At 46.3% G+C, this 71,232-nt stretch overlaps 1 protein-coding gene across 2 annotated transcripts; it reads left to right on the forward strand.

Moving 5' to 3' along the window:
* The first annotated feature begins 1,987 nt into the window (after positions 1-1,987).
* TENT4A (terminal nucleotidyltransferase 4A) lies at positions 1,988-40,836 on the forward strand. 2 transcript variants are annotated; one of them, XM_079796752.1, is made up of 13 exons: positions 1,988-4,552; positions 23,658-23,781; positions 24,825-24,871; positions 25,804-25,924; positions 28,667-28,774; positions 29,588-29,716; positions 30,881-31,094; positions 33,531-33,657; positions 34,691-34,791; positions 35,453-35,625; positions 36,054-36,212; positions 37,262-37,426; positions 38,512-40,836. In XM_079796752.1, the coding sequence occupies exons 1-13, from the start codon at positions 3,840-3,842 to the stop codon at positions 38,704-38,706; spliced, it is 2,376 nt and encodes a 791-aa protein (XP_079652878.1). In that variant the 5' UTR covers positions 1,988-3,839; the 3' UTR covers positions 38,707-40,836. The 2 variants fall into 2 exon arrangements, with proteins under 2 accessions (XP_079652878.1, XP_079652877.1); XM_079796751.1 differs by having other exon boundaries at positions 3,238-4,552; positions 38,515-40,836.
* The last annotated feature ends 30,396 nt before the right edge of the window (positions 40,837-71,232 follow it).

Genomic DNA, 71,232 nt, shown 5'->3' on the forward strand with positions numbered 1-71,232 from the left:
CAAAGGCTTTGAGAGAATGTGCCAGCTGTGCTGTGCCTGGAGCAGGCTAGGTTAGGGGAAGAGCTGGGAAAGGAGGTGGGAGGAAGAGGGAGGACCAGGCAATGTAGGGACTTGCAGGTTATACGTAGTAAGGCTGATTGAGAGAGAAAGCCATGGAGGGTTTTGAGTACAAGAGTGATATGATCTGAATTTTTAAAGAGTAGCACTTTTTTTTTTTTTTTAAATAAAGATCTCTCAAGGTGCTGTGTTGAGAAAATGGCAAAAAAGGTAAGAATGGAATGTGGGAGACTAGCTAGGAGGCACCGTTTTTAAAAAGGCTAGAAAAAGTGGTGGCTTGAAGGGGGTAAAGGTGGGGGAATGAAGGGGGGTAGGAATAGCAGTTGGATTTTGCTGTTTCTTGCAGGTGAAGCCAAGAGGATGTGTTGGTTATGAAGAGGGGAGCCTGGTGTGACTGCAAGAATTTTAGTCTGAGTCACTGGAAGCAAAGGGTCCTAAAATAACAATTTTTTTCACTTTTGTGTGATTTTGTGTGATTTTCTGACTTTTGTGTGTTTTTTTTTGTAGTTTAACACACGTTCTAATCCTTGTCATAATTTCCATATGTACAATATACAAGTACTGAAAAATGTATGAACCAAAATGTTCATTTTTTACATTAACACCATTTGCCAAAAAGCCTTAGTATGCAACACACGATATTTCATGTTGGTAAAATGTTTGAAGTGTCAAGCGCTTAGTAACATGTACTCATCTGTAGTATAGATGAGGAAGAGAGCATCCTATCTAATAAGGAGGGAATATGCAAATTGACCATCACACTGTCACAAAGATGGCGGCGCCCACAGTGGAGGCAGGGTTTCCGTAACACAAGATGGCTGCGCCTACAGCAGAGGTCGAGTTTCCATAACGAGCCTTAACAGCCTTAATGAGAAATCAGCAGGGACCTGAGGCTCCATGGTGCTGGGCCCCCGCCCGGTGGGGCTTGACAGGGGACCTCAGACCATGGCTCCCCCCCGCCCCCCCACTCTGGCGCCAGGTCAGGGGACCGCAGGCCACACACCCCCACCCAATGGGGCTTGAAGGGGGATCTCAGACCACGCCCCCTGCCCGGTGGGGCTTGATGGGGGACCTCAGGCCATGCCACCCTCCCTGGCGCCAGGCTGAGGGACCTCAGGCCGCGCCCCCCACCCCGGCACTGGGTCAGGGAACCTGAGGGTGTGCTGGGGGACCTGAGACTGCACCCCCCCCGCCCAGCATGCACCAGGGAACCTGAGGCTGAGACCCCCCGCCTGGTGCTGGGCCAGGGGATCTGAAACTGCTCCCCCTGCCCTGCGGGGCTTGATGGGAGATCTGAGGCTACGTCCCCCGCCCAGCGGGGCTTGACAAGAGTGGGGCCAGCCGGGTCTGGATCTCGCCCAATGGGGGTGTGGCCAGCAGGGTCTGGGTCTCTCGCGATTTTGAGGCACCACGGGTGGGCGGGGACTTGACTCTGGGTCCTGTGGCGTGTCCCAGACTCTGACAGGAGGAAGATTTTCATATACATCTTACTAATTTTCTTTCATTTCTGACACTTCTATTACAGAGAAAGGGCAAATAGCAATATTAAAATATTTCCTCTAATCCCCTTTTAATGTGCATAAATATTGTACACCAGGCCACTAGTCCTATATAATAAAACCCTAATATGCAAATTAACGGAACAGCAGAAGGACAGGTTGTTATGATGCGCACTGACCACCAGGGGGCAGATGCCCAATGCAGGAGCTGCCCCCTGGTGGTCAGTGCGCTCCCACAGGGGTTGCGCTGCTCAGCCAGAAGCCTGACTCACCGCTTGCGAGTGCCCCAGGGATGGCCAGGGGAGTCTCAAGTCAGGTAAGGAGCCAGGGATCCCGGAATTCGAGAGGGCACAGGCTGGGCTGAGTCCCCAACCCTCCCACCCCCCCACCCCCCTCCCTACCCCTAGTGCACTAAATTTCATGCACGGGCCTCTAGTTTAAAATATAAGGCTCTTATAAAGACTTTGCTCAGGTTATGTTAAAAAGCGGTGGTGCCCTGGTGCTGCTGTGGGAGCAAGGAAAACACCTTTAGGGCCCTGGCTTGGGTTCCTTGAAGCTGCCAGCGAGAAGTGAGTGCAGTCACTGGGCTTAGACCAGGAAGGGCGGGAGTCCCTCTGAGGCCCGGGAGTGGGGTGGGGCCAGTGGTGTCCCGTCAAGCCTTCTGGGCTTGCATGGCACTGCAGGTTTATATGACACTGGCGTTTGCTTTGGACGTCACAGAATGCGTGCTTAGCCTTGCCTTCCAAACAACACCATTGTTAAACCGGGCTCATAGCATCCTCTGGACACTGGGAAGTCAAACAGCAGACAGCTGAGCGACTCTCTAGTAAGTCCTGCCAACTCTATGTCAGCTTGAATAATCAAGGCCACGAGGCTTTACACACAAGTACACGGAATGTTTCTCCCATGGGCAGCTGGGTAGCACTGCCAAGTTTGCCTCCGGAAATCGCACCAGTGAGCCGACTTGGAAGACTGAACCTCGTTTGCTGCACACAAAACTATTAACAAAAGGAAACAAGTAAAAAAAAAATACGGTGAGGTGACCCTCAGAGAAGGGTACTGCCAACCGCCCCCCGCCCCTCGTCCTGCTCTGGCACGGCATCGCCCAGGCCGCAGGGCAGCACGTGGGCGGGTAGAGACACGAGTGACTGTAACGTGACCGGCTGCACAAAGAGCCCTGAAGAGGGACGGGAGGGAACTTGGGCATTTCTGTCTTCCCCTCCGAGCAGCTGGCGCAGCGCGGTTAGGCTGCTCCGGCCTTTATATAAGGCGGGCGGACTGCATAGCGCGATGCGCCCGCCCACCGGGCTGCTCAGAAACTTCCACCCCGCGGTGGCGACCTCTGGCCGTTGCGCACGCGCAGCGTGGCCTGTTGGCTGACAGGAACCCTCGCCCCAGCGCGCACGTCTCCACGCCTCCGCCTACGCACAGAGGCTAAAGGTGGGACTGGCGGAAGCAGCTGGGCCAAGGACGGCGCACTGAACTCCCCGTTACTTTCTTTCTCGTCGCTGCCAAGTTTAGGCTGGAAGGGCCCAGGCTACCGCCGCCACCCTTGAGTCAGCCCCTCCCAGTCGCGTATCCTTCCGACTCCAGCTCTCCCCACCCGCGCGGAGGAGTGCCCAGCGCAGGCGCGGTAACCAAGGCGGCGGTGTCTACTGAGGATTTAAAATTGCCCGCGCGTGCGCACTGGCGCCCCGGCCCCGCCGAGAAAGACCGTGCTTCCTCCGCGCCCGCCCCGCCCCCGCTCCGCTCCCTCTCCGCCCCTCATTGGAGCGGAGGCGGCGGCGCCCCCTCCTTCCCCCGCGCCCTGTCGCCGCTGAGAGTGTCTTTTCGCCGCCGCCGCCGCCGCTGCAGGAGCACGGAGCCAGCGGCGCGAGCGTGACTGAGGGCCCGGCGCACGGCGGCGGCCCTTCCTCGGGTCCCGGGCCGCGGCGCCTGGGCCCGCCCCCTCAGCCCGGCCGCCCGCCCCTCTCCCATGGCCTCTCCCCGCGGCCCCTGTGGAACGCCGCCGCCGCGGCCCTCGCGCCCGCCCCGCGCCGCCTGAAGGAGCCCGACAGGCCCGAGCCGACCCGCGGCCTGCTCGGGTCGACCCGCGCCGCTTCGGGACCCCGCGAACCGCCGCCGCGACCCGGCCGGAGCCGCAGCGCAGGCTCGTCCGCCCGCCCGTCTGTCCACCCGCAGCCCGACCGTCGGTCCGTGCGCGGCGCGGCCGGGCTCGGGGCGCGGCGGGGGCGGGGCCGCGGCGGGGCGGGCGGGCGCGCGGGCCCGCGGGGCGGTGCGTGGATGGATCCGCGCGTGGCCTGGATCCAGCCGGAGCAGAAGGGGCCGGCCAATGCCCTGTGGATGCAGATCTGGGAGACCTCGCAGGGCGTGGGCCGCGGCGGCTCGGGCTTCGCGTCCTACTTCTGCCTCAATTCGCCCGCGCTGGACACGGCGGCCTCGGCGGGGGCTGCCGGACTGGGCGGCGGCAGCCTGGCCGGGCCCGTGCTGCCCGCCGCGTCGCCCCCGCCGCCCGCGGCTGGCCCCGCCGCGCTGCCCCCAGCGCTGCTGACGGCGCTCGGGCCCGCGGCAGAGGGTGCTCGGCGCCTGCACAAGTCACCGTCACTCTCGTCCTCGTCCTCGTCCTCGTCCAACGCCGAGTCGGGCACCGAGAGCCCGGGCTGCTCGTCGTCGTCCTCGAGCAGCGCCTCGGTGGGGCGGGCGGGCGGCGGCCGCGGCGATGCCTTCTTCCACTTCGCCGACGGCCCGCCCAGCACCCCCGGCGCGGCCAACGGGCACTCCGGGGCACGCGGCCCCGCGCCCGCCGGCTCCCCGCCGCAGCACCAGTTCCACCCGGGCCGCCGGAAACGCGAGAACAAGGCCAGCACGTACGGCCTCAACTACCTGCTGTCAGGCAGCCGCGCGGCCGCGCTGAGCGGAGGGGGCGGCCCGGGCCCCCAGGCGCCGCGGCCCGGCACTCCGTGGAAGAGCCGGGCGTACAGCCCAGGCATCCAGGGGTGAGTGCGGGCGGGCGGCGGCGGGCGCGCGGGGCGGGGGAGGGGCAGGGAGCGGAGGGGTTAGGGAGGTGGGCACCTGGCCTGGCCAGCGAGCGATCCTGCGGTGGGTGCTACGGGCGCTCAGACATCTCCGTCTGGGCTCTCGTTTTCTTTCAGGGGTGGATGTTGGAGGCTAAGGTCCGACTGTGCTAGAAGGTTCTCATTTATTTTTTTTTTTAAATATTAATCTTAAGGCTCTGGCTATTGCTTAGTTGTGTTTCCATATTTGCAAACCCTTGAGTAAATCTTCCATTTCTAAAGAAATATTAAGCTCCTTTTATAAACGAGCGATCAATTCGACTTGTGCAGATGTGTGCTGTTTTTGTCTCGTGAGCCTGGGAAGGGGGATCAGATACTTTCCCCCTTTCCTACCCCCAGAATGCTTAGGGAGGGACAGACCTTTTGTCAAAGTGAGATGCAGGTAGGTATGGCGTTTTATGTAAGCTAAGTTGCAGAATGTAGTATTGCCAGGAACTTGAATCAAATTGAAGGTAAATATTGTTAATATTTTATTTTTTTGGCAAAGTCCTTCTAAAAGATGACTTTTTTTTTGGGTAGTAAAACAATTTGAGAGGGCTTGTATGTTATGATTTAATTTAATTTTGTGCTGAAATTAACATAAAAAGCATCAACTGCATTTTTTAAAAAACCAGTAGCGTTCAAAGAAAAGAAAAACGTTTATTGCACATACTTATTTTTTGGAAGATGCCACTTTTATTTTAAATGTTTCCACAACAGGCTAGACTAGGGACTTAGAAGTTCTACTTAAGTTTAGTGCAATTACAGATGGCCAGGCCAGATAAAAACGTGTGTGGTTGGATGGAGCTGTCCTAGGTGAGCCTGCTCAGGTACCAATGTTACTTATCCAGTCCCTGTGATTTTCTGTGCTTTTCTAAGCATCTAGAAATAACATTTGCACCTAGGTTTTATTTCAGTATTTCAAGATTTAATTAATAAACTTTGCTTGCACAATTGCATGCTCATTTAAAAGGCACCTAAGGATTTCCCAGGTGTCAGGGTTGTCACAAACATTAGTCTTACTAATTTCACAATTGCTAAGTATTGGGATTACTTCTTAAAGGAACTCTCTTATAGGTCTGTTTATTCTCATTGGAAGTGAGAATAAATTGATCCTACTTTAAAGCATGTGTGATACACGTTAAAGCTGCATGTTCTGCAACTTATTTTACCTGGTTTGGGTTAAAAGTGTTACTTTCTTAATTACCTGAAGCCTGAGGATGCACTTTGGACCGAAGTAGGAGACCTGTCTCCTTTCCCTCTCTCAGTTTTCACTTGTACAACTTGTTGAAAAGAGGTGGTGGGAGCGCTCTCTTGATGTATGACATTATATCTAAGGGCTCTTTGGGGAATCTTGAGGTTTCCAAACCTGCATGTAACTGGAGTTGGCTCTGTGTCTTAGTACTAGGAAATGGGAAGATATGTGATCTTCACTATAGAGCATTTTTGGACTCAGATAGCTGGGATTCCTGTTTCTGCCCTTCATGAGCTTCTAGCAATGGCAGCATCATGCCTTGTGCAAATCACTTGGGCTCTGAACACTGCTTCCTCACCCTTAGGTTTCTATCTAGTAAGCCTCAGAAAGTGCCTTGCTGTTGCTTTTCATAATGAATGAGCCCACCATATGCCAGCTACTTTGCTAGGATCTGGGTCGGTGTTTGGCACAATCTCATGATCCTGACCCTGGAGCCTGGCCCTCCTGAGAGTGACTCTGCCTAGCACACATGAGCAGTGTTTGTCCAGGTATGCAGATCTCATGCCCATCACTCACTCGTATACAGTGTTTCATCATTGTTCTGTTCAATCTCTCTGTACCTCATCTTCCTTATCCTTCCACAGAACTATTGTTACCTCTAGTGGAGATTGCTCAAATAGTGCCATGTGGTTGTCTTGCCCCATCTCTGGGGCCTCTCCCAGCACTGCCAATGGGGTGATATCCTGCTAGGTTTCATCCCACCCCCTTCTAATTCTATGATGGCACCTCCCCTGTATCCCTTAGGTTAAAGACTAATGCCTTAAGCTTTCAGCAGGCCACAAGGCACTGCTGCTCTGGGCCCTGCCAGGGGGGCGGCTTGGTTGGTTTCCCCTCTGTGAGGATTCCCACCCTGCCACACCTCGGAGCTGCCTGTTAGAACTCAGCTCACAGGCCATGTGGTATAGAAATAAGAGTGGGCTCTGAAGCAACCCCCAGTACTGACCTCAGTGTATCTACTTCCTGCTATCTCTGCCTGGAGGAGAGCCTGCTAAGATTGCCTACCATGTTCATGGAAGGGTGGGGTGCTACTCCCAATCTATCAGACTAACCTTTCAGAGGGGACAAGGAGGAGGAATAGTACACTCAGAGTAGTGTTGAAGGGTGCCTATGATTAAAGGAGGAAGGCAAGTCTGATGATCATTAACACGGACCCTCTGGGCTTAAGGGAACTAACCTTTTGATATCAAGAAATAGCTCTGTCTGGAACTTGCCCCTGGCTGCTAGCTTACCCAGAACGATGGGGAGGCCACCAAAAACTCTTTCACTTGTGGCTTAGAAAGGGAAAGAGTTGAGATAAGAGAGTCCCTGGCCTGGCCAATAGGAAAAAAACCTTGTTGATGGGAAGCTGCTCAGACTTACCTACGCCTAGGACAGGTGTTTCTGGAAAGACAGTGTCTGCAGTCCTCAGAGATGATAAGCAGTAGCCTGATTCGGTGGAAGTTTGAGTGGCATCAACTGAACCCAGTTGGGCCTTTGCCTGGTAGTCCATGTAGCAACCTGCACTGTTTGTTCTTTTCTGGAGAGGAAGTTTCTGCCCTTGGAAACCTTGCCTGGTGACCTGGCTTTGTGGACTTGGCATTCTGCTTTCATCCTTGACTAAGATGAAGAAAAAGCAGGTAAGAGGAGAGGGGTTAATGAAAGAACTTTCGGAGTAGTGAAGGTAAAATGCTTGTTTTGGAGCTGCCATTGGCTCTAGTTCTTATTCCATCTTTTGGTTGAACTCGCACACTTTTGGGAACAATATGGACAGTATGAGATATATTCTCTACCTTGGCTTCTGACATAGAGATGTAGACAGTGTGTGAATTGGTTCCTGCGTCTGTGCATCCTGGCCTCTGTTTGCTGCCATTCTCTCATGCCCTCAACTCCTGACCCCTAACCTTCTGACCCAGAAGTGCTTTGCTATTTTGCTTTCAAAAGCTTCGGAAACCTCATCAGTTTATAGGTAAAGAAAAAGGCCTGCAAAAGTGAAGGGGGGAGTGTAGACCTCAGATACTTTGCCACAGCCTTACTGGTGCCCTTGAAAGTCCCAGGAAGAGCATAATGCAACAAGAGAAGTCCTCCAGCCCTTTGGCAGACCCCTTCAGGACTGGTCTCTGACAAGGCTTTAGTTGGGGCTTGGCCTTTCAAAGGTAGTGTCCTCTCAGGCATGCTTGCAGTGTGCAGCAGTCATATGCAGTATTCTCTCTGTAGGTCCTTGACGATATTTAATTTTTGACATCTTCCATTCCTCCAAAGAAAATGTTGTTCTTTGTGTGAACTTTATGAGAAATTGGTAGATGCCATTAATAGGACATGGTCAGCCACACCACTCAGGGCCCTGGGCATGGGTTCTTTCTAATTTCATGTGTGTTCTCTTTCCTCTGTTCTCCTGAGGGAGTCAGAGCTTGGAGGAGCAGCCAGGATCCCTTCTCTCTCTGTGGCTCCAGCCTGACTTGGCACTATCTCAAGTAGAGCCAGTGTGACCTCCCCAGCACATCCTTGGGGCTACCATGTGGGAGGGCACAGGTGAGAGCCCATCAGGGCCCACCTCAGACCACAGCCATCATCACTATAGTTGTCTTTCTTTCACTCTGATCTCTTCCTATAAACATCACAGGATGCAGGGGAGAGATTATTGCCAAGATCTGCCTCAAAATGTGGAGGTGGCACACGTGGGCCTTGTTTTCTGAGTGTTCATCCTCTGAGACCCCAGAAGTATAAAGTTGTAGGGGGAAGCAAGAATGATCACACTTTGCACATATTTGCTGCTGTACTGACCATTTATGAAATGAGCTCAAACACTCCTTCCTACCTAATAATAGCATCACCATTCCTGCCCATTGTACCACAGCCAGTCTGTCTGCAAAGTGAAATTGAAAATCTAGCACAAGAGGCTGGCTGTGATGAAATTGAGGAAAGTGATGCCTGGTTACTGATAAAGGAGATTGGATGAAGATCGGACAGCCAACATTAGGGGAAGGGGCTGCTCATGTGGAAGAAGAGGAGGGTGAGGGCAGGATAGATGCTTTGGAAAAGGAGGATTGGAATATCAAACAGGTTGAGGAGTGTCCTTTAGGACAGTGGTCGGCAAACTCATTAGTCAACAGAGCCAAATATCAACAGTACAACTATTGAAATTTCTTTTGAGAGCCACATTTTTTTAAACTTAAACTTCTTCTAACGCCACTTCTTCAACATAGACTCGCCCAGGCCGTGGTATTTTATGGAAGAGCCACACTCAAGGGGCCAAAGAGCCGCATGTGGCTTGCGAGCCGCAGTTTGCCGACCACTGCTTTAGGAAAATAGAGGCTTTGGCTATTTCTGCAAAAAATGGCCTTAATTCTCAGCCCCTAGAAGTCAGAGTGGGGTGAAATGGAGCCCGTCTTGGTGTCACAACAGTTGCTTCCTAGAAAAAAGACATGGATGTGACTTAATGCTTTTGTAAGTAATTTTTAAGTAAATATTTTAAGTTAAAAATTAGTTTTTCATAATTTTAATTTCAAGGTAAAGTTTCAGAGCTTCTTTTGGTCACTAATATGAAATTTTGGTCCCCATTATAAATGGATTTCTGAAAGTGACCTATGGGAGGAGAGAGAACAGTATCCCTGGGAAGTGAGGACCTTCTGTGCCTTGGTTAGGTCCTTACAGTTTAAGATCTGGTTTTTCAGTTGTGAAGTAAAAGAGGGCTGTAGTAAAAACAACAAAACCCTTGATTTTGATGATGCAGCCAGAATCAGGCTAACAGGAGAGGGATGACTGAATCATACTAACCAGATTCACAGGAAATTGTATAAGCCACAGCATTACCTAGAAATTGCCACTGGCCAGTGTGACTGAAGAGGCCTATCTAGAAGGCTCTGGTCAGCTTGTTAGTATTTTCTCCTCTCAGGAGGCTGCTGAGTGAGCGTGGCACCTGAGTTAGGGCAGGTAGGAGATGACAATGATGGAGACAGAAGTCCAAGACACCTGCCCTCAGTGCAAATGTGCCTCCCAAGTAAGATGGTCAGGGTACATCTCTCCTGACAATTTGGGATTTGCACTACAAATTAGGTGTCTTACTCTAAGATTTTCATGCTACGCTAGTTTTCTGTGGCTGTGTAACAAATGGCCACAAATTCAGTGCCTTAAAACAATACTCCTTTATTGTCTCTCAGTTTCTGTGGGTAGGAAGTCAGGGATGGCTGGATTGAAGTCAAGATTTTGGCTGCTGTGTTCTCAGCTGGAGCTCAGGGTCCTTTTGCAAGCTCATTCCTGTTATTGGCAGAATTCATTTCCATATACTTGTGTTAGGACAGATATCCCTCATTCCTTGCTGGCTGCCAGCTGGGGGCCTCTCTCAGCTACTTTAGGCCATCTGCATTCGTTGGCTTGTGGGCTCTCCCTCTTAAAACTAGCAACAGCTCCCTGACTGCCTGACCATGTCTTCTCCAGCTGGAGGAAGCCCTCTGCATTAAGGGCTCATTTAATTGGGTCAGGCCCACCCAGGTACCTTCTCTTTATCTTAAAGGCATGTCACATGAGTGATGATGATGTCATCATAGTCACAGGTTCCAAAGATTAAGGCATAGAATTTTCTGGGGCTGCTTGCCACATGCAGGTGTTCTCCTACAGGTAGACTTCCCCTACTGTGGGAAAATAGGTGATGAGGATGTGGTAGTTTTCTTTTCCAACACTTTTGTGCCTTGACTGGACTCCAGCTCATCAGGATTACTCTTGCAGATTGCTGGTTTTGTCCTCTGGTTTGGTTGTCACCATTGAACTCATAACCAGAGTGACCATTGCTATAAGTGCTTTTCTGTGCCTCTCTCATGTGGACTATTCTTAAAATATGTTATCTAAGAAAAGTTTGCATTAAAGCCATTTAAATAAGCACATTAAAATTAGTGATTGAAAAGTCCTGTTCATGAGGTATTGTGCATTGGTCATTCCTATGCTGGGAGAAAGGGTGGCTGGTGACTAACCTAAGTCATCTCTCTCTTTTTTAAAAAAAATATATCTTTATTGATTTCAGAGAGGGAGGGAGAGGGAAAGAGAGATAGAAACATCAGCGATGGGAGAGAATCACCGATTGGCTGCCTCCCACATATCCCCCACTGGGGACCAAGCCTGAAACCCAGGGATGTGCCCTTGACCAGAATTGAACCTGGGATCCTTCAATCCACAGGCTGAGCCAAACCAGCCAGTTCCCAAGTCATCTCTGTAATCTAGTTCTAAGTACATACAGTCCATCTTTGCAGAAGACCCCGTACCACCTGTTTTCAGCCCAGGGCAATGGGAGTGAGGGCTTTCTGAGAGCCCCGTTCAGAGCCCTGTGCTTCCTTCAGGAGGAGAACAAAGAATACTACACATGGTTTCGCTATGGTCCCTTCCTGTGGAGTTACTGCTGCTCTTAAAATACTGACCACTGCTCTCCTGCGGCCCCTCAGGGGACGTGGGTCTGTGTCTCAGCCTGCCTTTTCAGAGTCAAGCACGTGTTATCCACTACCTGTGAATAAATAGGATGGATGGATGGAAGAAGAAAAGGAGGATCTGCCATCTTAGATGAGCAGGTCGGGGGTGGCAAATATACATAGTTATAATAAACCAAATTGTTGTTTTTCTTAGAATTTCTAAAGACTTGATTGTCATCTCTGAAGTTATTTAAATGCAGAATATTTAGATCTATTGGGGTTTATTGACCTGTCTTTCTAAAGAGAGTGTGTGGTTAAGGCAGTTTTATCCCTTCTGATGTGGAATATAAAACAGAAAACATTCAAAAAATTATAATGAATTTGAGGCATCCCCATTTAGTTTTATTAATTTTTAAAATTGATCTTAGAAGAGGGAGGAAAAAGGGAAGGAGGGGGAGAGACAGAAAGAACATTGATGTGAGTGCCTCATCTGGGGATCGAACCCACTCCACATTGGCCAGGCCTTAATTTAGTTTTTTTTTTTTTTTGAATGTGTATTTTATTGATTTCAGAGAGGAAGGGAGAGCGAGTGAGAGAGAGAGAGAGAGAAACGCCAATGATGAGAATCATTGATTGGCTGCCTCCTGCATGCCCCTAACTGTGGATTGAGCCCGAAACCGGGGCATGTGTCCTGACTGGGAATCAAACCGTGATCTCCTGTTTCATAGGTCGATGCTCAAATCACTGAGCCACACCAGCCAGGCCCCATTTAATTTTAATTGGTCTGTCTTTATTATTATAAAAGTAATACCTAACATCAGAAGTTAAAAACTTGGCTACCTGGTATGTGTCCTGTGTCCAGTTGTGTGTCCTGGGCTTTAAGGCGTGTGTTCCTTACGCTGGTGACAAAGAGGAGGAGGCAGGGACTGAACCTGGGACTGGGCCAGGTGGGTCTGCAGAGACTTATCCCTATCCCATTGACAGGTGGACTATATGGGAACAGTGCAGTGGTTCCCATTGGCAGGGAATGTCTTTGATTAGCATCAAATCATCTGCCCTGCACAACCACTTAGGCTCTTCTGTGGGTTAAGATGGGAGTTAATTTCTTAAGTGATAACATGTGAATATAGGTCGTTTGTATCTTTCCATGTTTGAAAGAGATTTCAGACTATGGTAATGTTTCTGGAATCCTGTGGATCTGAAGGAATGGCTAGATGCAGTGCTAGAAGGGCAATGAAAAATCAAATTTTATTTTTTGCTTTGAACCCTTTGGCTGGCATTTGTTTCCCAGCATTGGGAAGCATGCCTGTGGCCTTGTGCTTGCTAGGTTAGCCTGCATCGTGCAATTGAGTAGCCTGGCTGACGAGTCTGGTTTTGGCTAGCTTCATCCTGGGTTCTGACTTCTGAGCCTCAGTTCCCCCATCTGGGAAGCAGGGCCTAGGGCATCCTCCTCATAGAGCATTTTATATTTAGAAGATTTGGAAGTGCTATGTGTGTGACTTGTCACATGAGGGATTAGAAAGGCTTCTGCTTTCCCTTTCTTCTTTCTTCGCTGAGGAAATTGAAACCAAAAGTTAGGTGCTTCTTGTTGCCAGCTGGATAGAAAAAACCTTTTGCTTGGTTTTTGAAAATATGGACAACTTTCCCTCTCAGGCCAAAACATTTCTCTTGGATAAACTATTAAAGACTGAAGTTCTGAGTCTTTAGGAAAAGCTGTGGACACAGCTGGAGGCCAACATGAAACTTTGGAAATACTTTCTCCTCTTGAGTCAAGATATACTTTTCTATTTTAAAAAATCTAATGTGTTCTCTAGTTTATAAGTAAGAGCTTTAAGGGTACTCCTGAAGTGTTTTATCAGGTATGTGTGTGTTGCTGCATGTAACTTGTGTGAAATTGTTTACGAGTTTCTTGTTCGGTGCACATGGTAGAAGTGCATGTTGTGTTCTTTGAGCTCTTTGCAGCTCTAATATGTTCTGTGTACAGTGGAGAAAACGAAAGTAAGGGATAGGAAACGTTAGAAGCTAGAGCAGCACTGTCTGGGAGATGGTCTGTAAAGATGGGAGAGCTCTAGTTTTTGTGTGGTCCAACACAGGAGTCACTGAGCACTTGAAATGTGACCAATGCAACTGAGGAACTGAATTTTAATTGTATTTAACTTAAATTAAAATTGAAATAGCCTTATGTTTGGATAGCTTGGAACTGGAGTAATTTTAGACTGTTTATTCAAAACACAGTGTTTGATTCTGTAACTGTTGCCTAAATAAATTGAAACTCAGACAACAGCAAAAGCTGTGCTACCCAGCAACTCACCACTAGAAATCTCTAGAAATTGTGTTTCTGAGTTTCTAGAGTAAATCTTTTCAAAGGGCTGCTGGTTCAATAACACATAAAGGATAAAAATAGGTTCACAGTAGAATGTGACCTGGCACAACTTTTACGGCTTGGTGTGCCTAGTCCAAGGATGCAGGTGATAGGTACTTTTGCACTCTGGGTTAATGATATTATCTGACAGACACTGCCTGATCCTGATCCTCAGTAGCAGCAGTGCACAGTGCGTGGGGCTCTGTGGGGCTTGGCTCTGCCTGAGTCCTCGAGTTCTTTGAGCAGGCTTATGAAATGGGTAATGTTACTCCTGTCTTTAGACAGAAAACCAAAGCCTAGACAGGCTAATGTGATTTGGCAAAAAGTGCTGCACTTGAAAATGCCAGTCTAGCGCTAAAGTCAGGGAGCTCCAAGCAGTGTTAAGTGAAGCAGACACCCCTAAGATGGGGGTGATGGAAACTAGCAACTAACGTGTCCTGCAAACCTGGTTAAAATGTGTTTGTAGAGCCCAGATTTAAAGTGGGTGTGGGTTAGCTCCTCTTGTGAGGACTCTGACAGTCAAGTGCAGAATGAAGACAGGGAGCATTGGCATTGCAGGAGGATTCCAGGGCAGGAAGCCAGTCCTGCACTGTAGTACACTAGAACCTCCTGCTTCCCGGGGCATTCCAAAACTGGCCTAGAGGGAAGTTGAGACAGAGGGAGCAGGACTCCCACCATCTGGATTATTCTTAGATATTGCATCCTACCAAAAAAGGAACATTTGCTGGATTGCTGTTGTACCTGAAGACAATTGAAAGACCAAAAGCAGGACCAGCTAGCATTCGCCATCCTCCTCCTCGGTGTCCGGTGCTGCATTGTGTGGAACCTGCATTCTCCCTATTCTTCTAGCAATAACTAATTTTAAAGAGAGACAAATTAAGCCTCAGTAGATGTGTCTTGAGTGAGGTGCAGCCAGAAACCAGAAGGAATGGAGGCCTGCTTGATGAGAAAGCCCATGCACTTCACCATTGCCTCCGCCGGGCGGGAATTGGTACACTTGAGTGAAGAGCGAAGCAAGAACCTGGTGAATTGGTGGGAGCCATGGTGCAACACCCTAAAGAGTATTTCTGTTATGGGCATCTTCTCTAAATTTTAAACAAACAGATTTTTAAGAATTTAAGGACAACTCTGAAATGATGGCTGAAAATATTAAAGTGGATAGATAACCTTGCATGGTCTGTGAAATGTAAAGAAATTAAAAAGTATTGTTATAAGTTATCTCATGGGAAAAAAGAAAATGAATCTGTCTAAAGAGTTTGTGGCTCTATCAAAGACTGACTCACAAGAAACTGATGTACTAACTGAAGTACAAACATGAAGGATAGAAATAAGAATATAGAACTGAGACTAATGTCCAAAGAATGAGAACCTGTGAGAATTGTCACAGGGTAAGGCTTAGAATGAATTGAAGCTTGCAAAATTGTTAAGAGTCAAAAGAGCCTTTTAAGGCAGGTTTTAGAGTAAGACCAGAAGAAGTAAAAGCCCTGTGGATGGGGAAGAGGACTCATTGTGCTCTGGTAAGCCATCTGGCTCCAGCCCTTGCATTTGTCGTCATCTTTTTGTTGTGTGTGTTGACTGACCAACTTTCTAGAGGAGCTAATTGGTGCCATATTCTCTGAAGCCTGCAGTGTGCCCGAGTGACAGGTTTCTCTGCATCAGAGCCTCTGCATGTCTCCAGTGTCGCTGGCTTTGAATGCTGTGGAGAAATCTGAAGCAAGTCTGACTCCCACTTGGGGAATGCCTACTGTGTGTATATACACAGGCGTATAGAACTGGACATGGTCAGGCTTTACCAAGTGCTTTTTCCAATCTTGGTGACGTGGAGATGATTGTCAAGTCCTCTACCAGGTGTGTTCCCTGCATGGGCTTTCCCGCTCTGAGGGACTTTGGGATGACTTGTCCTGTGAGGACAGCAGCACTGGGAGAGGCTGTGCATGTCTGATGTTGCTACTAAATGGTAAAGGCCAGGCCAGTAGATGATGGAGAAGAAGCAGTTTAACATAGTGGAGGTAGAATGGGGTTTGGAGATCCCAGATGTCTGCAGGAAGCAGACAGGGAGGCTTCAGAGAGTACTTTGAGCTGCAGAGAGACACCTGCTGTAGAGGTGCTGTCCAGCTCCAGACGTGCTGCTCGGGCAGTTTAACCTCCACGCCTTCTGTAATCGGGCGATAATGGTGGTTATCAGGCTCATACTTGGTGAAGTGTGTCAAGCAGCGCCTGGACAAAGTAAGCAGGTGGTAAATCTCAGCTAATATTAAGAATATTGATGATAGTATCACTAATGAATTTTAAGTTTTCTTCTAAGTGAATGCAGCCTCAGAATTCTGCCCAGCTCAGGCCTCTGGCAGCAGTGCCTTTGGTGAGAGCTGGCTTATTTGGAGAGAAAGCCTGTTAGTTGTAGCTGGTGTGACAAGACCAAAGAGGTGGGGTACTGGAGAGAATCCCCTTCCCCTTCCCTTGCTCACACGCATCTCCTCTGGGTATGGTCTTCCACATCTGCAGAGGTTTTACTGTGATTGTGGGGCAGCTTCTTCAGGAGCCTGTCTTTTTTTTGAGGGGGGATGTGGATGTTGCAGTGAGGGGTAGCTTCCTAAACAGTGACCGAGAGTGGCACTAGAACCAGAGCCATAGCACTGAGGGGGCCTATTAGCCTCATGGCCTCGGAGCTGAGCAGTCACAGGAGTAGTTCCCAGACCTTCAGGATGCCAGGCCTCACTCACTGTGGGCTGCAACAGAGCCAGAAAGGAAAGTTCTCACTTGTTTGTCCTTACTCTAAAGGAGGCCAGATTCTTTAAGAAGACCTAAGCACACTGATATCTGCCCTTTGACCTTTGGAGGTAAAGTCTGTCAGTAAAGCTGAAGTGGTAATACTTTGTTTTGGTTATTATTATAAAAGCAATAATGTACTTATTAAAGAAATCTGGAAAATACAGAAAAGAAATTACCCATGATTTTCCTGCTAACACTTGAGCATATTTCATTCTGTTATTTTTAATGTGATATCACTGGCTTTTTAAAGCTTTTAAGAAGAATTGGAGGGAGGGAGAGAGTAACAGTTGAAGACAGTTTCTAGTATTTTCTATTGCATTTTATATCATAATGGAAAAGCCTGGTTTTCCTCAAGCATTTGGAATTGACCAGGTTCATGGGGGATGTTAAAGGTAAACTACCACACATGGTTAATAGAATGACACATGGTTAACACTGGGGACAGGGATTTGGGGGACCAGTGTGGAGAGTTCAGAGAGTTCAGTGAGGTGGGAAGATGAAACAGTTTAACACTATTTAGTGGGTTCGGGTGCTGAAACTTCTTGTAAGTACACCAGAGGATGGTACGTTCATTCATCTGGCTTCTCTCTTTCCTTAACAAAACGATGAATAAATATCTGAACTCTGACCATAGTTGTGCTCAGAAGTAGCCATGGGATTTACAATCTAGGGGAGCAGGCAAACCCATCCCTCCTTCATCTCGAAGAGCAGACCAGCATTCCTAACAGATTGGAGTGTTTCCTTTGCCCCTTTTGTTTCCATACTTTTATTTTAAACACATGTTGTTGTCCTTCTTGGTCAAGCACAAAGAGGTCATCTTTAAACCACTTATAGATTGAGAAGGGTGGGGGAGCTAGAAGGTAGGGGCAGGGAGCCAGCTCTCTCTGGGGCTGGATACCAAGTCTCTGGGCTGGGGGAGTCACAGAAACTGGGAGGAATAGGGCTGCTCCCTCTCCCTGCACCCCTTCAGAGCTGGCTTTGATTCAAATTTAGACACAGTTGAGAACTTTGAACCCTGCCAGCTGAGCTTCTAAAATAAAAAAATCATCTCCTGAAATGGTCATCTGTTTTCATCAGTAGCTTCATTAGCTGTGAAATGAGGTAGTTTGGTTCTCTAACCAGGTAATTCATCTTGTGCTCTTTAAAACAGCTCTTTGAGGTGGGTTTTATAAATATTTACTGCAACCAGATAACAGATACTAAGATAGATACTAAAACATTGCTGATCTTATATTTGGTACTAAGAACAGAAATTAATTTAGGATATATACTAAAAATTGAGAGGTCAGTCATTACCTTTTGAATGGGTATGTACTCTTACAAGAGAGCCATTGTAGATGAGAATGTTTAGTTTAAAAGTACCCTAGAAAATAATACTTCAGAAGTGTGTTCATCAGTAGTTTCTTGGGGATTGTGTTTTTGGAGCCCGGCCACAGGTCAGTGCTCCAGTACTGAGAAAGGGGAAAGTAAAGGGCTGTGGGAACTAATCCCCTTAGGAAACTTTTCGAGAAATCTCCTAGTAGCGTCTGCCTGGAGCTGCTGAAGAGGATGGTCCATGTGTCTCTTAGCACACGAGGCAGGCAGCCAGCAGCTTCTGCCACTGAAGCAGGGTTGAAACAGGTCCCAGGGCCCACTGATAGATGTTTGTAGTTTCTTGCGGGTTTTGAGATACCACCTCTGACTAATTTTAGGAATTTTTCTATAATGGCCACAGCCTAAAAAGCTTGGAAGATTTAGTGGACTGACATTGAGCTGTAAGAGATAACAATGACTAAATTGTCTTTGGGTTAGGAGATTTAGTGTGGTTTTTATGTAGCTATCTTGTCAGCTGTGAAATGCCTTTGAGGTTTTGATATGTGAGAAGAGTGAACTTCCTCATTTTGGTTTTTGAGGAGAAATGATAAAAACTTTTTGTGGACTTAATTCTGTGAAACTGGAGAATTGAGTGTGTGCATATGGGAAGTAATAGATTTTAAAAAATGACCTGTGTTATGTCTGATGCTGGTGGTTGGACTTGTGGCTGATAGTACCTGATAGTGAAAGTGTTTTGTCCCTACCCATATATGCAGTTTCTTAAAGCGATGAAAACTATTTGTAATGTTAGTATTGAATAAAGTAATCCAAATGCTTTTATTTGGCACTGTTTACATTTCTAAAAGGACGGTTGGCCATTTAAATGGGTTCTGTTAACAAACCTAGGGTAGCCACTACAGGGGTAAAATACTACTTCTTGGAATGTTGATTTTTGATGTCTTTTCGTAGGGAATGTAGATTTTAAATGACAAGGTCATAGTAAAATATTTATCAAAACTTGATTTGATTCATTCCACACATATTTATTGAATGCTTGCCATAAGCAAACACTGTTCTGGTGCTAGAGATCAGGCAGTGAGAAGGTGAGCCCTTTTTTCTTCTAGAGGTTGGTAGGTTCCATCCTAGGTGGAGACAGACTCCACCCAGTCCATTGATACTTGGCCCTGAAGAATGCAGGGCGTAGGGGAACAGTGCGTGCTGGATTTAGCCAGGGAGAGGGTGCTGCCTCACTGTCCTGTGGCTTCTGTTGATTGCTGCGATGCCACAGTTCTTCTGGGTCCTATCTCACTGTCTAATCCCCTGCCTCTCCTTGGTGCTTCCTCTCTTTTTGAGGTTTCCACCTAGAGATCAGCAGAGGAGGCAGCTGCTGTAGCTTTTCCAGTAGGTCCAGAGGTTATGATGGTTTTTAGACCTTGCTTTGACTTTCTGTGCCAAAGGTGTAATCACAGTGCAGAGCCACACAGTCCTCTGGTGGTTCCAGGAGTCTCACAGTGCCTTCAGGTCCCCTGCTTGCCTCAACAAAGGGCTAGCAGGGCTTGGCCAGTGAGAGCCTTCTAGTCCAGCCAGTTCGCCAGCAGTATCCCTTCATTCCCAGAAGGCAAAGTCAGAATACTCTACTATGTAATGTTTGTTAGAACAGTTGCAGACTTTGAGATCCAAGTTAATACCTACTTCAGATAGGTGTATTATCAGTGTATTTACTGGTGGAAGACGCCACTGCAATCAGGAGGCCTGTGTGTCCCACTTGGCACCTTCTTGCTCTGGAAATATGGGCATGCTGTGCCCCCAACATAAATTTATCCTAAAGTAATGGGAAGGAGGGAGTGCTAGACAACCTCTCTTATGTAATGAGCCAGTCAACAGACATGTGAGAAAACAGACACTGTCATGCGGATTGGGTAGTGTCTGCAGACAGGCAGCACAGGCTCCCTTCACGCCTTTCCTTTTCCTGGTACATCCAGGGTGTTGAGGGCAGGGGTCCTGGGAAGCTGAGAAGGGACTGTCTTATGTTGTTATTTCAGATACATACAACTTAAGAAAACAGTGACAGGACGTTCTACTCTGCAAGTGCAGACCTGCATGACATTTGGAATGCCTGTTGACAAGATGATTTAATGTATTATATTTGTGGGGTGTGGATATAATTTTAGCATATTAGCCTTGGTATTCTTCTTCCATGACTCTGTCTGGGCCAATTGTTTAATTATTCTAGGCTCATACCTTTATTTTTGTCTCTAAATTTCTATACTACTGTTGTTATCAGACCAGAACTAAGAGGTGTAGGAGAGCATGTGCCCTTAGTGCTTCAAGTGCACTAACTTCTCACCCAGGGTGGCAGCTGGTCCCCCAGCACAGGATGTTCTCAGGAAGAGGCCAGTGCTTCTCCCAGGCAGCTCTCCACAGAGATGTCCTACTAACAGGGAAGGAGTCACCTGTGGCTCTTAGCTGGTGTGGGCACTAACCTGCTAACCAGACACATATAGTCATGCTAACAACATTGCCAAGTGGTAAGAAATTTTAGGTCACACCTCAGACTTTTTTTTTTTTTTTATTGAGGTATTATATGTGTACATATCTTACCATTCCCCCCCACCCCACACCCATACGTGCCCTCACCCCCCAGAGTTTTGCGTCCATTGTTTATGCTTATATGCATGCATACAAGTCCTTCGTTTGATTTCTTATCTCCCCCACCTCTCCCTAACTTACACCTCAGACTTTAATGTGTCTGCTGAGCTGCTGGAAGAGATGTGGTTGGTGCTCAGTAACTATTAAAATAATAGGAGCTTTACCCTCACTATCTTGGACTTCAATGATATTTTGGAAAATGTAGTGCATTTTAGTGTTACATGACTCTACCTTTTTGTTTTTATTAAAAGACTGATCCTGGCTGGCTGAACTGGCAGCATGCTTGGGTGAGGTTTGCTTTTTTTGATTAAAAAACAAAATTAAACATGGTGAATAAAATTGGATTCCAGTGATGGCCTGAGATTGATGGCCTAACGAGGGTGTTGAGGATTTATTTCCTACTGGAGGATTTATTTCCCCTGCTTCTAGTGGCCTTGAATAGTCTTCAGACCTGCTGCTGAGTGTCAGGAATGGCCACTCCAAATGAATTTTGGGAGTAGGAAGGCAGTACTTCAGGTAAGAAAGGTGAAGTCGACTTTAAGCAAGAGTCTATCCTACCTAATAATAGACAAATATGCAAATTGACCATACCTCCGACACAGCCACAAGCCACGCCCACCATCCAATCAGAGCGAGTATGCAGATTAACCCAACCAAGATGGCTACAGCCACAGAGAGCAAGGTTTCCTAGGTAACAGAGGAAGCCAAGCTTTCCGCCTGCCCTGGCCAGGCTTAAGCCTCCACTCAAGCTACAAAGTTTCAATTATAGAAGGTAAACAAATTCAAACAGAAATGGCGGCAAAACGGAGCTTGAGAGCGGCGGCAACAGGGGAAGCAAAGCTTTCCGCACACCCTGGCCGGGCCCACCTGCTTAAGCTACAAAGTTTCAATTATAACCCCAACAGAAATGGCTGCCAGCCGCAGAGGGAGCCCCAGGCTTGGCTCTGCTCCAGGCTACAAAGTTTCAGTTGTAGAAGGAAAATAAACTCCAGATACCAGGGCCTCCACTTGGGTTTCCAGGGGCCGTGGCCGGCCTGCAAACCACCACAGGCCCCTCGCTCAGGCCGCCCCACGCCCCAAGGGAACCCCACCCTGATCAGGGACACCCTTCAGGGCAAACCAGCTGGCACCCACCCCTGTACCAGGCCTCTATCCTATCTAATAAAAGAGTAATATGCAGATTGATCATCACTGCAACACACAATATAACTGCCCCCGTGTGTTCAAAGATCCTGCCCCCATGTGGACACAAGATGGCCAGCAGGAGAGGGCAGTTGGGAGGCACCCGGCCTGCAAGGGAGGGCAGTTGAGAAGGACCAGGCCTGCAAGGGAGGGCAGTTGAGAGGGACCAGGCCTGCAAGGGAGGGCAGTTGGAGGTGATCAACCCTGCAGGAGAGGGCAGTTAGGGGTGACCAGGCCGGCAGAGGAGGGAAGTTGGGGGCAAACAGGCTGGCAGCGGAGTGGTTAGGGGGTGATCAGTCTGGCAGGCAGAAGCGGTTAGGGGCAATCAGGAAGTCAGGCAGGCAAGCAGTTGGGAGCCAGCAGTCCTGGATTGTGAGAGGGATGTCCGACTGCTTGTTTAGGCCCGGTGGGATCGGGCCTAAATGGGCAGTCGGACATCCCTTGAGGGGTCCCAGATTAGAGAGGGTACAGGCTGGGCTGAGGGACAACCCCCCTCCGTGCACGAATTTCGTGCAACGGACCTCTAGTGTAAGATAACATGTAAGATAATATGGTCCTCTTTACCTTTGTAACTTGACATTAAAGGTCCTATTGAGAAGTATTGCCTGCTCTTATGTGGACTATTTTGTTAGCTATTCAGCTGACATTATTATATTACTAGAGGCCCGGTACACAAAATTTGTGCATGGGGCGGGGGTGTTCCCCGCAGCCCAACCTGCACCCTCTCCAATCCGGGACCCCTCAGGGGATGTCCGACTGCCGGTTTAAGCCCAATCCTGGGAATTGGGCTTAAACCGGCAGTCGGACATCCCTCTCACAATCCTTGACCGCTGGCTCCTAATCGCTCGCCTGTCTGCCTGCCTGCCTGGTCACCCCTCACTGCCTCTTCATGCCAGCCTTGATTGCTCCTCACTACCTCTGCGTGCTGGCCTGAGTACCCCTCACTGCCCACCCTGCCAGCCTGGTTGCACCCAACTGCACCCCTCTGCCGGCCTGGTCACCCCTAACTGCCGCCCCCCCCCCCCCCCCTTGCTGGTCTGGTTGCCCCACACGGCCTGCTGTTCAGTTGTTTGGTCGTCCCTCACTAACCCCCCTGCCGGTCTGGTCGTAGGCAGCCATCTTGTGAGGATGTGATGGTCAATTTGCATATTACCTCTTTATTATATAGGATTATTGAGATAATTTTGTTTTGTCTTTTGTTTTTCTAAACAAACTTGGAATGGAAGCAGGTGAATCTGATTTGTTTAATTTTTAGGATTGGACCATCTCCCGTCTCCCACTCCAACCCCCATCTTTAATTAATCTAAAGGAAATGGAGAATGACCATCTTTCCTTCCTCCAAAAGGACTTCTTTGCAGAGCAGGTCTTTTGGCCCTAAAACTTAACTCCACAAACTGTTACCACCCCCACAGAACTGGCTTTTTGCCCATGGCTGACAGTGACAGAAGTGGCTTTTGTGGCAGAGGTGAGATATAAAGTGGCTTTTGGAACTCACTCCTCTCTCCTGAAGACTTTTGTTAGGAAAGAAAGGGCAGGCCATACTTCTGCCCACTTGTATTTGGTTGTTGACCTCCTTGCCTCTGAGTCATAAGGAGAGGACACATAAGGAGTGTTGAGATAAATAGGGCTGTTCTGCCTCCAGGGACAATGTTTCTGTAACAAGTTGGGAGGCATTGGACACTGGATCTAGCATGTTGTCAACGGTGGGAGGGCAGAGCCTGACTGCTAAGACAACCCTCAGGCCTCCTAAGCACGCGTGTCTTCTTTGTCGTTTATGTCCCTGTCTCGCTTTGGCCTGTCTCAGACCATCCATACATAGTATGGGCACCAAAGGTGCCCAATGGACCTTCGGAGCACATCAGAACTTGGGTGACTGTGTTTTAAAAGAAAAACACAGAGACACATCAACCGGAATTATCTTTCATATATGGAATTCTCTGTTCCTTAATGTAAGATCACTGAATTGAATTTCTTTTGAATAAGTCTTAATCTGTGGTGCTATACAATACTGTGTAATTGGTCCATCACAGAGTGTTCAGAGGAAGAGAGAAACTGGTTTGTAAGTGGCCAGAAATATATTGTAGTGTCACACAGATCTAATACCAGAGTGTAACATGTGGTTACGTTTAATTGTAACTCTAGTATGTTTTCTCTTTTGTTTACTAGACTTCATGAGGAAATAATCGACTTCTATAACTTCATGTCCCCTTGTCCCGAAGAAGCAGCCATGAGAAGAGAGGTGGTGAAACGGATCGAAACTGTGGTTAAAGATCTTTGGCCAACAGCTGATGTGGGTATAGTCTTTGTACTTCTTTGTCACATACAAGTCAACATGAGCACCCAACATTGTAACGTGTCAGTCCTGTCTGTGAAGACCTATGTCTCCCTTTTTGGCCCAAGGCATGGATTCTCCAGGTGTGGTCCTGGGCCAGGCAGCAGCATCTCACCTGAGAGATTGTTAGAAATGGCACCTGCTGAGTCAGACACCTTGAGGAGGGGCAGGGGTCTGTGTTTAACACGCCTTCCTGGAGGTCCTGACATGTTCAAGTGTGAGGACCACTGGCCTAACGGAAGGTTTTTTGAAATGGTGCGATTATTTTTCTTTTAAATTCACCTTAAGGTTAGAAATTTTATCTCTTCCCCAACACTCATCGTAGCATAAGTTCATTTTTGTGAAAATTGAAAGTACTTCCTCACCAACCACTTTTATAGTAAATGAACTAGAGTCCATTGAGTTGAGGGCCACTGACATTTCTAGTGCTTAGCGCAGGCAGTATGAACATGTCATCTGACCAGGTTATGATGGTCCGCCCACAGGCTCCTGTCCTAATCGGTCAGCCTCTCCTACCGGTGACCAGGGACCATGACTGGTGGCCCACAGTGATGGAGATGAGCTGGCAGCTGAAGAGCATGTGAGCTCCCAGTGAGCCAGGCAGCAACTCGATTCCCCTCCACTTTTAAAGTGACTTATTACAATATCCTTGGCTTTAACTTTAGTGCCCTGGCATAGTTCCCTGCCTCTGTGTCCCAGCTGTGGGTTTGAAAGTTTTTGGAGAGTTTGAACCAGGCTCTAAAAAGTCCTTGGCTTTGGTAGGTGTGGGCAAGGCCAATAATTATTTTGTCTCTTAATTTTGAGTTTTTAAAATTTCCTTTTTGGGGCAGGTCTTTAACTTAAAGATTAACTAGATTTCATTGCATTGTTTTTGGGTCCTCCCAACGTGCAGGGCAATTTACATTTTACCCAGAAGTAGTACGAGTGAGGCCTTTCAGTGAGAAGTAATCGAAGGATGACTGAATTGTCACCAATTCCAAGACAATCATTCTTTCTTTCAGGTCCAGATATTTGGCAGCTTTAGTACTGGTCTCTATCTTCCAACTAGGTGAGTGCTGGGTTAGTGTTTATGTTTACTGGGAGCAGGGGGATCTTGGTGTCTCTGTCTGTTTTCAGGGCTCATAGTAGGTTTCTTCAAATCTAAGGCTAGAAGTACGAGATAAAGGAAAAGACTAGAGAGCACAGAGGGGACATAGCAGGAAATAAAATTTAATTTACTATTATGGTAATTGATTGCTTTGTATTTTTTCTCTTGTACGAAAGTGCTGGATACTAGAAACATTAAGAAGATGAGTAAGAGGGCCAGGGGAAGAAAATGCAATAGAAAACATTCTGCTTATATTTTGGGATATGTTTTGAAAAATTGATCTTATGTTTTAATGAAAATTCAAGCAAATTTTTAATTAAACAATACTTTGTTAAGCTGTTTATTTGACAGAAAATTGTCAAACAAGTTTACATGCTAAAGTCACTCTTCAATGTTTCCCTATCAAGGACTCTTTTAATATCCAAATCAGTTTATGTACATTGTTTCATTTAAAGTCTATTTTTTTATTAACCCCCTGTTAGCATTTGGAGACTAAAGAGGCTGTAATCTCAGGGTTTGGGGTTGGCTTTGGCAGGGCCAGTGGGGAACTGAATAGTTTCAAGGAGTCCAGGAGTCCTGGGTCAGCATGAGTGACCCAGTGTAGACAGCACAGAGTGAGGGCCCAGAAACCTCATAGGGGCAGACACTTTATTTCAATTCCTTATTACCTTGTGATGTTGGTAGATTCTGTCAGCCTTTTTGTTTTCAGTCTTTATGTTACAAATACTACTTCATAAGCTACATTTTCTCTCCCTGAGAGGGATATTGGTAATGCGGCTACGTACGGCCTTAAGGGAGATGGGAGTACAGGCTGTGCACCAGCCTACCCCAGATGCCTGTGTTACCGCATGGTGAGGTGAGCAGTAGTTTATGGCCATTTTCCTTTTGTCCAGTGACATCGACTTAGTGGTCTTTGGAAAATGGGAGCGTCCTCCTCTCCAGCTGTTGGAGCAGGCCCTGAGGAAGCACAATGTGGCTGAGCCGGGCTCCATCAAAGTTCTGGACAAAGCTACAGTAAGTGGAGGCCTGCTCCGATGCCGGGGTGATTAACTGGGGTTGTCTGCAGCAGGTATTGGTTATGTTTCTGAAGACTTGTCTACTTTTGGTGTAAATGTGCATCCTGGTTGTTGTCACCAGCTGAGAAACGGTTCAGTAACAATCTGAATCACAAGTTGTGAAAGCATCCGACTATTCCTGGCACTAAGATATGTGACTGTCGACTTCTCTTAGGGTGTGTGAGGAAAGGATGTTAGTACCTGAAACAAGACGCATTCAGCTGCTGTCCTTTCTGGAGTATGTAACTGAATGATTACACCATGGCTTTTATTACATAGAAAAAGATTACTGTTCGCTAAGTTATACTTCAGAAAGAAATACTTAACCTGTTTCATTCTAAAAGTACACATTTATGAAAAACATCTTATCTTGGGAGGAGTTGGAAGATGAGACTGATTTTGAAGCATACTTGTCAAGGTTTTTCTAAGTCCAAGATTAGAAACAGTGCAGGAGCTGTAAGTTACTTGCCTGTTGTGTGATAGTTATTAGCTCACCTAGACTACAGGCTAACATTTCATTTTTAAATTGTTTCAACCTGTATGAAGCCAGACTAAGTCCTTTTAGTTTTAAGAAAATTGTCAGAAATTAAGCTGTATCTTGCTCATGTAGTGGAGCCATTTTCTCACCTGCCTTGTTTGGGCCATTTTTTAAACCACTTACAGGCATTATCTCAGTTAACCCTTTGCACTCGCTTGCTTTTTTCTCGATTCCTTTATTCTACTCAGGATTTAATTTTTAAATACCCCAGATTTTGCAAAGCGCGGCAGTAGAATAAAAAACTGGAGTTTCTTTTCATACAAACTTATTTATTTGGATTTTTTTATATTTCAAATTATTGATACATTCAAAGAGTAATTTTAATCTCTATAATTTTTCATGGTGTGATATTTTTTGAAACATTCACCCACATGAAGACCTGGTTTACATTCACATGTTTCGGAAATATAAATCGTCTCTCTTCTTCCTCCTTTGATTTTTCTGTTAGAACAAACAACACAATCTTTGTGTTTTTTGTTAGGGTGAGGTGTGATTATATGGAGCTTTCCATCTAAACGTTGCTCTAAGTTAGTGGATAATAATCTACCCCTGGAAGTTAGTGTATCATCTCTGAATTCTCCAACAAGATCATGTACTAGTTTCCTAATAAATTTCACATCCGTTATCGGTTTTTCATTTTTTCTTTTTTTGCATCAGTTGAGACAGCATTTACATTTTACTTGTCCTTTCATGCTAATGAAAACAAGAAAAGATACTGGAAAAATAGACAAAAATCTCCCTTCCCCCCCGTGGTGAAACTATGTGTCGAGTGTGGCTCGACATACGAGCTGCTACCGATGCTAACCGTGTCGAGTCACACTCGACATCTGAGTGCAAATGGTTAATCCTCCAAGGCATTCTCATTGGCAGAAGCTATTATTTTTCACATTTGACAGGTGAGGAAACTGAGGCACAGAGAGGTTAGGTAATTAGCCCAGGGTGGGTTCAAACAGCCATGCCTTTTCCTCTGCTGCCAGAGGTCCACTGTCACCAGGTGTCCTTGGCAGTTGGCCCTAGGTGAGCATTTTAGATCAAGTTATTCACTGAAAGCCTGTGTCTGTATTGACTTCTGGACATTTTAAACCTTTAACTAGATCCCATTTGTTTTGGTGAAGGGAATTCAGCCTTTTTAGTCCTTAGAGGCTGAATGAACAAAACATTGCCTTTTCTTCTGGAAAAAAACAATTTTGGGGTGGGGGTGATTTGAATGGTTGCTTGGGCATCTTTTATGAGGCTAGTTTTTTTTTTTTAAAAAAATCTTTTTATTGATTTCAGAGAGGGAGGGAGAGGGAGAGATAGATGAAACATCAATGATGAGAGAGAATCATTGATTGGCTGCCTCCTGCACGCCTCCTACTGGGGATCAAGCCCGTAATCCAGGCAATGTGTCCTGACCAGGAATCGAACCATGTCCTCCTGATTCATAGGTTGACCTTCAGTAATAGAGCCACACTGGCCTGTCTTGAGGCCAGTTTGGAGTGCCTTTTGGTGATAATTTCTATTGATGAGTATTTCCAAAATGGCCTTTTATTCTCTGATTTTTAGGGGGGGAGGTTTTTTTTTTGTTTGTTTGTTTTTTTAAGTTTGTTTTAAAGATTGAAACCCACAGTAGAATTGTTTGGAGAAACAACATCAGTACAAATTATAATTCTAAAAATGGCTTTGAAGTTCTCTTGAATGTTTTCAGAAATTCTAGCAAACATAATTTGGGGACAGGAATTCCTCTCAATAATCAGGCACTTGTGGTGAAACTGGGACTTATCTGGCCTCTCCTTGTGGTAGGCAGGTGTGTGGAGCCTGGGCCTTCCCACCCCTATTTCTCCTTTCCTCTGCACCTGTTCCCCTTTGCCCCATCTCGTTGGCAGAAGCAGATAGTGGCCATGATTGATGCTCGATCACTGGCAAGGTGCTGAGTCATGCCAGCAGAGCTGGGCAGAGGCATTGCTGGGGTGGGGGAGGGGGGGTTCTTGGGTTTCAGGTACTAGAGGTTAACTCTGGCAAAGTCCCTTTTCTTATCTTTAAAATCTTGGGTTTATGAACTCTAAGCCCATTTTGTGAATAATTTTTTAAAAGCCTCTCTGTACAACTTTGGGAACATTTTGTTGCCTGACTGTAGAGAATGTTGCATATTGAAGCACACTTTTTCAAATTAAACTTTTGCAGGTACCAATAATAAAACTCACAGACCAGGAGACTGAAGTTAAAGTTGACATCAGCTTCAACATGGAGACTGGGGTCCGGGCAGCAGAGTTCATCAAGAATTATATGAAGGTACTGCCATTAGCAAGTTAACACAGTAAAAATCAGGGACTTAAGATGATATGTTGGGTATTGTTTCTCTTATAAATGTTAAAAACTTTAAACTGATTGTCCATAATAATAGAGCCTGTACAATTGAGTTATTTATCCTCAACTGAAGTAAATCTGGAAAACAGCTATGTAGTTTCAGTTGCCTGTAGTCTGGGTGCTGCCTCTTCCCACAGTTTTAGGGACCTTAGTCCTTCTGTTTCACTTTTCCTTTACATCAAATCTTTTCTAGGGGCTCATTTCTACCGCAGCAGACATGAAAACAACAGAAGTTTCCTCTGTCTCCCACCCCTTCTCCCGCCTCTGCATTTCCTTGTTACCTTCACCCTGCTTTCCCCTTGGGAGGTCTGACCACTCATCCTGTTGTTGTCCCCTGCCTCATGAGCTTCCCCCCTCCAACATCCTCTGCTTTTCTCTGGTTGCCTCTGAGTGTTGGAGGTTCTTGCATTGGTTCCAGGACCTTCCCTTGATCACTGTCACATCCCGCCCTTCACCTGCACAGTCCTCTGCCTGGCAGCAAGCCCTGGGAAGTATTTGAAGGAATGTACTCATTCATCCCGAGTTTTTCCTTGTGCAAGGTTCCCCACCTTATAACTGGGGAGGAGCTCCCCAATGGGATCTTAATGAGCCTTTTGAGGATGATTAACCTAGAGCTTTCCCAGGGGCAGGAGGATTGAGGAAGCTTTCTTGTCTACTAAAATTTGTAAAATTTGTTATGTAAGAACTCTTCAAGGTATATAAACTAACCAGTAAATATTTCTCTTTTGGAATTTACAGAAATATTCATTGCTGCCTTACTTGATTTTAGTATTGAAACAGTTCCTCCTGCAGAGGGACCTGAATGAAGTTTTTACCGGTGGAATTAGCTCATATAGCCTAATTTTAATGGCCATTAGCTTTCTACAGGTGAGTGGGCTTTCTCCGCAGTAGGACTAGGTTCTTCCTCGGTGGGTGTTCTGACCAGTTGCTGTGTGGGTACCAGCTGTCCTCCCTCCACTACTCTGTTTTGGTTTAGAAGAGATTGACTTCTAATTTTCATAATAAAACCCTATTTTGATGAATACTTCTTTCCTACTGTTCTTTATAGCTTATTTTGTAGCTGATTTAACTGTTAGAGGAGGGAGGGCTTATCTGGTTGTCAGTTAAGTGTATATCAGTCTAAACTCAAGGAAATACCTATACATTTAGAAAACTTTCATACCTTGATATATAATAAAAACATTTTTCTTGTGCTTGACTATGATTTATACTGAAAACTATCTCAGAGAAGTTTGATACCGTACATGGTAAAAAAATATTAAGAGGCTTTTTTCCCCCAGATTAACAGAACTTCAATATTTTGTTTTGAATTATATATTGACAGAACTTCAATATTTTGTTCAGTACCAGGGGAACATTTTTTAGCTGTTGTAATTTTTTTTTTTCATTTGACAATCTAAGGCAGGGGTGGGGAACATAGGCCTGTAGGCCATATAAGGCCTGAGAAATCATTTGATGTGGCCCTGCCAAGGTATTAGGGGTGAGTTAATTAAATGTTTGACCAAATATAGCAGACTAATTTTAGGTTGATAATTTTGTATGGCCTGCAAATGCTGTTATAAATATCCAAATGGCCCTTGGCAGAAAAAAGGTTCCCCATCCCTGCTCTAAGGGAGAAGAGGTCAGTGCCCCTGACTGAATAGTTAGGTATTGCATGTTTTAAAAATTCTGTGGCACACCAGTTGAAAATTGCTGATTTAGATGACGCTAAATTGTGCAGAATATGGCCCACTCATCAGTGATTGGGAACTTGTGGTTAGTCAGATGTCTGTGTTTGTAGGAAGTTGCTGTATAGATTACCAGTTTCAAAGAATTGAAGTATAATAAAAACATTCAGGTAGAAGGTTTTATTTCTTTTTAATTCTCTTTATTGACCAGGCTCTGTTACTGATTTTTGCAACTGTTCTGAGTGTCCCAATGCCTGTGGGTGAGTGGGTGCTGCTGAGGGCGGTCCTAGAAGAGATCACTAGATAGCAGATTTCATCACATGCAGTCTTCTTTAGAAATGACTTGAATCCATTGCTTTTACAGTTGCATCCAAGAATTGATGCCCGGAGAGCTGATGAAAACCTTGGAATGCTTCTTGTAGAATTTTTTGAACTCTATGGAAGAAATTTTAATTACTTGAAAACTGGTATTAGAATAAAAGAAGGAGGTGCCTATATTGCCAAAGAAGAGATCATGAAAGCCATGACCAGCGGGTATAGACCTTCGATGCTGTGCATTGAGGACCCCTTGCTGCCTGGTAATGGCACTTTGCTCTCAACTTGTCCCAAGCGATGTGGAAGCATTCCTTCCCTGGTGCACCGGTGTGGTGGTGGTGGTGGTGGTGGTGGTGGTGGTGGTGGTGTATCCTCAGGCCCTGGGAGCCAAGGGCAGTTCATTAGGACTCCTACTGTCCTAACAGTTAATAGTGACAATTTACAATTCCTTATTTAACGCTTCTAATTACTTATTGCAAAGTTGCAATTTTATTTACATTCTGTAGTTAACCAGAAAGATGTAGAAGGTGAAAATTAAGAAAAAAAGTTTAATATTTTATTATAAAATTATTACATATTTATCATAAACCATTTAATTCCCAGAAGTATGTGATAGAGAAAAAGCAAAGTATGCCATTCTCCCCTCCCTTTTTGGTGTATATTTCTCCATTTTTTATTTTTTTTTTACATATATTGCAGCCTTATCAATTAAATGGCATAATATAATACAAGCAGATTTGCAACTTGTTTTTTACTTAACAGTGTATCCAAGACCCCCTTTTTTATGTGTGTAGGGTCTGTTCTGTAACAAAGATTGCCAGCCACCTTGAAGAACCTGAAGCAGGTCTCCAGTTTTCCAGTTTTATTCCTCTTATTGTTTTTAAGGGTGCTCATATTCCCAACCTTTGTGACAGTCTTTTAAGTTTTTGCCAATCTGATAAAATCATGCAATATAAATTTTCATTTAACTTACATTTCTTTAATGATAGTGAGGTTAAGCACATTGTTATTTATCAATTCCACAAATGTTTATTGAGCATCTATTAGGTGAGACACTGTTCTTACTGTTGGTGATAAAGTCAGTGACGGACAGGTGACAGAAAAGGTGGTGGAGATGTCAGCTCCAGGTACACTGCCCCTTTGTATGTCTTTTGTGTGAGTTCATGTGCTTTGTCATGTGTCTGCTGGACTGTTCCCTTACCGATTTTGTGAGACCGTGTAAGTTAGGGAAGCCTTTCTTTGTTGTACATGCTGTACTTTTATCTCCCAGTTTGTCATTTGCACCTGGATTTATCTTTATTGTTGAAAATGTTACATATGTCCCCCTTTTTTCCCCATTGACCCCCTCCACCCCACACCTGCCCTCCCCCCAGGCCTTCACCCCATTACTGTTTGTGTCCATGGGTTATGCATATACGTTCTTTGGATTTGGTATTTTTTATTGTTTAGCTTCTATATATATTTTTAATATCCTCATATTTAATGATTTTTGTTTTATGGCTTTTGGGGTATGAAATTTACTTCTTAAAAATTTTTTTAAAGAAAACATACTGACTCTTCTGTTGTTCGTAAATGCCGTGATTTATGCCATGTCTTTTCAGTAGTGATTTTTCCGGCAGCATGGTGTGGCAGGTTTTCATCATCTGTCCATGTTTATAAGTTAAACACAGAATAAGTTAAACATTGTCTTCAGTGTTTGCTAAAATGTACTTGAAAAACAAAAACTCCACTTTATCACTAGGTTATCCTATATAATATTCCTCCTATCTAATAAAAGGGTAATATGCAAATTGACCTTAAGGGCGGGACGACCTGGAACGATGGGTTGCTGTGACATGCACTGACCACCAGGGGGCAGACGCTCAATGCAGGAGTTTCCTCCTGGTGGTCATTGTGCTCCCACAGGGGGAGCTCTGCTCAGCTACAAGCTGGGTTGACAGCTGCGAGGGCAGTGGCGGTGGTGGGAGCCTCTCCTGCCTCCTCGGCAGTCAGACATCCCCCGAGGCTTCCGGACTGCGAGAGGGCGCAGGCTGGGCTGAGGGAACTCCATGAAATTCATGCACTGGGCCTCTAGTATTATATAATTAAATGTGAAAAAGATAATATTCCAATACTCAGAATACTGCTTCTAAAAAAAATTCTTACCTGACTTGTGAAGAAATTTCATGTAAATTAAAGTTAAGGCTAAGCTCCTTGACTATGACTTGCTTGGTGACTTCAGTGGCAGCTTTATTTGATTTACTGCCCAACGCCCAGAGTTCAGACCTGGAACATTCTATCCAAGAGGATTTGCTCTGCGGGCCTGAGGTTAACTGCCTGCTGCAGTCAGTGTGCTCTCAGTCAGTGGGATGGCAGCCTGATTCAGGTTGCTACTTTGGCTCACTTGTGTTTTTTGCCTCCTGGGGAGTTACTTGACTTTTTCATAAACTCACTCTGTCTCTGTGAGTGACATCTCCTCTGTTCATGGAGGTAGACTCTGATCTGATGATGCAGATCAGGCCCCTCAGCTCGAGAACAACGTGGGATGCCATGTGGTGATTAAGGTGTGTTTGCAGGTGCCTGATCTGGCTTAGCTCTTGGGGTCTGGATATGTTTGAGTGGTAAGGGCCTGATTCAGAATAACTTTATATGAGAAAATAAAAAACATCGATAATGGCTCAAATGTTTGGTAGAGTTTTACATCTGCCTTTCTGTTTCAGGAAATGATGTTGGCCGGAGCTCCTATGGGGCCATGCAGGTGAAACAGGTTTTTGATTACGCATACATTGTACTCAGTCATGCTGTGTCACCGCTTGCGAGGTCCTATCCAAACAGAGATTCGGAAAGGTAACAGAAGTCATTCGACACCTTTGTTGGGTTCACAGCTGAGGGCATGGTCCTCGTACCCTTAGCCTCTGTCGTTTGTTTCCATGAAGTTTTCTAATGTATGTGCCATCAAATTTTAGTAAAAGTTGAAAATATCAGTAAAGGAAGACCTTTTAGGAACTCAGGATGGCTCTACTTGATTCATCCAAGGATAAGAGTTGAAAATTTCTTATTTGAGGAGTTAGCATTTTTTACCCCCTAGAATATTTTGTTTTGGGGAGGTGAATTTTGGCTTTTAAAACTTTGGAACATGATGCTTTTTCTTGAGGCAGTCTTCAAAATGTTGGGTAGTCAGCTTTACAGGAATGTGTATACCAGTCCCCATGCCCCACCCCTTCTCTCTTAGGCACAACTATTCATCATTCTCCATTCTGGAACACTTACACACTTATTTCTAGTGAGAAATATTTATATCTGCAGATTATGCTGTTGTGGTGGAGGACAGAGAAAGGGAAGTGAGAGCAGGGGATAGAAGGAAGAATGGTGTGATTGTCACAAGTGGTAGTTGAAAGTGCCATTGACTCTGTTCCTTGGGCGGGTTATGGAATACATAGGTTTGGAGGCCCCGCGCTGGTGGTGGTAGACCTGTCATGGGTTTTGTGGCCTCAGTCCACTCAGTGTTTTCAGGCAGCACTTTGGGGTCCTGTGGTGGGTGTACTATCTCCCCATTCTCACCGTGCAGGGGAAGTGGGAATTTCACACCTTCGTGATCATGGCGGGTGGGGAGGGTGGACTTCCCTACTTAGGCATTGGATTTAAATAGTCTTTTGCAGATCAGTTAGGTTCAAGAACTTCTACATAAGTGAATCCACTTTTACTCTACTCTGATCTCAAAGTACGTTTGGACTCAAACATCAGAAGTCATGTATTTTTAAAACTTATTTTAGCTTTTTTCCTGTATTTCACGTAGCAAAGTATAAGTAGCCAGTGAAAAGGGTTCATGGCTTCACAGTCCTGTTGTGCTATGTTAATGTCCCTCCTTGTCCTTTTGTAGTACTTTAGGAAGAATCGTCAAGGTAACTCAGGAAGTGATTGACTACCGGCGGTGGATCAAGGAGAAGTGGGGCAGCAAGGTCCACCCAGCTCCCGACCTTGGTGAGAAATTCAGTCAGTCACCTTTCGCCTTCTGACCACTCATGCAGGAGTATCTCTTTGTTGCTTCCTTGGACGTTGTTCACACTAAGAAAAATACCTAGTTTTTCTTTTAAGAGTTTAATTTAAAACTATAAGACAGGCCAGCACTATGCAGAAGAAATATAATGTGTGCCACATGGAATTTTAAAGTTTCTAGTAACTGCCTTAAAAATGTAAAACAGGTGAAATTAATTTTGATAATATGATTTATTCAATTTAGTGTTTAAATATTAACATTTCAAAATGTAATCAATATAAAAATTATTGAGATATTTTGGAACCTTCTTTCATTCAAGATCTGAAATCCAGTGTGTATTTATACTTATAGCACATCCCAATTAGCATGTTAAATTTCCACCAGAAATACTTATCTGTATTTAGATTTCATAAAATGTGTAGTTGAAAACTCTTTACATAGCAAGTTATTTCAAATATATTTAAATTTTTTCTAATAACTAGAATATAATTTAAAAAAATTAAATAAAATTAGAAATTCAATTTGTCAGCCTCATTAGCATCATTTTAAGGCTCAGTCACATCTGTGGCTGGTGGCTGTCCCATCAGGCCCACATGTCTGCACTCCTAGAAAATGACTCACCTAGGCTGTGTTTTCCTTCCACAGACAATAGAATTAAGATAAAAGAGCGAATAAACGCATGTGATGGGGAGCAGTCCCAGTGCCGAGACCCGGAGCCACCCTACAGCCAGCACCTGACCTTGTCTCTGCCCTGCCCCCAGCTTCTCTCCTCGGGCTCCTCTGCGTCTTCCGTGTCTTCACTTTCTGGAAGTGACATTGTGAGTGTGTCAGCTGGGAGGTCTGTGTCTGTGGAAAGCGTCCATAGCAGGGAGTTTTTATCACTCCCTATGTGTATGTGAGACCACCCTAGGTCTGCAGTGAGTGGTCCCACTCTGCTGTGAGCCTCAGTCTCAGTGGCCCCTTGTGAACAGTAATGCCACTGATGGTAGAATTACAGTGGACTTCCTTGAATAGTTTTTTAACAACTTACTTGGAAATAAAACAAGTCTAGGCATTCTTTCTGTATTTCCTTTACATTTTCCTTCAGTTTTGAAATGAAGCAAATGTGAACAGCTTTGGGCTGCCTGTTGAGCAGGAGTAATGGGCGGATTCTAGCAGCCTTGCGTAGCAAGTATGCTGCAGGCATTTCTTTCGGGACCTTAAGTAGTCGCCTCTGTACAGCCCTCCCTGTTCTTTCTGCTCACAGGATTCCGACACCCCGCCCTGCACAACACCCAGCGTTTACCAGTTCAGTCTGCAAGCACCCACTCCCCTGCTGGCCAGCTTGCCCACCGCCTTGCCCATGCCAAGTGGCAAGCCTCAGTCCACTACTTCCAGAACATTGGTCATGACAACTAACACTCAGGTATGTGGCCACTGGTGCCCATCCTGTGATGGGTCCTTGGGAACTGTGTAGGAGTGGCTGACACTTTGATTTAGGAAAAGAACTTTAAAGGTCTTTGGAAGGTTCATTTCTGTCTCGTAGGAATTATCCTCATTTGTGGGTCCCATAGAATATAACTACTGTCATTCTTTGCATTGATACCCAGCGTGAGACCACTGTTCTGGGGTTGTGTCAGGGAAAGGGACTGATGCTTTCCTCAGGCAGAAATGGACACTTGTCCCTGTTTCCTCTGAGAATCACAGAGTTTACACTCTTACCAAGTGTAATAGACACTTTGGCTTTTTCACATTGTTTTCACACAGGCAGTATTTATAGGACTTTGGCTATTAGAATATGTTCTCTCTTTTTTAAATTTAGACAAAATTACAAGTCTGAAAGACAATATCCAAAATACTAAATTTTGTTTCAACTTCCCAATTATATATCAGTTGAATATGTATATGTATAAAACCCATCACATTAATTTACTTTAAAGAGTAAAGCCAGTTTCTCCAACGTGGTTATAATTGAGTGTAAAGTGACATAGATACATGCAAGGAAAGTCGCCATCACTCTTCAGAGGTCTGTGGGGCAAAGGACTGTAAGATGTGAGTAGTGCAGTTTTGGAAAGTCTGAGGAGAGGGCTTCACGCCAGCACTCTGTGCTGTGACGGAACGGTGATGCAGAAATACGAGCAGTCCTCAACTACGGAGGAGGGGCAGGGACTGCCTGCCTCGGCGCCGGCTGCAGGCTGTCGCTGCTATGGGCTGTTTCCAGAGATTCAAGGGACAGTTACTCTGATGGCTGTGGTTTTTGAATTGTTATTTGGTCTTAATAAATATTGAAACGTTCTGACTTGGGTTGCTAGATCTACTTCATATTGTGATTGCTGTTTCAGAACATAAATGTTTCTGATTTAGAACAAAATCTTGTGAGGTTCTAGTCAAACACAAACCAGGCCCCGGACCTGGAATGGTTGACCTGTACTGGCTCTGCGCCTTATGGGTGTCTCTGGATTGTTCTTTCCCTAGACCAGGTTTACTATACCTCCGCCGACCCTGGGCGTGACCCCCATTCCTTGCAGACAAGTTGGTGTTGAAGGAACTTCAGCACTGAAGGCCGTACACCACATGTCTTCCCCGGCCATTCCGTCCGCGTCTCCTAACCCGCTCTCCAGCCCTCATCTGTATCATAAGGTAGGTCTCCTGTCCGGTCCAGGCCCCTGGCACCTACCACAGCAGGTTCATGATAGGTGGCACTTAATTGCTGCCTCTGCCAAAGAGAGGATTCCAGAGACTTTAAAATGTGTGTGTGTGTGTGTGTGTGTGTTTAAAATGTATTTTTATTGATTTCAGAGAGGAAAGGAGAGGGAAAGAGAGATCGCCTGGGGATTGAGCCCTTAACCCAGACATATGCCCTTGACTGGGATCAAATCCAGGACCCTTCAGTCTGCAGGCGGACGCTCGATCCACTGAGCCAAACTGGCCAGGGCTCTAGAGACATTAAAAGGGAATTTGTTTTCTGATCATTCAGCTTCATGTTTGCTTTCCCTTGTAACAAATAAAACTTTAAAGGGTTAAATTATTTTAAAATTTAATATAGCTTAATTCCTTTCCAAATATATTTCTCTTAATTTGTCTAAGTGAAAGTTTTAGCATAAAATTGAAGTTTGAAATAAGATTTGAAGTGAAGAATATTTTGTTTTCCCATGTATCTATTAATTTATGTGTTAAAAACTTTGGTTTTCAAGAAGCAAATAGAATCTCTAACAAATATTGATGCGGCTCCCTGCAGTGCTTTTCATTCCCACATCATCACTCCCTCCCCAGTGCTTTGCCTGGCACCATGCAAGAGGGCGAGGTGGGCTGGCAGGGCCCAAAGTTCATTTGCTTTCTAGGCCCTGGGGTCCCTGCCAATGCCCTTCTCCATTTCCCTGTGGCTCATCTAAGTCCAAATCCCACATATTAGAAACTGTTGAGTAATAAGAAAACAGTCCATCGTGAAGTGCCCAGGTGTTTGAAAGAGCTGTGACCGGCATCTTCCAGTAGAAACAGGGTATAGTGTCTGAGGCCGATGTTCCCTTGGGCCCTCATGGGCTGTATTTGCTACATTTATCACTGTCCCCCATCACTCCAGCCAGACCCTTTGTTGCTTAGGCTCACTGCCGCGAGGCTGAGCTCGCAGGAGCTGGGATGGGCGAGTCTCCCATGGCAGTAGTGTCTCTTGTTCCCAAGCCACCCTTCATTGTGCTGCTTCTCTTTGTTTCTCTTTATCTCTTCAGCAGCACAGTGGCATGAAGCTGGCCATGAAAGGCTCTCACAACCACAGCCAAGGCGGCAGCTACAGCTCTGTGGGCAGTGGAGGTGTGCGCCCCCCTGTGGGCAACCGAGGACACCACCAGTATAACCGTACCAGCTGGAGGAGGAAAAAACACACGCACACGAGGGACAGCCTGCCTGTCAGTCTCAGCAGATAATAGCTCCTGGTGGCGCCTCCTGGCCACCACCCTTCCGAAACTGACCCGGGTGGCCTCGGCGCCTGGCAGGAACTGAGACCAGCATCCAGCACATCAGCCGGGCCCCTCAAACGCCCGCCGCTGATCACTCTGCATGTTCCTTGTGTGGTGGTCACGTCCATCTTAAAGAACAGCTCCTTGTGCTCATCTGTGAAGCCTTATTCCACGTGGACGCTGTTTTCTGCCTTCCCAGGATCCTTCCAGAAGCAGGTCTGGACCTGGAGCTGCAGGGGGTGAAGTCGGCTTGGGCGTTTGTTTCTCAGCCGTGTCTGTTACTTCGAGGTTGGGTGTTTTCATTTTACGTTTGTCAGAGCCACAGAGATCAACCCTGTATCGGCTCTTTCTCGGCAGATGGATGGAGGTCACATTGTTTTACTGCCCTCACGTTTTGTTTCAAGTTTCAGAACTGTTTTTCTATGTAAATATTGAAAACTTATCATTTGTGCAATAACTCAGATATTTTTTATTTAATTTCCTATTTTCACATAAGTTATATTTAAGGGAAGAGGGAATTTTTTTAAACAAGCTTAGGTCCTTTCCCAAGTTGTTTTTCTAAGTTGGGTTCATAGAGTCGGCTGGTTGTCTGGTGAGCACCGTTGCAAACACCATGAGTGAGGGGCTTGGGTTTATTTTTATGTTTATTCTTTGGGTCAGAGGGGAAGCCTCTCAGTTTGTGGTGAAGGAGCCGAGTTGCCCCCTAGTTTTCTGAAGGGGTTTGGCCCCCGAGTCTTCTGACCAGCTGCCTGCCGGTTCTGCCGTCCAGCCTGCCTATTGTCTCTCTCTGACCATGGAGTTTTAACGTTTTGGTTTTTGGTTCTTTTAAACTAGACAACAAATCCAGCATTTAAAGTGCCAGAAGTATAACTTTCTAAGGGGAGAAGAGGTTGTCACATTATAAAATCCAAAAAAAAAAAAAAATGTGAACTACATGCTTCAGTCAGCTTTAGTAATAACAGCCTGTAATGATGGGGCTGGTGAGGATCATGACGGACAATGGTGCCCAGTTTAGGAATGTGGAGAAAGGAATTATGTTGATTCCATTGAGGAATCTGTGTAGCAGTATGCATTCGTTCTGTTAAGAGCAAATATAGGAAAAGTACTTCAGCTGCTCAGCAAATATAGGAAAAGTGCTTCAGCTGCTCAGCGCGCTGTGGGGAGTATTCCTAATGCATTGCAGGAGAGCACAGCCCAGTGTGGGGCTGGGAGGGCTGGCGCCCGACTTGAGAAGCATACAGGTATACTATGCAAGTGTATTCTGCCATGACAACCACTGTCTTTGTTACCTTTTTTTGAACAAGAATATATTCATCCTGCCTAACCCTGAGTTTTTGGAGCACCACAGTTGTCCTGGGAGTTTGCATCTCATAGGTCTGACTTCCCATTTCTAACATGGGGTATTGGCCCTGCTGAACACTAAAGGGAGGTTGGCCTTTGGAGTCCACCCACTGAACACTAAAGGGAAGTTGGCCTTTGGAGTCCACTAGTGGAGTATGTTGAGACAAGAAACTTATTACCATGACACCTGATTGATATGTAGAGTGATATCTGAATGTGATGGACACCCAGCAAGGACAAGCTTTAAAATGTCTACGTCTGTTTGGTTTTAAGCAGGACTGGCCCATATTATCATTGAGAGCTGCCAGCTGTGACTGCAGCTTCCCTAGGAGGCATTCCAGAATAGAGTAGCACATTTTGTCTACAGTTCTTAATGATCGAAAGATATCAGAATATTTAAAGATATTTAAATTGTAAACCTATTGATAAAGAGATATTTATAAAACTGATATGTAGGTCTGTACTAATCTCTACATATTAGCAATATTGACTGTAACCCTATACACTAAGGACACCACTGCGGGGACGGCGGCCAGTGTCCCGTGGGTGCCCATTTTAAAGCTCGATTCACACACACAGGTGCCATGCTCCACCCCATCATGGTGAACAAATGAATTGGCCTGGTTACCACTGTGGTCACAAAGGATATCATGTTTCAATTTTTTTTTGTGTGCAGACAACAATATGAAGCTAAATGGACATATTTTTATGTAAAGTTTTTCTATTCTTTGATTTTTAATAAACTTTGGAAACCATGTAGTGTTTGTTTGAGTGTGAACTTTCAAGGGGAAAGGTGCTTTCTACAGTTTCACATTCTGAGATTTTCTAAATTTAGGCAATAGAAAATGATTTCATCCATTGGTTCAGCAAATTCAGAACTTAGTTGAGGTTCCAAATTATGGATGAAAAAAATCGGAATTGGAAGAATCTGCTGTCATGCTTGCTGATGCAGGCTCAGTCAAACCATTCAAGTGATACTATGTCTGTGATTTCTGACGCCGATACTGGGATACTATGTACTTAGACTCCCCAATGAAATGTGTTTCTTCATTTATATTACTTAAACATATGACACATTTTAAGCTGTCAAATAACATAATGTATCTTGAAATGTAACTTATGCGTAGACTTTAAAAGGAAGTTTATCAAAATCCTTACAAACCAGTGAGTGACAACTACTTGTCTCAGGCTACACGGCTCCTTTGTGTGTCCAGAGCGATTGACCGTGTGGTGAAGGCAGGTGTCTCGGGCACACCGCACTTTCAGTCGGTCCTTCCAGAGAAGGTTTCCGGGGGTGCTCCGAGCAGGTGCTGCTGGAGACCCCTGAGGCCCCTCCTCACAGCACTGCGTTCCGCAAGGTCGCAGGAAATGTCAGTGTGCCTGAGAAAGTGCGGTGGCTGGAGGCAGTGACCTGTGCTAATGTGTGTGCATGGATGATAGCCCCACCGGGCTCAGGAAATGGGCGAGTTCCTGTTGGACTGGGGTTTCATGGTCAGTGTTTATAAGATGCTGGCCCTCATCAAGACAGGACCTGGAAAAGTGTGCTGTGATTGTTTCCAATGCCCTAACCTCAGCATCTGGTCGCTTTACCTCATTCCTCACCCACATAAGGCTGTTGGGCTTCCTGTTCTGTCCTCCCTGTCCCCCGGCTCCTCCTCATCCAGCTACATGGCCCATACTTCACAAACCTGCAGCCCCTCGTGGTAAACACTCTCACATGCTGTCTCTCAATTGATGGTCCTGGCAAGACCCCAATCCTGGGTTCTGGCCCCTGCTACTCCCCTCACCCTGCAGCCCGTTTGCAGGGTAAGGCAGGGGAAGGAATACTGGGGACTTGAGCCAAGACCCTGTAGGTGGCACCACTGAGAAGAGGCTGACATTGGTAAGGGCTTAATGGCTGCCCAGTCCCATGGCACAGATAGGGTTCCCATCTCCAGGTGAGTAAACTGAGGCACAGGGAGGTGAAGAAACTGGGCCTAGGTAATTCAGTGAGGGTCAGAGCAGAGACAGGACACATTTCCTCTGTGCCCCTTTTACAGTGACTGCTTTCGTCTCCCACTTTGTCCAAACTCCCTCATCTCTCCTGTTCTCATTTCCTCTTGTCCATTGGCCTTGGCTCCCCTGTCAGCAAGGAAGCTCCTCTGTGCTGCTGCCTCCTGGCAGCCCGAAATCTTCGAACTCCCCCTCGTGAATGAGGCCTGTGCGCCCCTCCTCATCTGTGTAGCCCTGGGCTTGTCCCAGCACCCCATCCTTGCCGCTCCAGGACACCGCACTGCCATCCAGCCAGCCTTCAGTCCTCACCTCAGGGTAGCACTGGCCTGTGGGGCGCAGGGGAGGGCCTTCGTCACAGACCCAGGCTGTGCCTTCAACCCCCGGACAGCTGTGGCCGCGTTATGGAGATGGCAGTGGCTACCTGTGGGTGGGCCTCGTGTCCCTCCCATGGAGAAGGTCATGGTTTCCCCTGCCCTCTGAATGCTTGCCTCCCAAATGCTCAATTGAGAGGCAGCAGGACTTATTTATTTTGTAACATACTATTAGTCATGCATGTACCAATACTCGTGTAAAATACAATAAAATGAATTAACTCGAAAAGTGAAATGAAAACCCTGGAGATACAGCCTACGTTGTTACTGGATTGGACAGACCCCAGCTGTGCTGTGGGTTACAGGTCTCTGTGCCTCTGCACCCACATCCCCGAGCGGCCACAGCTGGGGTTCCGGAGCCCACCTGGCCCCACACTCTGGGCAGCAGCTTCCACAGGCTCAGCCCTCTCCAGGCCCTCCCTCTCGGGGAGCATTCCTCCTGCGCCCTTGGAACTAATGACCCGTGGACCTCAGGCCCCAGGACAGCCTCTAACCACCACACTATCTGTGCTGATTCCTTCCTGTGGGCGGCTAGTGGGAACCCACACTGCGCCATTGTTCTTGACAAAGTGATTCTAAGACCTGTGGGCGTGTCTCCCAGGAGGTCTGGCTGCCCTGGCCCCTCCTCCGAAGATGTGAATTCATTGGTGCAGACAGAGCTGCATCCAGGGAACTTGACGCCTTGATGATTCTCCTGCTGAGAGCCACTGCCAGAAAGCACCATTTTCCCCATTTCTGTGCCGCCTCAGCAAAAGGGATATTTTCCTTTGCTGCCATGTGCATGTAACCGTGCCACTCTTACATATAGTGCCTCGTCGGTTCTCTTCTATTTTATGAAACAACTAAACGTTGATGAGGGACAGGGAGAGTTGCCTTGGAGAGACGTTAGAGACCGGCAGAGCCAGCCTTCCTCCAGGTCTCCCAGCAGGGCAGCCCCCTCTGCTGCTTCTCCAGAGGCCCTGAAGGGTGGGGTCCACGTGCCCTTTGATGGGAGCATCTTCCTGGCTGGAGGTGACACTGCGTGGTCAGGTCTAAATGTTGCTGCACTCTGTCCCGGGTGCAGCACAAAGAGCAGCTGGGACATGTTTGGGGCTGGTCTCCCTCTCCTCATGCCCTGAGTTTCCAGTTCATCGTGAAGTTTGAGAAGCCCGGGGGTAGGTCTGGTGCAGGCAAGGGGGTCCTGCCTAAGTGTAGGAGGTCTCCGCCTGTGTGACCCATCCCTCGCAGGGCACAGGGTGAGTGTTGGCAGGTATGCGGGGGGGGGGGGGGGGAGACCCGTTTTTTCTGTCCATCTTTTGTGGGGCTAGCTCCTTTGTCTTTGTCCATGGGGTCCCTCCTCCCCTCAGAGCCACATGGAGGGGGTCTAGATGGTTGTTTTTCTCTTATCTAGTGTTGTGCCCAGAATCTTCAATGGCCAAATTATTTTTTTTTAATAATATGGTGAGAAAGTATTTCTTCTGTGAGCTTTCTGAGGCGTGTGTGTGTGTGTGTGCGTGTGTGGGTCCCTCACAGGCTCAGCACCATGCTGGACACCCAGACCTTGCTGGACAAAGGTTTAAGGGAGGAATCCTGCTTCCCCTGCTCTGGTATCACATGCCAGATAAAGTCTGGAGCAAATAAACTGCAAAGCTTCAGTGAATTAAAAAAAAAAATGTGTAGAAAAGCAGCAGGAAATAGAGTCAAGACTCCAGATTTATTTTTTGGAGAAATTGGAATCTAGATGTGTTCTAACATTTTTTTTAAAAAAGTGTTTGTCCTTTCAGCTGAAGCATAGCCTATTTAAGTGTCCCCACCCTAGAGGGGCTTTTGTTTGTTTGTTTGTTTGTTTGTTTTGACAGAGTGCCTGCCAATCAATCAGCATAGGAGGAAGAAAAGTTGGAGTCAGGAGGAAGCCAGATAATTGCCAAGAATTTATTTTGTTGTTCTGCTTTGTTTCATTTCATTTCACCTCAAGTTCCTGGATGGGTGTGTCTGCTGCCCAGTCTGTCTCCCTGGCAGGTACATAGGCCTCCATCCTTTCCTGCTGCTGACTGTTCAGGAAATCTGCCCTTAACTCCCCCTTCAGGAGGTCCTGGCTGCTCCTCGGAGTCCAACCGAGAGAAGACAGGGGGCGCTCTCGCCTCACGAGCAGATTTTCTTATCCTGGGAACCTTCCTGACTGGTGGGTCCCCCTTTCCTGCAGGGGTTGCAGGCCTGCACATCACCAAGGAGCAGAAGGGTCCCTTCCCGGGAGAGGGGGACCCCTGAGGTAGGCTGCGAATTAAGTTAGTATTTGAAAAACCTTGTGCTCAGGTTTAAAAAATAACAGAGAAATAAGGCTGCATTTTTTTCCTATGGGGAAAAAAAAGAAATATCTGTAAAATCCCAACAGTGATGACGAGGCTGCATGGTGGGGGACTGGGCCACTCCTGCTGCCCCAGAGGGTGCCCATCAGCTCCATGGCGGGGGGGGGGGTACCCAAATGGGTGAAATCAGACCTCCACCCTCCCTGCAGAACCTGCAGGCAGACTGTCATCAGGATCCTCACGTGCTGGGAGGGACCTGCAGGACTGCCCCCAGGGCGCCCTTCTTCCACAGAAGGACTCAGACTGGGAGCCGAAACAGGAGCTGCTTGTGGGTTGAGGACCGCGTCCTGTCCCATCGGCCTCCCTCAGTGGCCATGTGAGCTCCCGTAAGGCCACGACCACCTTTCTCAGCGCCTTATCCAGAACTGGGGGAGCAAAAGCACTTTGTAAATGGCCAGCTCCTCTGCAGGCGCCACCACAGCAAGCTTCTCCTCTGACCTCGGCCTTCGGGGCACAGGCTTCCCCCCCTTCCCTTCCTTCTCTAACCTCTCCCCTCCCGGGGCCTCCCTGCCCGCCGCCTTGGCACTGGCTCGCTGGACAGGCCTCTGCTACTGGGAGCTGCATGCCAGCGTGCGTGCATTTACTTATGGGCACACACACAAGAAAACTCCTGGTTAGCCTCCACGGAGAACCCGTCACACAGTCCCCTAGGGGCTTGCCGTGGGGCTGTTGACATTATCTTCTTATAATTACATTTTCCCCTGAAACAATTCTCAGTGAAATGTCTGTTTGGCAAGGTACCGAGTGAAAGCCAATCCGACCTAGAAAATGACAGGAACACTTTTAATCCTTCCAACTTAACCTTTTCATCCCGACTTAACCTTTCCCTTCTGACATAAATGAAGACATTCGGGCTCTTCACTGTGACGGTTTCGGGGGATTAGAGGTGTGGCTAGGGAGAATTTAGGAGAGTTTAGCTCCCCTTGGAGTTTAGCTCAGCCTTGTTCTTGGCCCCGTTGGAGCACACAGACTCCACCGCACAGGCTAGACCTCCTCTTGACCGCTGTTAGGGCCGGGCCAGTCTATATGCAGGCTCACTGGGTGCCAGGCCCCCACTGGGCACTTGGTACATTTGTGGGGTTTTGTTAGGTGACCCTGAAACACTAGCACAGCCTCAGTGGATGGCCTTGTTCACCTGGGCCATTCACTCGCCCTTCTTCAAGCTGACCCAGTGCCAGCTTGGGCGGGCAGCTCCCCTCCCCACGGTGGTGCTGTGCTGAAGGAACAGGGCATTTTGATGGGCACAGGGAGCAGGGTGCAGGGGCCTGGGCCGCTGAGCTGGATCCCCACGCTGCCCGGCTAATGGGGGTCTCAGGGGGGGTAGCGGGGAGGGAGGGTGCCTACACATCTCCTGCCTCGTGTCACCCACAGCTGCTGACACCAGGGCCCTTTTCCTGGGGTCTCGGGGACATTAAATAAGCCAGTGCTTTATTCAGTGCGGTGGGGACTGGAACAGATGTGGTGAGGAGAAAGCATTCCAGTTTGCCTCATTTTTTCATCTCTATTGAGTGTGTAGTGTAAGAAATAAAAGTATTTTCTTTGACTTCCACACTGCCATGAGATGAGAAGGTCATTTGGGAAATGTACTGGAAAAGAGAAGTCCATCCACTTCCCCCAAGATCTGTGTGTGTGTGTGTGTGTGTGTGTGTGTGTGTGTGTGAGTATGTGAGCCTGCACCCACGTGCCTGCACAGATTAAGGACAAGAAGTAAAGGGAATAAAAATCTCTGTTGGAGCCTCAAAGAAGCCCAGTGACGCCCATTCAGTTCCAGGCTCCTTGTAAACAGTGTTTGGTCCACAAGGATCTTTCTCTCCACTGGGGAGTAAACCTCCATCAATAGAGCTGATCAAGGCACCAGCCACTAATGACTGCCATTAGCTTAAGTCCTTTTTCTGATCGTAAATACAATGTTCATGTTCATATTAGCACACTTAGAAAATATAGAACAATATAAGGAGTATCAGAACCACCTAGAATTCCAACAGGCATAGGTAACCGCTGTGATCCATTGGTGTATTTTCGGGCATGGCTCAGTAATTGATGGCCCCTTGGTCAAATCTAGCCCACTGCCTGGTTTTATAAGTTCTGTGAAGTTGTATTAGAACGCGTCCACATTCATTTGTTTACTTAATGTCTAGACTCTAGGGCTGTGTTCTGGCTTCAGTGGTAGAGCTGAGTCATGACAGGTACTGCACGACAACCCCAGCTTTGGACAGTTTTTAGTGTGTGTGTGTGTGTGTGTGTGTGTGTGTGTGTGTGTGCGTGCGCACCCATGAGTGTGCATGCCTATGGCAGACCCATTGAGTTGACAGATTCAGTGTGTCTTAGCAAGGGGACTCCGAGAAGAACCCATTTCAGAGTTTCTGGGGACATAATGAGCTGCGTTTGGCCATGCTGACTGGGAGATAGGAGCCTGGGAGAGAGCGGGGGTGGAAATGGGGGAGTAAGGAGGGAGGTCTGGGTGGAGGAGGGTCTTGGTAATCTTGGAAGCTGTGGGCATGAGTGACCACTGAAGTTCAGAGTGAAAGCAAAGACCGGCGATGGGCTATGGGGAACGTGGTGTGATGCGCTGTTCTTGTGTGGGAGGGGGAGGACTAGAGAGAAAGGAAACGAGGGTCCCAAGTCCCCGGAGGAGAGTGTTACCAGCAGTGACAAATGCTTCAGAGAAGGCCACGGAGCTAAGGAGTGTGAAGGGGCCATTGGAAAGTTGGCAGGTGGTTGGTGAGTCGTGTAATCCCACAGGCTACAGAGAAACACAGGCCAGAGAGGGGTGGGGAGGGGGCACACAGATGTTCTGGAAGATAATAGGTGCTTCCTGTAATAAAAAGTGACCTAACAATTTTGTACACATATGCAATACTCGTTAGTGGAAAGTTCTTTTTCCCCCATTATTTAAATACAAGTCCAAGTAAAATCTTTTCTGTGATTTATAGATTTTTTTTTTTGAATAAAGATACTGCTTCATATATATAAGACATTTTAACATGGTATTATTCACTAATTTATGTAAATGTTATGTTGCCTCAGTGTTCATATAAATAAAATCTATATGTTTAATTGCCACAATGAATTACAGATCCTGGGGAGAGGAATTATAATATGAATAATTTTAAAAATCAATAGTTGCAACCCAATTTTATCTGATTTGTATTTTAGCATGTCAGCTGTCTTGAAGAGATGCATATATTAAGCATCTTAAAGTTTAGGTAGCAAATGCTTACTTTTAAAAAGGCTTAGGAAATAACTTAGTTTAGAATTTAATGAAACATCTCTCTCCATTTAAACTTAACTAGAACCGGATGCCAATATTTTGGATGTCTTGTGGTTTAGGGCCACCTAGTTAGGCAGTTGTGTGATTTTTAACTGTCGCATCATTTTTCTTAGGTCAAGTGCTAGAGGACTAGTAGGTTTTTATTAATCATGCCCAACCTCACCGGACCAAGTAGAGTGGTGTTGGGGGTGACTCTGAGAGAAGAGCAGCGTGAGGGGGCAAATGTCTCTACTTGTGGAAAGAGCTTTGTGGGGATGGGAGATGGGGGGGCAAAGCCATGCTGACCCATCACATCACCCCACCCCACCCCACCCCATCCCACCCCACCCCACCCCACCCCAGGCTCCCAGGGAGTGAGGATGCGCAGGAGGGGGCTGGGCCACTCCTCCAGGCTGTGCTCCCTCCTGGCTCCACAGAAGAGCCTTGTGAGGACGCTGGGCAGACCTGCCAGGCCTGGGTCCCCTGGAGCAGTAGGGGTGCTCTCCGGACCCCAGAGGCAGGGAGGCTTTGCAGGAGGGGGGGCCCACGGGGTCTCCAGCCCAGCCCAGAGGTCAGACTCCACACGGGTGTCATGGCAGAGTCTCCAACACCACCAGCTGAGAAAGTTGAGGCTGCCAAGGGCTGACCCTGGCCCAGCCTGCTGCCCCATCCAGGGAGCTGCCCAGCCCCGGAATCATTAGAGGCAGAGAAAACCCAAAGGCAGTGTGTGGTGACAGCCCTGGCCCTCCCTCCCCGGAGCGGTGGAAATGGCCCAGACGCTGCCTAACTTGTTTTTGGCTGCGGTCAGATATTTGGGTGTGAATCTCCAGCCCAGGAATCTGTGTGTCAGGATGCATAGCACCCGCCAGTCGGAGTCGTGCCTCTGCTGGAGAGCTGTGATCCTGACTAAATTTATCCTGAGTTTCCTGCCGTGCCAGATCCATCTCGACTTTGAACTTTAAGAACAGCTCCTTGGGTTATGCAACTGCACCTCACGGATGTGAGCCCAAGGCAGTGATGGAAATCATGCACACGGACAGAAGGGCTTTCTTCCTGCTCCAGGCAGCTGGTGTCTGGCTGCAGGCAGGATAGGGGTGCGGGTGGCCCTCTCCCCCTTCCAGCCTCTCTCTGTGGCAGGCCCTACACTATGGGCTGTTTCTCTTCCCACGTCCCCTCCACCCCAACAAAACTTACCCCTCCGGGGTCATTGCTTCAGGGCTCTGCAAGGGGCCGGGGGCAGGTTGATGGGAATGAATTGCAGGTAAGACGTGAGCTACGAGAGAAAGCCAGGTGGTCAGCGTTCCACCCTGACCGCTCATTTCACTCACCTGGGACACTCATAAAACATGGCAGCTGGGCCCATGCCCACAGATTAGGATTTGGTTGGGTGGAGTCTAGCCTGGATGCCAATATTTTAAAGCTCTCTTGGCGTTTTTGAGGTGGGGCCGGAGCTGAGCTCCACTAATGGGAGGCATTACTTTCCCAGGCAACATTTGTGCATGCACAGAAGCCTTGGCGCCTTCACTGCTGAGTCTGCAAACCAAGGAGCTTGGTTTATATTATCTCCTCAGGATGCACAGCACCACCAGTCCCAAACATCGGGTCTGCTAACCCCAATGTTTCATGATCTTGGTGTTTGAATGTTGTGGGATTCCGAACAGTGCTCGAGGCCACAAAAGCTGCCCCAAATGGCACTATAATTTTGGTTGTGTCATACCTATATCCACCCATAAGCCTACAGGGACATTTCTGAATCCCTGCTGAGCTCATTTAGTCATTGTTTCTTATTTCCCTCGTCATCACACAGCCCCATGAATTTTCACATACTGAGCACACCCCTGTAACTAACCATTATCCAGAGCAAGACATAAAGCTTTCCACCCCCTGGAATTCCCCCTTGTACAGTAAGTCCTCAGCGCCATAGATGGTTCATGGAACTGCAGCGAAACGATGGATAATGAAACCAGTTTTACCCTAGGCTAATTGACAGAAACCAGAGTGAAGTTCCTAGGGCATCTTATCAATTTAGAACAAAATGACGTTATTTGAGGACCTGCTGTATTTTTTTAAGTCACCACTCGTGTCCCCCAAGAGTAATGTCTGGCTCAGCCTTTATCACCATAGACTGGCTTTGCCTGGTCTTGACCTTGACATAGATGGCAACCCACAGGACCTTCTCTTTTCTATAAAGCTTCTTTCACTTAACCAGGACTTTGAAATGTATCCATGGTGTTACAGACATCAGCAGTTCATTCTTTTTCATCACTGTGTGCTACGGATGGAATGCTTGTATCCCCCAAATATTCATATGTTGAATCCTAAATATCCAATGTGATGGCATCAGGAGGTGGGGCCTTTGGGAGATTATTAAGTCAAAAGGGTGGAGTCCCCTCCCTGCTGGGAAGATTCCCATATTTATCTCTAATTTTTAGCAAATAGTCTTAACTTGGATTTGCTTCATCAAACCTTTGAAATGCTGGTCTGGACACTCAGAAGGAAGATTGTAAGGGAAATGGGCCCACAAGAAATCTGCTTAGTTTGATGCAATGTGAACAATGAATCATGATCAGTGCATTCAGTTTTAATTGAGTCAGTTGGTTTTAAAGATGTGCTTGGCCACTGCTGCACTACCTAAAACATGGGCAGGTGGGGTTTGTACTGGGCAGCAGTAGCTGGCATTGCTGTGGCTTGTCCCCAATCCTCCTGTCCTGGGAGGTGAGTGGGATGGAGCCAAAAGCGACGGGTCAGATGGGGTGGAAGCAGAGGCTACAATACATTGCTGGAACTCACAAGCATCATGGAGGTGCATCCCACAGCACCCAAGGGCAACCCCACACACTCTGAATTGTGTTTCCTGCTCAAGCTTGATATTGCCTTCTGAAAAAAATGACATGAGTGTTTACAGATTATTTTAGAAAACTATAGTTAAGGCCAATGACTACATTTTCTAAAGTTTCTCTGGGTTTATAGCTGCACTGGGAAAAGTGGACTGGCCTTAACTCCAATTCACAACCACTTATTTCACACAAGAAATAGGTGAAAACTTTGTCAGATGCCAGAGAGGAGCTGTCTTATTATGCACCCCTAACTTCCCACTGCCTCCGCCACCAGCCATTGGTGCACCTGTTCCCCGGAGAGAAGGGAAGGAGGCCAGCATCATGCTGGTGGACTGCATGCTCCCTGCACTGGCGGGCAGGTGTGGGTAGCTGTGGGTACCCTGTGTGCCAAGATTGCCATCTCCTACCCTTTGCATGTGACCCAATTGGATTGAAATTATTTCTCCACTTCTGCCTATCACATCTGGCTTGGTACAACTGACGCTGCATTTTATAACCTGCCGATTATCTCAGCTGGATGTGATTTCCCCCACTTTTTCACTCCTAAAGCACATGGCCATCATTTCTGCACCACATCAGTTGTTACTGTCCTCAGGGGTGACAGTCTTCTCTCTGCTTCCTGGTGTGGCCACAGGAGGGCGGTATACTCTAGTTGTTATGAGAGTGGGCGCTGGAGGCAGGTTTCCTGGGTGCAAACCCCTGCATCTGCTCTCACTAACTGTATGGAGGGCAAGTTAACGCTCCCATCTGTAAAATAGGGCAGATCTTGGCAACAACTTTGAGTTTTTGAGTATTAAATAAGTCCTTACATGTAAATTAATTAATATGACCAAAGCACTTAGAGCACACCGAGTACTCAATAATGGTAGCTGCTACTTTTATTACTAGTTTAACTGAATTAATAAAATGCAGCATTTAGAACATATTATCCTTTAAATACATGTTATTATTATTATTTTTACTTGATTGTCAGCTCCTTGGTGATAGAGATTGCGTCTTGCCTAGGAGGTCGCTGAGAGCGTTTTTAGTGAAAGAGCCTCCATCCACAGGGAAAAATATCTCAGGGCACTTTGTAAAAGCTGGTTGGGCTTCCAGATCCACAGGGATCTTAATCATAAACGGTGACAGCCAAGGTCTGAGGCTGAGACAGCCCAAGGTTTGAGGGTCTACAGGGGTGGGTGTGCTCACCTACAGGCCTGCCTATTTGGGGTTTCCTGGAAGAAATGCAAGACTCTGACCCCCATGGAGTGGGACCTTGAGGAAGGAAGGGTGAGAGGATAGGGAGTCACAGTGGGACGCAGATGGAAACTGGAAACTCAATGCAACTGCCGCGATGCCCTGTGCTTGAACCGCCCTCTGAGGCTGGTGAGTGGAGGAAACCGAGCTTCCGGTTTCACCTTCCATGTGACCCATCACTGATGCTCAAAGTGTATCTGCTGGATAAATGAATGGGCATCTCAGGCTGCTAGGGATCGGCCCTTCCCTGACTACTGCAACCCCAACGAGCCTCTCCTGTGGCTTGCCCTCGATTGAGGGTGGTCTCCAGCAGAAACCTGAGGGTAGTGGCAGTGTCAGGCCAGAAGGCAGAGCCTGGCTGTGAGCATGACACTCTGCCCGGAGGCAGCGTCAGCCGCAGGACAGCTGTCCTCGTGCCAAGGAATTGAGTTTCCGCAGTGAGATAAACTGAGTTATGGAGAACAATGTGATTAGACGAAAGACATCATCTGTCTTGCAGTCCCAGGACATGATAGGCTCACGGGTCAGGACTTTTTAAACAAATAAATAATAATAATAAATCCTTAAAAAAACAAATAAACTTACAAATGTTTATAAAATATTTATAAGATGCAGGGCCTTTTCATATGCAAGGATTTATTAACAATTTTTATTCCAGGAAGGGCTATTTTTGGAACCAATGAAATTATTCTGAAGGATTAATTATTGTGATTTAATTATATTTTTTTGGAGGGGTCTTACAAAAAGCTATTTGAACTTTAAAAAATAGAGAGAGAGATAGAAACATCAATGATGAGAGAGACTCATTGATTGGCTGCCTCCTGCCCCACACTGGTCATTGAGTCCGCAACCCAGGCATGTGCCCTGACCAGGAATCAAATGGTGACCTCCTGGTTCATAGGTCAATGCTGAACCACTAAGCAACTCCAGCTGGGCTGCATTTAATGAGTTTTTAAAAAATGGAGACATAAAACATTGCAAAAGTCATCATGGTCAGCACAGACAACATAATGGAAGGACAAGAGCTGGCGATCTGTCCGTTTATGGATGGTTGTATGTCTGTCCACTCATCCTGAGACCAGCTGGGTCTCAACAACCATCTAAGAACACACATCAGGTAACCTGTAAACATTATTTATTTAATCCTTACCTAAAGATATGTTTATTGATTTTTAGAGAGAGAGGAAAAGAAAGAGAGAGAAAAACATTGATGTGAGAGAGAAACTTTGACCTCAGATCGAACCCACAACCTGGGTGTGTGCCTTGTTCAGGAATCAAACCTGCAACCTTTTGGTGTATGGGGCAACACTCCAACCAACTGAGCCACACCAGCCAGGGCAAAGTGAAAAGATTTTAACATAAAATTGTACAATCTTAGTGTGTGAAGGGCTTTCAGATTACTTAGTCTGACACCAAGGATTACTCATGGGGAAACTGAGGCTCAGAAGAAATGATGCTAACAAGGTCTTATTGTTCTAGTGACACAGATTTGTTCCCCCAAAAGTCACTGCCTGGATACATTGAAAATTATAGGTATGGGTCAGGAAAAAGTTCTGAGAAATGAGGAATACTTGGGAGTGTGGGATAAGTGGGAGCTTTGAGGCAATTTATTTTCTAAATAACAACATTGAAATGCTCAGCTGTAGCCTTCCAAATGCTAAGCCAGAGACCAAAATCAGTCTTGGCTGGCGCTTCTTAACGTCCTCCCCAGGAACTTTTGGGGATGTAGGGACCTAGATTATTAATAAGTGATGGCATTGCTTCCAGCAAAAAGGGAGTGGCATGGGGTGGGTAGTCAATTAATTTCTGAACACACTAAGTTAAGAACGTTAATTTTTTTAAGCTGTGGGACTTTCAGATTCTTTCGTATGCCAGTGTGCAGTGTTTCCCAAAGTCATTTAATCAGGATGCCCTTTCCCGACTGTTATAGGGCAGTGCTCCACAGAATATAGGTCAGGTGGTAAGAAGATGTCAGGAGCAGGACCATACAGCCGTTAAATGAAAATGATCAAGTTGCATATAATATACAGCAGAACTTTGAATCTTTGCAACAGCTCCTCCAGATACCAGATTACAGGTGAGGAAACCGAGGCACAGAAGTCCCTCAGGGCTCATCAATGGTGGCTGCCACTAAGCGGCGGTCAGGTTCAGCTCCAGAGCCCAAGCTGCTAAGTCCTGGCCTCTGTGGACGCCATCGGCTCCCAGGCCTGCCTCTCTGATTTTGGAGGTCAGTGTTTTCCTCACCTCCTGTCTCCGCATCTTCATTCTCTCCACTCTGGACATTGCAGTTTCTCCAGTGACTCACACAGAAGCCACCTCATGCTAGTGCCTCTTCCTTTTGTTCCCGGTTAATACCTTCTCACCCTTTAGGTGTCAGCCGAAGGTCACTTCCTTGGGATGCCTTTCCCTTTTCCATCAGACAAAGTCACGGTCTTCTGTGCTCACCACCATGCCACTCCTCATAGGGCTCATACACTTCCCTCCACCGCAGGCAGGGGGCAGTGTACACACACGGTGCCACAGGCAGGGGCTCAGCAAAGCAAAGATGAGTCTCCCTGCTACCGGCTAGTCTCACATTTACGACAGTGCAGAAGACTGGCCAATGCACTTGCCGGGTGCTGGCTCTGTATGTTGAATAGTTGACACACATACTTCATGTTTATGATGGTGTGTGGCCTTCCAGTCTATCCCTTCAAAATGGAGAACACACATACAAATGTACTTTTCTCTGTTTTCAAATAACAAAGCTATGTCCCAAGGTACTAATTACAGCAGTGGCTTGCCTTGATCTCTACTGTTGGTGGTATTTTTAGATACATATTTTGATTATCTGGCTCTCATATAGTCAGAAGAAAAACAAACACCAGCACCCTCTTATTAACACAGCTGATGAAATTTACTTCTCTCTATTAACAACTTTTAAAAGTGGCATTCTTATAGAATGAAAGGGTTGTCACTTATTGCTAGCTTTATTTGCTGCTATGCTATCTTTCTCTAAGGAGTGTCAAGTTAGTATTTTACCTGCTTCTCGGAGAAAACCAAAATAATCACATTGACCCCTACCTGCAGGGAGTGGGAGCCATAATGAGCAAAGCTGAGCAACAAACACTTTGCAGGTGCCAGCTGCTACCTAAGTGCTAAATTAGTAATTGCTACCATATACCCCTCCTCCATTGCCAACCTGATAACCCCATAACCATTCCACTGCCAGCTGAATGATGCCTGACTGCTCACCGGCTGGCTCGATTTCCCCTAACTGCCCTCCCCTGCTGGCCTGGTCCCCCCCAACTGCCCTCCCCTGCAGGCCTGGGTCCCCCCCGCCCAACTGTCCTCCCCTGCAGGCCTGATCCCCCTACAACTGCCCTCCCCTGCTGGCCTGGTCTCCCCTAACTGCCCTCCCCTGCAGGCCTGGTCCCCCCCAACTGCCCTCCTCTACCGGCCTGGTCACCCCTAACTGCCCTCCCTGCTTGCCTGATCTCCTACAACTGCCTCCCCTGCAGGCCTGGTACCCCCCAACTGCCCTTCCTTGCTGGCCTAGTCTCCCCCTACTGCTCTCCTCTGCCAGCCTGGTCACCCCCAACTCCCCACAACTGCCCTCCCCTGCCAGCCATCTTGTGGTGGCCATCTTGTGTCCACATGGGGGCAGCCATCTTTGACCACATGGGGGCGGCCATCTTGTGTCTTGGAGTGACGGTCAATTTGCATATTACTCTTTTATTAGTTAGGATATGTTTGTGATATGTGTGTGTGTATATATATAAACCATATCTATGTAAATGACCCTATTAAAAATTTGCAGATAGAACACCTAAATGCAGAGAAATTATAAAATTAGCAATTTATTAAATTTTGAATGTTTAAAATTTATTTCAACTGTTAAGTAAAAAAAGTTATATGGTTTTACTCTGACATTCTAGGTCTTGATTAAAGGTTTAATAAAAAATTGTAATTTTGTGCTCTGACCCAGGCACAGGTGTGCTGGAGCCAGCTCCCATTAGGTAGTTCACCAGAGCCACTGTGACCACCTTCCCAACTCCATGCTCAGTAACAGCAAGTCAGTAGCTTGAAATCTGATATGGCAGCAGTATTTACACCATGACAATCAGCAAAAGCTACAAACCAGGTCCTTCCCAATCCCAGGAGAGCTCTTTGTTAAACATTTACCAGCACACCACTGCTTCTAACACTGTTACAGCCTGGAGGCCATAACTTCTCTATGCAAAACCTGGAAATCTCATTGAGGAAGATGGTGGTGATCATCAAGTGGTATTAGGAGCACCTGCAGCCGAAGGGGCCATTCTAACCCATCGGACACCTTGTCTGAGATCCAGAGGAGGCTGCTCTTCTTTTCGCAGGTCCAGCACTGCCGTGCCAGTGCCGGGGACGTTTGGAACACATACGTGTGTTATCTCATGTTTCCCAGCACCTTTTCAGAGCCCGAACGGCAGTGTGAAAGCACATGATTTAGTACCTGATGAGAAAAGGAAATAGGAAATAGGAAAATATAGCCCTATATGCTCCTTTGAGCATCACAGGGGCTGTGGCATGTAACCTTCCTATCTCACTCTGTGGCTGAGCTGCCGATGCAGGTACAAGCTATCTGATAAATAAGATGGAGCTGACACCTCCTCTAGAGGCACACATCTGGGATGCAGGGCTGTCTCGGGAGTGCATTTACCAATGGGTACATAGACACTTCCCTTTCCTGACATCAGAATTCAGTAGTACAAACAAATGAGAGTTCATTTGTTTAAGGAGGAACTCACTAATGAGTCTTAAAAGGATTTTATAATGCACTCTTGACTGCATAACCATTGTTTGCAGGTGTTTTTTTTTACAGCTTTATTGAAGTACAGTTTATGTAACGCACACTTCATCACTGTAAGTATGTAAGTTCAGCGGTTCTTAGTAATGTACAGTTGGGCAACCATCACCACACCAGTTCACTTTTCATCACCCTAAAGCATTTCCTCCTGAGCATTTGCAGTGACCCCCTGCTCCACTCCCAGCCACAGTCAGCTCCAGATCTTTTGGTTTCCATGTTTTTTTGTCTTTTCTAGAAATTTCCACATAAATGAATTAATATACAGTGTACTCTCTCATGGCTAGCTTTATTCACTTTGCATAATGGTTTGAGATTAATCCAGGTTGTTGCCTGTATCTTCGTCTGTTTCTTTTGGCTGCTGAGTAGAATTCCATTGCACGGATATACCCCTTTTTGCTAATTTGCCTATTGATGGGCATTTAGATGGTTTCCAGTTTAGGGGTATAAAGATTGCTGCTGCTGTGAACATTTGTGCAAAAGTCTTTGTGTGTGGACATGTGCTTTCATTTAGATACCTAGGAGTAGAATGGCGGGGTATAAGTAGATTAGTATAAGTTTAATTTTCAAAGAAACTGTTAAACTGCTTTCCAAAGTAGCCATACCATTTTACATCCCCCAGCACTCCCCCTCCCAACCCCCCCTGCCCCCGCCCCCTCCCCCCCGCAAGAGATGAGGTTCCCAGTTCTCCACATCCTTCCTTACACTGGTACTGTTAGTCTTTTTTTTTTATTAAAGTCACTCTACTGGGGATACAGCAGCATCTCTCTCCAATTAGGACGGTTTCATTCCAGTGTCAGTGCTTTTCAGCCAAAGGCCACCAGGAGCGCACTACCGGTTAACAAGTTGGATGTTTTATTCATGATGGTGAAGGAGACTCGCTCCACGAGGAACAATGGGCAGCTCAGTGTGAGGATGCTCGAAAGAACTTGGTGTAGGATTTGGGCTTTGGGTGGTGATTTGGGGGAGGATGTAAGGAAGCAGGTTTTTGCTCTGGATTGGATGCTGTCACAAAGCAGGGAAGTTCTATGGTTGGGAGTCTCCGTACATGTTATCTATGGGCAAGGCAGACTAGAGTGAGGACAAAGTTGTAATTGGTACAAGAGTGATCACTCATTTTGGCTGAGGGGGAGAGTTAGGTATTCTGTGGGTGTCACAGGGACCTCTTGTCTGTGCCTACACAAAATTAAGCAGGGGGCTTGCTTGGTTTCACTTTCTTGCTCTCAGAGTAACCTGTCTGAGGTTACTATTCTGAGAGATTATGTCCAAAAGGAAAACAACATAGTTTGATGTCAGGGGATGCTGTCAGTTTTTCCTTTTTCACCTGCCTACCTCCTCACTGAACCCAATGGTTAGTCATATCCCTGACTCCATGTGTGTGTATGTGTGTGCATGTATGTGTATGTGTGTGTACATGAATGTCTACTAGTACAGGGGCTGCAAAAAGAAGAAGGACTTGTTTCATGTCTCATGTAAACTACCAGGAGACAAAACTTCATACCTCTCCCCATTCCATGGACATGTGATCACTCTTTTATGCCATCAGCTCTGGACATATGCAATTTTCTTGTGTGCGTTCTCCACAAATCATGTTTTCTTATTCCCTCATCACCTACTTTCCCTCTTCTGTCCTGTTTTGCTGCCTCCCTTGTGGGCTATCTCAACAGGAAGGAGTGTTATGTGGTTTCAATGCATCTTTTTTAGTGGCACTGATTAGCTCCAAATGTGACTTAAAAATCATCTGTGATAGACGGTTATGTAAGATCATGGCTCCCCAGTTCTTTTGGAAGCAACTTAAAATGCCCAGAAACATATGAGAGTTCAACCGAGGCAATGAAGCCTGGGAGGGAATTGGAGATATATGAGGAGGCATCACTGGGAGGTGCTATTTCTCCACCAGGGCTAAGTGTGGCCGAGCCATCAGCCTCTTAGTTGTAGTTAATTTTTCTTCTCTCTGTTCATAAATGTGCTACATTGTTTATGCTCCATGAAGAATTATTGAAACACTCGCCTGGTGGCTTATTACTGCCTGTTATTTTTCTTCTTCGTCATACCTTGCTTCAGATGTCTGAGCTGATCTCTTTATCTCAGCAGTGGTACCTCGCTAATGTTATTCCTCCAGGAGTTTATTTTGAAGGAAGCTACTTTCTCCTTATCTTTTTGTATTTATTAAAGTAATACAGCAGTTTATAACTGGTTAAGATTGCCTTTTCTCATGGATAGTGGCATAAGTGGGGTTGAAATTCCTGGTTAGACCCACTCCTTCCTCAACAACATCAAACTTAAAATATCTTTGAAATATATTGTGTGGCAAGGCATTTACTGCTCAGTGAATACCCCTATGACACTCAATTTTCCCAGCCCCTTGGATTTAGGTAGGGTTATGTGACAGGTTCTGAACCGTGGGCCAAGATTATAAGCATCACTTCTGGACTTTTAAGCACTTAAGAGAGGGTGTATGAGGCTACACTCTCTCTTCCACTGAGGCAGTGAGCTGAAAACCCTGGGACCCAGATGGTGTAGCTCTAAGAAGCAATTCACCTGGACCTCTGAACCACTGTTTGGAAGCAGGAGTCCCTAGAAATCAACAAAATCATAGAAGACTTTGTGAGGAAGACAAGTAACCCTTATATACAAAACCACTGAGATTTCTACAGCATAACCTACCCTATTCTGACTTCTACACAAAGCATTCAAATGCTAGCAAATGCTATGCTTACAATCTATATAATAAAGAGGTAATATGCTAATTGGTCCTAACGGTGTTACAGTCACCACCAGGCTGCGGGAACTTGCGCCACCGGGACATAAGGCTGCTGCAGGGGATGGACCCCCTTGCAGAGGTGTGTGCAGGCCCGTGGTGCCGCCCGGTCCGGAGTGGGTGTCAGGACGGGGGCGGGGCCTCGGCTGAGAGCTCTCAGAACTCCTGTGCTGGGGTCTGAAGGTGTGGAGAGGAAGGGAGAGCACATAGGCAGTTAGGGGATCAGGCCAGGAGGGGAGAGCAGATAGGCAGTTAGGGGGTTTAGGCCAGGAAGGCAGAGCAGATAGGCAATTAGGGGGTTTAGGCCAGGAAGGCAGAGAAGATAGACAATTAGGGGCATCAGGCCAGGAGGGGAGAGCAGTTAGGGCCATCAGGCTGGCAGGGGAGCAGTTAGGGGCATCAGGCAGGCAGGTAAGCGCTTAGGAGCCAGTGGTTCTGGATTGTGAGAGGGATCCCAGATTGGAGAGGGTTGCAGGCCAGGCTGAGGGATCCCCCCCTTTTCCACCACACAAATTTTGTGCACCAGGCCACTAGTAAATAATAAGGATCTAATATACAAACAAAAGAGGTAATCAGCAATTTAATAGCTTTTTAAAAAGCCTGAATCCTGGTGCTTAAAAAATGGAATTTGTGAAATTTCTAGGAAGGAGCGTTTTAGGGAGAAAAAGGGCTAGCTGTGAGTGATGTTGTTTGATTTCATGTCAAAAGCCTCCATTTTTGTTACATTGATATAGTTTCCAAACATAATTAGAGTGACTTTTATGTTTTCACTCATAAGTAGAAATGACAGGAAAAATATTCTCCTTAGACAAGAACACTAAAACAGCAAAAGGAAGTCATTTTCCACTAACGTATAAGAAAATGATTACCTTAGGAGGAAGTACTGTGGGTGTGAGTAGTACCAGAAGAGAAAGGAAAACCTCCATCCATTCATGATTCTATCCATGATTCATGAATCTTCCAAGAGCGTAGAGATGCTGAAGGAAGTTTAAATCAAACATTTCTCTTTATTAACCTCTAGGGGTCGCCACCACGCACTGCAGCTTGGTATTCTGTAGCTTAACTTTTACAGATATTTCTATAGTTCTTGCACATTTTTTTTTGTGTGCATACCTTGAGACTGGAACCTTCTTTTCCCAATTATACTTTCTAATTGCTTATTACTAGCACATAGAAAATTGTCTTGGGGAATTTGTGCTAGCTGCTGTATGAAACAGCTAGCATTTCAGTACTTTAACAGTAGGATGTTTTGTTTCTTGTTGGACAATGGATGCAAGTTGGTCCATTTTCATCTGAGCCTTGATTTTAGGCCAAGTTCTTTCCATTCCAATCATGCAAGGCTGAGGGTTTCTGGACTCTATTGCCTCTGATTACTGCTTGCACACTAGGCCCTCCTTTTCTGCACTCATCTCTTTATTATAATTGCTTTCCAAGAGAAGCTATAGCCAGTACACTCTTCTAACATCCTTTGTTCATCTTCCTCTTTAGAACTAAGATGCACTGGCATGTGGTTTGCCTTCCAACAAATAAAAAGCCAAGATTTTTATCAAATATATTGCCACAAGATAATGTTGATCCACTTTTCCAGTCTTAAGTATCAATGTTCTTGCCATTCGACTGCTATCATAATGCTATATATTTTAGATTTTTATTAGTTTTTAATTGTAAATACCCCCTTTCAAGTTATTAAGTTTTGTCCTAGGGTAATGAATGTGAGCTGATGCAACAAACAATTTAAAAATCTCAGTGGTCTCCACATTGGAGCTGTACTTCTTTCTCATGTCATAAACCTAATGAATTTGTTCTGTTTTTGAATGTGTTTTTCCTTGGTCATTTCTAGAAATTTGGAGCAACATTGAGGGGAGAGAGCTGTATTGTGTTCTGTGTGGTACCTTGATCCAATGCATTCCTGTGAATTGGATTTGATCACATTTAAAGTGTGATGGCCAGAACAGAACTCTGTGCTCCTGGACCCACCAGCGTTTGAGTCCTTGGACATAGAGTGTGAGGCAGGTAGTGTATCTACAGCTCCAACCTTACCAGTGTGAGCCTGAAATCACTATGCCTGGATGCCTGTGCCCTTGGTGTTCCCAGCTTAAATGGGAAGCCTTGGGAAACCTGACAGTACAAGCTTCCTCTTCCTCGTAAACAACATTGCTTTAGTTGGGAAAACGAGACTGTTCTAATCTTGGCTTCTCAATCCAGTTCTGTGGTGCGAGAAGAGCCTGAGACTGACCCCAGCTGTCCCCACTGGGGGTGTGGCCATGGCCTTGTCCCCTAGGTGGAAGCAGCCCCTGACTCCAGGCTCCTGCCAATCCCCCAGGGTATCCCGTGCTCCTGTGGCCTCTGACTGCACATCCTATTCCATTGCCTTGTGGTCCCTGCCCTCTTGAGCTGCTCATATCCTGTCCTTTGGAGACAGGGGCTCAGTATGGCTTTCTGAGGGCATATTGGCTACAGCTCTTTCTTTTCTTCAGAGGAAGGCATTTTAGAGGAACTGCTGCTCCCTGGGCTCATGGCCACTCCTGCTCCTTCTCCTTCAGCTCACTCCTCTGGAGGCCTTGAAACTGAGGTGTGGGGTTCTGTCCCCTCTGGACTCTCTGGGCTGATAATCGTCCAGGATGTTGAAGCTCTTGTTAAAAGGCAATGTTCTTGGAGAAGGAGGGAGACAGGTGAAGTCATTCCTTCCCGTTAGCACTTCAGCTCAAATTCATTCTCTCTTATGAATAACATGAAGATGTAAATTGGTACTGATTAAGCTGGGCACACAGGGAGGCCTCCTTCATGCACGGAGAGGATTCCCTTAATTGAATTGTGCATATAACCCAAGGTTACTCCTTCAGTGACTGACTGGTGCGGGCCTTCAGGGTAAGGCTCTGAAATAATAAGAACTCCTGGCAGATGGGGAGGTGGGTGTTGAGGGACTGTGCCAAAGGGGTTGACTCCAGAGCACACTACGGAGATGCCTTGGTTGCTTCTGAGTTTTATTTCCAAGGGCCATTGAGACGATGATGAAGTGCCCTCTGATAACACATCCTGCTTGCAGGTACTCTGGGTGAGGGGCATCTGCAGTTGATTCTATATCACCTCAAAGCCTTAAGACACCATTCAACACAATGGCATTGGACAGTCTTCATGGGGCTACCTACGATTCTTTTCCACAAGAGGAAACATCACAGCGTCACCACTGCTGACGTGATTGCTCCAGCCGAGTTTCCTGGTGCTAACTGGCAACATGGGGCGGGTCTGCTCCGTCACCTCTCCCTCCTGTTTACTCTAGGAGGTGTTGTCTGTGTGTCACCTGGGAGGGGCGAGCCTCTGCATCCCCAATCACAGAACAAACCAAAACGCAGGCTAACGCTCAGAAGATTGTGATAGAATGTTCCTTCTCACTTTTTCAGAGCCCTAGAAGTTTACTATGGTAAAGACTAGCACTTCATGGAAGACAGGGTATAAAAACACAGGCACGGAGTGTATTTTTATGTAAATCAGCAGAAGATAGAGAGCTTGTCTTGCTTTCATGTGGTTCCTCCAAGAGATGTTTTGAAAAAAAGAAAAGCAAAAGATCAGTCAGAAGAGTGATGGCTATCAGTAAAAGTGAAAAGAAAAATTAAAACAACCTGCTAACCGCTGGGCTTGAAAAAAAAAAAGTAACAAATCCAAGGAACATTTGTATGTGTTATTTTACATTTGATCATATTTCCTCCTGAGGTTTCATGAATATATATCTCAGATGGGCGGAATTAAAATCCCAAATATGTGCAGAGTAGATGAGGAGGTAGGAAAGAAGGCTCTCTTGTTTCATGTCTTCTTTCCTCAGAACAATTTATAGTTTAATATTTTATTTTATTATTTCCACTGGAAATCGGTTTTCCTTAGAAATTAAATGAGTGAGGATTGTGCATTTGCTGAGTGTCTTTTTTAAAACCAGTACTTTGCTGTCTTCTCACTTTCAAACCTGTGTCTTCGGTGTTCATTCGCCCTTCGGTTCTTCAGTCTGTGAATGTTACCAGTGGCACAGATGGATAAAAGGAAATTAAGAATCAAGTTAGAAAGAAACCGAATCGGGGTTCAGCAAACTTCTCTGTTTTGTGAGCGAGACGGTGTGTATTGTGGCTCAACTCTGCCCTTAGATGAGATGAAATGAGTGCATATGGCTGAATTCCAATAAAACTTCATTTGAGGAGACTGACATTTCAATTTCATGTAAGTTTTACATGTCACAAAATATTAATTGTGGTTTGAGTTTTTAAAAATCAAAGAAACATTCTCAGCTTATGGGTCACATTACAACGAATGATGGGCTAGATTGGCCTTTGGGTTGTTGTTTGCTGACTTATAGACCACATCCCACATTTGACCTTTAAGGGTTCTAACAAACATTTAAAAATGCAAAAGTAGGAAGTAAATTTATTTGTTTTACTGAATTACCTTTGATTACTGACCTCTGTCTTAGCTAAAGATGCCAAGAACTTAAGCGTAACTCCCAGGACTCCTGACTGTGGCCGCATGTCCCAAATAAGCAAGGACCACTTACCTGAGGGTTCGATGGTGAGTTTTGGAGGTAACCATGATAATAACTAATAATGAGGTAGCACTCACTGCATCTCTGGAACTAATTTCCAATATCAGTCCAGTGAGCCATCACAATAAATGCACAGGAAAGGCCCCAGCACTGTCACCATGGAGATGAGGCCATTCATTGACTTCATGAGGCCACACAGTCTGGTGGTGGCACCTGAGGGCCAGATCCAAGCTCTGTGCTGGCCCACTGCTTTACAGACTGGAGGGCACACACCTGCAATGGTTCATCTAGGAATAGGAAGCAACTGAATGAAAATCTGAGGAAGGCACCCAGATGTAGCTGTTTCATCAAAGAGTAACCCATGGTTGGTTTTGAGTAGAATTTTACATTTTATAAAATTACTAGTAGCCCAATGCACAAAATTTGTGCACATTGAAAGGGAATTAATTAGAGGAAATATTTTAATTTTGCTATTTACCCTTTCTCTATAATAGAAGTGTCAGAGATGAAAGAAAATTAGTAAAATGTATATGAAAATCTCCCTCCTGTCAGAGTCTGGGTCACACTGCAGGACCCAGAGTCAAGTCCCCACCCACCCGTGTACACCTCAAAATCGCACGAGACCCAATCCGGACCGGCCCCATCCCCGTCAAGCCCCACAGGGCTAGGGGCTCAGCCTCAGGTCCTCTGTCAAGCCCTGCTGGGCAGGGGGTGCAGCTTCAGGGCTGCTGTCAAGCCCCGCCGGGTGGGGGCATGGCCTCAGGTCCCCCGGCCCTGGCGTGAGGGCACGGGGGCATGAGGGCGAGAGGGCACGAGGGCATGATGACCATTTGCATATTAGCTCTTTATTATATAGGATTGTCCAATATTCCAAAAGGGACTGTACATTTTGCTTTTAACTCCTCTATGCCCCCCCCCCCCACATATGTGGCACATGGCAGGGACATTTCTGACCTATAAGTCCCACATCCTGTTGCCCCTCCTTTTTTGGAAGAATCCTTCCTGAATTTGGTGGGTTCTACCAACTCCCTCAAGTCATGCTGACATTCAGGGTCAACAGCTGGCTTTCTTTATTGGAAATATTCTTGCAGGAGCTGCCTGCCTAGTGTGGCTAATGACTATTATGGTCCTCTATAGACACCTTTCTAATATACAAAGAGGTGTGGCCCTTACAGCATATGAGCATCTGTGTCACTGACATCTAAGTAAGCAGACAACAGACAGAGCTCGGTGGAGCAACCAGCCCACAATACTTAAATTCTACTAGCAGGTAGCCAGGTCTTCTTTCTCAGATTCCATTTGTGTCTCCAGGACAGAAATGTCATGGATTAGTGAGGCTCCCTTCCTCCCTCCCTTCCTCCCTCCCTTCCTTCCTTCTACCAGCATTCTTTCTGCAATATAAAATTTAGAAGTCAGTGTGGACCTTTAGAGTTAATTTGGTCCAAATCCTCATTTTGAGCTGGGGTGCTAGGTGGCCCAGAGCCCTCCAGATGTGACAACAGGGTAGCCCCCACGAGGAGAGAACAGGTGAATCCTCCTCACTGGGATTTGTGGCCCAGGGCATGAGGACAGTTTAAACTCTTGTGGGCTCTCACTACTTCTTGCCTTGATGGATCTGTTTTATTACATACTAGAGGCCTAGTGCATGAAACTCATGCACTGGGGGCGGGGGTGTCCCTCAGCCCAGCCTGCACCCTCTCCAATCTGGGACCCCTTGGGGGATGTCCGACTGCCAGTTTTGGCCCAATCCCACAGGGATCGGGCTGAAATCAGCAGTCAGACATACCTCTCACAATCCGGGACTGCTGGCTCCTAATCGCTCGCTTGCCTGCCTGCCTGATTGCCCCTAACCACTTCTGCCTGCCAGCCTGATCACCCCCTAACCACTCCTCTGCCAGCCTGATTAACACCTAACTGCTCCCCTGCTGGCCCGATCGCCCCCAACTGCCCTCCCCTGCTGGCCTCATCACCTCCAACTGCCCTCCCCTGCAAGTCTGGTGCCCCCCAACTGCCCTCTCCTGCCAGCCTGGTTGCTCCCAATTGCCCTCCCCTGCCAGCCTGGTTGCCTCCAACAGCCCTCCCCTGCCAGCCTGATCTCGCCCCCAACTGCCCTCCTCTGCCAGCCAATTTGGTTCTGATTGGTCGGTTTCTATGCCAGTCAGTGTCAAAAGCTCTGCCTCCTAGGCAGCCATTGGCTCCTCACTGTTGACCCAGATTTGGTTCTGATTGGTCGGTTTCTATGCTAGTCAGCATCTCTGGGCCTATCAATGGGGCCTGATCAGAAAGGCGGGACTGATCAGCAGCCCTGATGGAGGCCTGGAGAGAAATGGAGGTGTGGCTGCTGACCAGGCCCAGAAAGAAAGAGACTGGTAAGTACTGATCAACAGCTGCCACAGAGGCTACAGATCAGACCCTGCTTCTCTCTTCAGGCCTCTCTCCGGGCCTGATTTGCAGCCCCCTCAGCAGTCAGTGCTGGTTCACTGTGCCTGCAGCCGTAGCAGTCAGTGCTGGGTCACCACGGCAATCCAGCGCTGACTGCAGGACTGACTTCCGGTTGGTCGAACCTCCCGGTCATCGAACCTCCTGGTCGTTGTGGATATGATGGACCCAGGGTTTTTATATATTAGGATACCAATGAATGGCTTTGCTACCTGTTTCTTGTGAGTCAGGGACAGGAAATAATAAAGTCATCATCTTGAGAACAAATAAGTGGGTAATAACAATTGCAAATTATTTCACTCAAACCACATAAACAGGAATATGTGTATCTACATGTCTACATTTTATGGAGTGTCTATTCTCTCCTCTCAGACAGGACATAATTGATTAGAACAGATTTATAATGTTTCTGTGTAATTAATTAATACTATGGGTCCATGATCATCACGATTATTTTAATTTGTATGTGTAATGATAATATCAGCTAAATACTTACATAGGGCTTACTCTGTGCCAGGAGTTATTCTAGGCTCCTTACATCAGCTTACTTAGTTCAAACAGTCATCCAATGCGCAGGTGTAATTTTCATTCCTATTTTATAGATGAGGACACTGAGGCACAGACTGATTAAAGAATCTGCCTGAGCTCATACAGCTGGTAATTGGCAGAGTAACGACCTTCTGCTGCTGGATGAGTATTACCTGGTCTCTTCAGGTACAGACAGGAAATGGGAGACAGAGAGCTCTACACTTCAGCTGGCTGGACCGTTTGGCTGGAGTTAGCTCTGGGCATACCTTCCCATCAGGAGATGGAGCCATTTGGGGCTGAGGACATGAAGGTTGGGCTTTCACAAGAAGCAGAATGGATTTCCTTGGGTCTGACTCTTCTACCTGTCTGACTTCCCTGGGCAGGACCAGTCCAGAGCTCAGCATCGCACCCAGGTCTGGGTGGAAGTGGGGGTACCATCCTCCCTGGGCCATCATAGCAGAAGTGAGCCCTCTTCCTGGGAGGGGGTGTAGGACAGGAGATCTCCCCCTTCACCTCCTAGCTCAGCTCCTCTCAGACACCCCATCTGCAAACAGACATTGGAGCTGCAGCCTTCATCCAGTGTCCATCAGGAATGTCCCCTCCTCCAGCTCACAGAGAAGCGCTCTGTGTCCACATTCACCTTAAATATGGGTAAATCACATCCTCATTCAATGTTTAGAATTATGCATATGATTTAAAGGATGTGAAACACCCATAGAATCTCCACCAGTGGCTTTGTACTCACTGACCTGGAATGAGGACCCACCAGAGACACCCCCAACCTGATTCCTTTGGCTGGAGCCAGCCTTCCCGTTGGAAGGGCGGGCCCTGTGTTATTCCAGCTGCGAGCCCCTGGGGCAGTCTTCCAATCCTTACCCAGTAGAGTGTGCTTTCATTAAAATGAAGTAATTAAAAATAAGGGGAAAGCCTTTCTATTTATAGATGGTTTTACAGCCGTTCTTTTAAAAAAAACCTGAATTTGGCTCCAGTGATTAGGCATGGTTCTCCTAGGTCTTATATGGGTTTTATTTTTAGCGGTGCAGGACCGTTTCTAAAAGCATTCAGCTGTAATAACAGAAGAGGGCAATGGGCGGCCTTTGCAAAACACTGGGCTCCTTATTTCAGCTGCAAGTAGAACGAAGGCTGCTTTAGTTATGCTGCTAATTCTCTCAGACATAACTTGTTCATCAATTTTATATTATGTATGTTAACACACTTTCCACATAACGATTGTTTTGTCATTGCTTACACTAATCCTCACAAGAAATTGGAAGACATTTTTGTTTTCTTATTTTTATTTTACAGATGGGGAAACTGAGTCACAGCAGGCTGGGATAGAAATGAAAGCTGTGTTGAGAGTTGGTGTCAATATCTGTTCTCCATGGGGCACTACAGGGTCATGAATAACGGTCTGAGAGGAGAAAGCTGGATCTTGGCAGCATTTGCTTCTGTGCTCTTGGCATCTAACTCTCCTGGATTTTGGAGGATTCTTGGCTGGCTTATTCACCAGAGAGAACCAGGGTTAGTTTCGGTGTGTTTTTTTGGTGGTGAACTGTGCCAGTTAGAGCAGAATAGAAATCTTTCCTTTCTTAGAGTTGTGTTGGTTGGCATATATGTTACATAAACCAATGTTCACATTTTAGAAAACCCACTTGGGGTTAACAACTGTTTTCACGGCAATGCACACAGAGGAGTAAGTGAGGGAGAGGGCTAAAAGGACAGGCTTTTGTTTCAACTTTTTTTTTTTTTTTCTTGGAGAAGCCCAGGATAAGACAATGGTCAATGCTGTTTGTGTGGAGTGTTAAAGAAATGATCCAACGAGAAAAGTGGTGCCTATGCTGGCTTCGCTCAGGTGGTCCAGGGGCTCATTTAGGCCACGAAGGTGAGATGGCTCCAACAGAGGAAAGGAAAGGCTGTTCATTGTCAGGGTCTTGAATACCAAGTAGATGCTAACCACAGCTTGAAAGCTTTGGGAAAATGTGCTCTTACTTTCTCTCCTCTTACGAAAAGTCTTTGAGCAAATGTGCTTTCCAAACCTTTGTATCAGGCAGGTCCTCCAGAGAAACAGCATTAACTGTGTGTGTGTGTGTGTGTGTGTGTGTGTGTGTGTGTGTGTGTGTGTGTAGCGAGAGATTCAGACACAGAGATTTATTTTAAGGAATTGATGCACGTGGTGTGGAGGCTTGGAGAGTCTAAAATCTGATGCAGGAGGTCATTAAGCTGGATACTTAGGGAAGAGTTGCAGCTTGCAGTTTAAGTCCATAGGCCGTCTGCTGTAGAATTTCCTTCTCAAGGAAGGTCAGCCTTTATTCTATCAGGCCTTTGACTGATTTGACAAGGCCCACCCACAATATGTAGGGTAACCTGCTTTACTCAGAGTTCACTGATTTTAATGTTAATCTCATCCCAAGAATTCCTTCATTAAAACATCCAGAATAATATTGGATCTTGGCCCAGTCAACAAAATTAATAAAATCAATCATCACATTTTTACTTGGAAGCACAGAACATATTCATGGACACTGTGGCACAGACACTGCTCACCCAATATCTATGGGCTCCTCCATATTTTCCAGCCCCGTTGCTGGTCAGTGAGCTTCTTTTCAGTGTCAGAACTCTCCCTCAGTTTATTATTATTTTTTTTTTTTGCTTTGGAGATCAAAGCCGAGTTACAGGATTGAAACTCCTAGTATCTTTAGCCTATTTGAGTGAGAAATAAATTGTTTTTGTATTAAGTCACTGAGATTTTAGGGCACAGCCTGTCCTAGTCTGACTCAGACACTTTCTAAGCTTGTGTGTATGTGTGTGTGTGTGTGTGACTGTGAAAAGTAGATTTGAAGACCTGTATGCTAGAGCCCAGCCAGAGCCACCACATAAAATGATTCTTATGCTGAGTAATAACCTATTTGCCATGTCTTCACTAGCTGATTCTGATTTCTAGAGTTATTTTTTGAACCGTTGTGTGTTTTTTCTTATGAGCTGAATTTTATGAGTATTATTACAGGCTCTTCCTGGGTCTTTTGGAAAGCATCAAAATATCCTTTCTTACTCTGCTCTCTGGAGGTTGGTCACACCAGTTGTGGAGTCTTCTCTTGCTTTAGTCTGCCTTGGATCCCTTCTTTGGAGAAGTGACATCCTAACCCTTATGTCCCGTGGAACTGGCAGTCACACCCTCTTCCCCCAGGTGTTGAGTTGAGTATTTGATAGGATGGGAAAATACAATTACAGCATCCACATTGTTGACTCTGGGTGGATATTTTATTAAAGCCAGGCTGCTTGGAGCACCTCTCTAGACTTTCCCTGCTATTGGATGGAAAGGAGTGGCTCTTGATCTAGTCATGTAGCCTATAAACCTGTGGCCTCACTGTCAGAAGCAATCTTCCTAACCATGTGGACATCGTTTCATTGTAGTGAGAGCCAATGGGATCAACACACAGAGTGGAACAGACAGCAGAGCACAGAGGCAGAAAGGATGGTCAGGGTGTCCTGAAGGCATTGCTTTAGCCTCCAGATCCGGCCTCTTGGAAATTCACCATAGACTCCCCCCCTTAGGACATTTCTGTCCCTTGCCAGGAATCCTGACATTTATGGCAATATTCCAGGGGTGTCGGCATACAAGTTCTCCCTACCATTCGCTGCTATTAAGGAGGTTACCAAGAGTCAGGAAAAGATGAAGCCAATTCTAAACAAAAGAGAAGAGAAAAATGGTTCTTTTGAGAAGAGAAGAGAAAACATTCAGAAGAGAAAAATGGATTTTTTTGGCCACTTAATCTCCTTTTTATATTTGAGGGGTATTTAGTCAGCACATCTTGGCTTTTGCACTGATTGCACCTGTTGGCTATTGAGTGCAGGTGATATTTGCTTGCCTTTGAGTCTTTGTAAGCAAAGACCTGGTGTAAGTAGCTTAAACATCTTATTTCTATTTAGATCTTATTTCTCAAATTTGTTCAAAAAATCGCCTCCTGAGGCTGTCTTTCTTCTGTTCGGACTATTTATGGATCCTTTGAGATGGATGGAGATGCTTCCACATTGTCACGTGATGAGGA

The sequence above is a fragment of the Cnephaeus nilssonii genome (genome assembly GCF_951640355.1).
Source record: "Cnephaeus nilssonii genome assembly, chromosome: 2".
NCBI lineage: Eukaryota > Metazoa > Chordata > Mammalia > Chiroptera > Vespertilionidae > Cnephaeus > Cnephaeus nilssonii.

Excerpts from the sequence above, each read along its gene's own strand:
- TENT4A (XM_079796752.1), top strand. The coding sequence starts at position 3,840 with ATGGATCCGCGCGTGGCCTGGATCCAGCCGGAGCAGAAGGGGCCGGCC. Across the intron at positions 25,925-28,666 it reads AAGTTCTGGACAAAGCTACA|GTACCAATAATAAAACTCAC; the intron begins GTAAGTGGAGGC and ends AAACTTTTGCAG. Across the intron at positions 35,626-36,053 it reads CACTTTCTGGAAGTGACATT|GATTCCGACACCCCGCCCTG; the intron begins GTGAGTGTGTCA and ends TTCTGCTCACAG.